This window comes from Aotus nancymaae, unplaced genomic scaffold (genome assembly GCF_030222135.1).
Source record: "Aotus nancymaae isolate 86718 unplaced genomic scaffold, 86718_ANA_hifiasm-v0.15.2.pri h1tg000088l, whole genome shotgun sequence".
NCBI lineage: Eukaryota > Metazoa > Chordata > Mammalia > Primates > Aotidae > Aotus > Aotus nancymaae.
Window position 1 is genome coordinate 5,515,581 of NW_026988503.1, and position 72,089 is coordinate 5,587,669.

Sequence of the window (72,089 nt, forward strand, 5' to 3'; positions counted from 1 at the left end):
TACAAAAGTCCATGGTCATTTCCGTCAGAAAATATTAGGAGAGCATGGGATGTTTGCAAATATTTACAGTTCTTCTACAGCTGACTGAAGTAATGCCCAGAGAACTTTAGAAATTTGTACAAGGTCATACTCTTAGTTCACTTGGAAGATATGCCTTACCTAAATCTAGGCGTACTGAGACTTGGGCCCATTTTTATTTTATTAACTTCATGAAACAATCATCAGTTGATGTTTGTGGGGATGAGGTGATATTTTAGACAGTAGGGAAACTACCCTGAAGTTGGCACATTGTCAATACGAATAATCACTTATGGACGAGAAAGGATAATTTTATTTCTGTTTATATTTAAAGAGATACGTTACTAGAACTTTATGTTTGCTATAGAGTATAGAATCTGCTAGTGATGATATTAGAATCACCTACGTTGTCTTTGACACGTTTGTACTCTGTTTGATTGTTAATTTCTATGCAATTACAAATTTAATTGGAATTTACAATTAGTAGGTAGATTTCTGACTTTGTGAGCCATTCAGATTCAATAGTGTCTAATAACTGTTTGATTGTCGTTATCAATACAATAGGTATTGTGAGGCAGATACCTATATCACACAGTCATTTTAAAAATTAACACTATGTTTTACGCCAAAGGGTTAATCATTGAGAACTGAGAATAGTTCAGGCAACTGTGAGCTATGCTGTTCAATGTGTGGATTACTGTGGTTAGAACAATGGCCTTCAATTTGCAGTGCCATCTGCCTGGTACATGTCACTAATACTGATTCATTTTTTAGAGCAGAACCATACACACAACTTCCATTGCAGTTATTGCAGAGGAAGAGAGATGGAAAAGTAAAAATGAAACATTTCAAGGATGAATGGGCACTGAAAATTGGTAAAGTGGCAGGAAAATCCAAGCTTGAAGAATGAAAAAGTAAATGTATGGAGAAAAAGGAGTTTGGAAAGCAGGGGAAAAAAATGATATTTTGTAGAAACATCTGTTTGCTGTTGCTAAAAATTTTAGCATTTAAATGTTCTCATTTGGGCTCTGAAGTTAGCACTTCCTTGAAGTAGTTCACACCTTTGTTATTGCTCCTGTTCAGCTACAGATCATTTTATGCAAGGCTGATTTTAACAAGAAAATGGTGCATTAATTTACAATGTGTTGAGTGTTTTAAAAGTGGCAAAATCTAGGCTTTTGTAAAATTTTAGAATCTGGAAAAAATAGAAATACTTATATAAAGCTCTTTAAAATACCAGAATGGCTTTGTGCACAAGAAATTACACACTGATTAAGAAAATTAGAAAATTCAGTAATAAAAAAAGAAGTATTAATTACCTCTAAACCAGTGGGTTTCTTATGACTCTCTAGAGTTTCTATTTAGTAGTGAAGAACATATAAACTTAGAGACTATTTAAATATAGTTTTTATTATAATCTTTCATAATTTTCTTCCTTCTCTACCTCTTCTCCCTCTTCTTTCTTCAACTCTCCTCTTTTTGTTATTTCTATTTTTTCTTTCCTTTTTTTCTCCATTGCCCTGTTTTCTTTTTTCTTTCTCTTATTTTTTTGTTTGTTTCAAATGTTTATTTGTGTTTTTATTTAAAACATAAACTTGAAAGCAAAGAAAGCCTATTCAGGGTTCTTATCGCCCTCGTTGGAGTAACTAATGTTTTGGAGTTTCATATTTCTGAAATATCTTAATATTTCAGATGCAAATAAGATAAGCAATGGAGCATTCTGTGCATAATATATATACATTTATATACTTTTTTTGTAAAAATCAACTAACAGGCAAAATTGGCTTAAATTTATGGATTATGTTCCATTATTTAATGCAATGAATTTCCCCAAAGTAAAATTATAAATAGAGTAATTCCTCACTTAACATTGTTGATAGGTTCTTGGAAATGATAATAAAATCTATTTTACCATAAGCTAATTGGTATAAACCATAGTTAAGTTCTCATGTCATATTTGATCACAAAAATATCATCAAACCCTAAGAAGTGACCCAAAACACTTTTAATATTAAACACTGAAATTAATGTGGGGTATACATACATTTAAGAAAGATTAATAAAAGCAAGTATAATAATTACTTACCCAGTTATTCCAGTTCAGGGTTGAGGATGGCCTGAACCCATCTAGGCTGCTTAAGGTACAAGGCGGGCACCAGCTCTGGACCAGATACTGACTTATCTTGGTGTGCACTTACACGTACACCTACACTCACTCAAACAGGACAATATAGACATGAAATTCATCTATATGTATACCTTGGTATGTAAAAGGAAACTGCAATACCTGGAAAAACTCATTTAGACATGGGAAGAATATGCACACTCTATTCTGACAGTAGCCTCAGCCAGGAATTAATTATTTCCTCATCAATGTTATAACAAAATGACATTGAATGAAATAATGTTATTTGAGGATTTGCTATATAAAGTTGGCGACTTTCATTAGCTAAATATTGAAGTTGAAAAAGACTACTTTTCTGATACAATAATTACTCTCTCTTGTCAAAGTACCAAGAAAATTGAACACAAAATAACATAAGTAGTATTTGGGTGCTGTCTTAGTCTTTTTGCACCACTATAACAGAACACCTGAGACTGGGTAATTTATAAAGAGCAGAAATGGATTTTTCATAGTTGTAAAGCCTGGAAAGTCCAAGATCAAGGTGCTGGTAGGTTCTGTTGTCTGGTAAGGGCTGCTGTCTGCTTCCAAGGAAGGCAGAATGGCAAGCTAACTGAATGTGGCATGTAGCTTCTATAATAAGGGCCTTTATTTCCTTCATGACAGAGAAGCCCTCATGGTCTAATTACCTATCAACATCCCCCTTCTTAATACTATTACATTGACAATACCTGAATTTTGAAGCAAACAGACTCAAACCACAGCAGTTGCTTTATAGATTGAAATTATGATATGTAGTAGAGAAGGGAGACTGTGCTTGTTTTACGTATTTGGGGCAGACACTGGACTCCAAAGTATATACGGCCCAGAAAAATAACTGAGAAACAGATTTACTCTTCTTTTAATATTTTTAGGCAGGAAAATTAGGGCAAGGAAAGGTATTAATGTACACTAAGAAAATATTAGTAAGAATAGCAACAATCTTTTCAAATGACAAACTAAACTCGTGGATGGTAATGGAAACAATGAGTTATGTTACAAAGCTGATTATGTGCTGCTTTAAACCTAGGTTGCTTTAGCACTACCTGTCAGTGAAACCCTCAGACCGGAATAAGCAGCATCCAAGGGCTATGCTGTATGTACCATATGGTCAATTTCCTAGGAAATTTAATTAGGAAATACAAATAATTATTTTCCGAATTTATGATAGTTCATTATTATTACAGAAAAATCTTCAATGTACATGAAGCATTATTGTATATAAATTTACCTGATATAAGAATAAAGATGGATATAGGTAGGAAGATGAGAAGATAGAGATGATAGCTAGCTAGATGGATAGATGAATAAGAGAGTAGACTGTTCATTTGTGGCACATATTTGTAGAAATTATGCTATACTTAGCTCTAGCTTTCTCATTTTTTTAAATAACATCCTTATACAGAATGAATTTACATATGTACTGCATTCTTACACTGCATAAAATTCTGTAAGTAATAAACACAACTTTCACTAAACCAGTAATGTGATTTTTGCTGTAAATCAAAAATGCTGAAGACATGCCCTTACTTATAGATGCCCAAATTGAAGGAATGCAAAGCCACAACCCTCTAAGTACAGTTTACTGAGCCTCTGGGAATAGAGAAATAGAAGTAGAGTATCAAACATATTCTGAAGAAGTTAGAGTGATTATACTTTTTTGTGACCTCACTTTTTGAAATATTTTTACATTAGGCTAAGGATATGCTTTGCACTCAGATTACAAATCAATTCTGCACTGAGTTTCTTGTTTTCCTTTCAACTTATCTGTTAATCTAATTTTTTCTTTCTTATATCTGCTTCTTATTACTACTTGATCATGGTTTTATTTATATATTTCACTTTTTACCTTTGTCTTTTTTATGTATTGCTTCTCCACCTGTAATTGTAAGGTAGTACAAATAAGCACACATGTTTTAGTATCTCCCAGGTCCCCTGGCTTTTCCTCTTGTCCTGCAATAGAAACAAAGAGTGCTTTGAACATTCATGGGCACTGAGAAAGGTGTTTAGGTAGTTGCCCAAAACACTGAAAGAAACTAGCCCCCGTCCTGGGTCAAATTCCTTAAACTCTCATATAAACTCCCTATCCTGACACACTTGTTGCAGACATCCCCTAGGTAGAACATCTGTTTCTCTTGTCTGCCCAAAAAATGCTGCAGCACTCTATAAGTAGGTTCTCTTAATAAATGCTTGACTGATAACGCTGGTGTCCAGTCCATTTTACTTTACAATCCAAACTGGCCCCATTTCAGGACAATTTGGGTCACTCTCTTGTGGGAACTCCCCTACCACTATTTTTGGGGAAACTCTAGCCACAAGATCATCCGGAACAAAACATATGCACATAAAAGTATAATTCTGTCTGTGTAACCACCCAATAGGTTCCTCCTGTCTGCTGCACTAATAAAGACCATGATATTGCAGTGGAGAAAAACTTTAATTGATGCAAGACAAGCCATACCACACAGGAGATAGAGTTGTTACTCAAATCAGTCTCTCCAAAATTTGGGGATGAGGGTTTTTTGATTTTTTTAAATTGCGTTTTAGGTTTTGGGGTACATGTGAAGAACATGTAGGATTGTTGCATAGGTACATATATGGCAATGTGGTTTGCTGCCTCCATGCCCCCATCAACTATATCCGGCATTTCTCCCCATGTTATCCCTCCCCAACGCCCCACCCCCTGCTGTCCCTCCCGTAGTTCTCCCCCACAGACCTCAGTGTGTGATACTCCCCTCCCTGTGTCCATGTGTTCTCATTGTTCAACACCCGCCTATGAGTGAGAACATTTGGTGTTTGATTTTCTGTTCTTGTGTCAGTTTGCTGAAAACGATGGTTCCTAGGTTCATCCATGTCCCTACAAAGGACACAAACTCATCTTTTTTATGGCTGCATAGTATTCCATGGTGTATATTTGCCACATTTTCCCTGTCCAGTGTATCATCGAAGGGCATTTGGGTTGGTTCCAAGTCTTTGCTATTGTAAACAGTGCTGCAATGAACATTCATGTGCATGTGTCCTTATAATAGAATGATTTATAATTCTTTGGATATATACCCAGTAATGAGATTTCTGGGTAAATGGAATTTCTATTTCTAGGTCCTTGAGGAATCACCACACTGTCTTCTACAATGGTTGAACTAATTTACACTCCCACCAACAGTGTAAAAGTGTTCCTGTTTCTCCACATCCTCTCCAGCATCTGTTGTCTCCAGATTTTTTAATGATTGCCATTCTAACTGGTGTGAGATGCTATCTCAATGTAGTTTTGATTTGCATTTCTCTAATGACCAGTGATGATGAGCATTTTTTCATATGTTTCTTGGCCTCATATATGCCTTATGTTGTAAAGTGTCTGTTCATATCCTTTGCCCACTTTTGAATTGTCTTGTTTGTTTCTGTCTTGTAAATCTGTTTTAGTTCTTTGTGGATTCTGGATATTAGTCCTTTGTCAGATGGAGAGATTGCAAAAATTTTTTCCCAATCCATTGGTTGCCAATTTGCTCTAATGATTGTTTCTTTTGCTGTGCAGAAGCTCTGGAGTTTAATTAGGTTCCATTTGTCTATTTTGGCTTTTGTAGCCAATGCTTTTGGTCTTTTAGTCATGAAGTCTTTGCCTATGCCTATGTCTTGAATGGTTTTGCCTAGATTTTCTTCTAGGGTTTTTATGGTGTTAGGTCTTCTATTTAAGTCTTTAATCCATCTGGAGTTAATTTTAGTGTAAGGTGTCAGGAAAGGGTCCAGTTTCTGCTTTCTACACATGGCTAGCCAGGTTTCCCAACACCATTTATTAAACAGGAAATCCTTTCCCCTTTGCTCATTAAGGCACCGGATTTGTGTGAGTTTTTGTGCAGAGACCTGCTGCGCCGACTGAAACAGCTGCGCTGGAGGCTTGTGGCACTTTTCCACCAGGGAATGTCCTGGTCTGGCTCCCTGTTTCAGTCCCCTTTTTATCGGTCGAATGGGCAACTCTGTCTCCCAGGCATTGCAGGAGCCAGTTGAAACGGTGCCCGGATTTGTGTGAGTTTTTGTGTGGAGACCCGCCACACTGGCTGAAACAGCCATGCTGGAGAATGGTGGCACTTTTCAGCCCGGGAATCTCCTGGTTTGTGGGCAATAAAAATTCATTTGGAAATGCAGTGACCACTCACCCTCTGCATTTTCGCTGGGAGCTGCAATCCAGAGCTGTTCCTATTTGGCCATCTTGGATCTCTCCTCAGGATCAGTGTTTTAGAGGATAATTTGGGGAGTAGGTGGGCAGACAGGAAAGTGGTGAGTGCTGATTATTGAGTAAGAGATAAAATTGTAGGGAGTTGAAGCTGTATTTTGCAGTTAGTCAGCTCCTGGGTTGGGGCCACAAGACCAGATGAGCCAGTTTATCAATTGGGGTGGCATCAGCTGGTGCATCAGAAAGCAGAGTCTGCAAAATATCTCAAGCACTCATATCAAGTTTTATAACAGTTACTCCTAAACCATAATTTCTAATTTTGTGGCTAATTTGTTAGACCTGAAAAGGCGGCCTAGTTCCCAGACAAGAAGGGGGTTTGTTCAAGTTTTATAACAGTTACTCCTAAACCATAATTTCTAATTTTGTGGCTAATTTGTTAGACCTGAAAAGGCGGCCTAGTTCCCAGACAAGAAGGGGGTTTGTTTTGGAAAAGGCTGTTATCATCCTTGTTTCAAAATTAAACTATAAACTAAGTTCCTCCCAAAGTTAGTTTGGTGTATGCCCAGGAGTGAATAAGGACTGCTTGGAGGTTAGAAGCAAGATGGAGTTATGTGATATCTCTTTCATGTAATAATTTTCTGTTAAAATTTTTGCAAAGGCACTTTCATCTGTATTTCTGCATCCAAATTTCTTATTAATTTACTACAAGCTTATTAAATGTTGCCAAATCTAGATAGAATAAATGAATAATTACTAACTCTGTAATTCAAATTGCTTTATTTGTTTATGGGAAAATAATATTCAACTTCCTTCTTGTATGAGAATCCTTCTTCTGAAAGAGCGACATTAAATGACAAGAGATATAAAATGAGACCCTGATAAATGAGAATGTAAAGAGGACAAAACTTTTTCATGATTTTATTACTAACCCATTTGGCTTGCTTTTTAGCTCCTTTCCCTCAGCTTTGAAACATCCCTTCTCTACTCTACCTACTGCATGAGGTGAGGCTAGGGCTGGGGTGCTGTAAAACACATTTCTACTTCTCTAGGATGCTCCTTTAGACTAAATAAAGAGCACTTGAAGGAAATCTAATGTTAGAAGAGAAAGAAAAAATAGTCTGTTTTCTATGAAAGCCAGCAAAATTTCTTTTTTTTTTTTGAGACGGAGTTTCGCTCTTGTTACCCAGGTTGGAGTGCAATGGCGCGATCTCGGCTCACCGCCACCTCCATCTCCTGGGTTCAAGCAATTCTCCTGCCTCAGCCTCCCAAGTAGCTGGGACTACAGGCATGCGCCACCATGCTCAGCTAATTTTTGTATTTATAGTAGAGATGGGGTTTCACCATGTTGACCAGGATGATCTCGATCTCTTGACCTCGTAATCCACCCATGTTGGCCTCCCAAAATGCTGAGATTACAGGCTTGAGCCTATTTCTTTACTCTGACAGTGGCAGTTTGTTCCTGTGCTGGCAGTTGGTTCCATTTTGAATTTTTCCTATATTTTCGGTGTAATACCAACAGTTGGTATTCTAAGAGACGTGAAGTAGAAACTACCAGTATCGTGGAATCAGCACAAAAACAGTGTTACATTCTCTGTATTCTTTTGGTTAATTAGTCATGGAGCCCTCCCCCTCCGAAGAACAAGCAGCAGCCTTCTGAGCCTTTTTCAGAGATCCAGCCCCAAGTTCCACAGACCTCTACTCCACTACTCCAAGTTGCTAAGGTTTAACAATTCCAACCTCTTCCCACCTCAGTGGTGGTAGCTGTGTCCTACAGTTATTATGTCTGCATGTTCTCTTTTTTCCTTTTCACTTATCCAATTATTTTATATATGTGTGTATGTGTGTGTATATATATATATGCTCTATAATATATATGTAACATAAATACATATATATTATATGAATGCTCTATTAAAATAATGAAGTTGTCTCAGATGTCCTGCTGGAAACTACCATATATACTATTTTTTTATTTCAGGCTATTAGCTCCTAGCTACTGGTAGTTACGTGGAAGCAACTTAGAGAGATAAAAATTGGAAGCTATGTCTCTCCTGAACTCGCTTGTTTATATAGTTTTGCTTGGAAAACACTGAAATATAGGATTGATTTATATTATTTTCCTCAGGAAAGGAGGAAGCTCTGTCCTCCAGGTACCCTACTAGTTTTTATTTCAATGTATAGCATTTGTACAAAATGAATCATTTTCATTATAATCTACTTATAAGTGATTGCATTTGAAGAAGACAGATTAGAGTTCATAAAGTCATGGCAGTTAGCTATATTTAGGTAGGAAGAAAGCTTTATGGACTTGCCAAATAAGAGCCTTAAGAAAGGCAGTGCTTAAATCATGCATTCATTCAAGAATAAACATTGATTATGTGACAAATATTATCCTTCAGGAGATGAAAAACATGATTTCTATTTTCAAATATTGTATATTCTGTGTAGAGGAGAGCTTGACACCAGATTATATGAGTTTGAAAATATAACAGATATGTGCTATGACTTTTGTTAAACACTAAGGCAAGAGAAATGCTACACAGAAAAAAAAATAAGGGATTTTGAATAGTGGAGGCCTCAAGAAAGATACAGATCATTCAATAGGCACTTTTATGTTCTACTGACCATGGTAATTGAAAATACAGAGTGAACATCAGAGATAGCACTGCATTAAAAAATATCTGCAATCTTAAGTAATTTATACAGAGATTTATTCCTTTAAGATTATGTAATACTTAGTGGCTTCAAATGCAAACAATTCTATTGTCTTAGTGGCTTCTGAATCTTCAGTTTAAAGGCACTCATCTTTGCTTTAATCATTTTGGGATGTAGTGTTTCTACTTGCATTTAAGGAGATAATTCATTCACATTGTACATAATTTGGTGCAGTCAGCCCAGCTGAAATCTTAGCTGGGGCTAATACAGGGATTGGGTTCCCCTTCACACAGGTGCCTTCATGAGGCTGCTTGAACTTCCTCAAAAGATGGTGACTGAGTTGCAACAGTTGGTATTCTAAGAGACGTGAAGTAGAAACTACCAGTATCGTGGAATCAGCACAAAAACAGTGTTACATTCTCTGTATTCTTTTGGTTAATTAGTCATGGAGCCCTCAACAGATTTAAAAGTAGAGGCCACAGACCCCACTTTCTATTAGAAGAAGTGTCCAAGAAGGTGAAGCCATCTTTAATGCACTACATATTCATTCTGTAGTATTTGTACATATTTCTTACATTCAGAGATACTGAGTTATCAGTCTGGGGGTGTTTGTTTGTTTGTTTTTGAGACAGAGTCTCACTCTGTCGCCCAGGCTGGAGTGCAGTGGTGTGATCTTGGCTCCTGTAACCTCCACCTCCCAGCTTCAAGTGATTCTCGTGCTTCAACCTCCCGTGTAGCTGAGATTATGGACACGCATCACCATGCCCAGGCTAAGTTTTGTATTTTTAGTAGAAACAAGGTTTCACCATGTTGGCCAGGCTGATCTCAAACTCCTGACCACAAGTGATCTGCCCCACTTTGACCCCCCCAAAGTGCTGGGATTACAGGCATGAGCTACCACTCCTGGCTGAGGAGTCAGTTTTAAAGTGTCAACAATGATAAAGCAAAAGCTTAGTTAAAAATTATATTCAGAGGTTGCATAATTCACTTTAAAAAATACAATAGATATATCCATAATAGTAGAATGGATATACTACAAGAAATATATTTCTCAACTAATGATGTTAATAATCAGCCAGGGTAAAGTTAATAATGATAAATAATTATAGTAGATTGACAAGTGATAATTATCCTCAATTAACTAAAATTCTAAGGAAGGGAAACAGTATCCATATTCAACTGGAGATTTTTGTGGAATAGATGTATTTTTAAATAAATATATGTGCTTTTAATTTTTTTATATATATAATGGTCTTTGTTTTTTACCATAATTGTAATTCAGCTTAAGCCATTTATTAAAAAAATTTTCATGACATCTGAGATTTGCTTCAAATTAATTCAGGAGAAGGAGAAATGGGTGAGGATATAGATGAAACAAGATTGGCCATAAATTGGTCATAGTTATTAACAAGTAATGGCAATCTGAGTTTTTTATATTATTCATTCTATTTTTTCACAGTTTGACATTTTTCATAATTGCGTATTAAATACAGATGTTTTACTAATAAGAAAAGTTTAATAAAAGGTCTATGAGTAATACTATAAGGTTTCACTTTCTGAGAGCTAGTTGTTAAATATTACTAATCCTAAAGGAGTTGAAGAATGTTAATTTTTAATCTCTGTGACTTTAATGATGATCTCTGACAATTAGGGAGCCGCTGATATGTATTGTTTAATCAAAGACAAAACCTTTATACATATGAACGTATTTTATAACCAATAGTCATCTGAAGTCTATGGCATCTACTATTCATTTTTTTCTTATTCCTTGCAAAAAGCCTATGTTTAAACATGAAGTTTTAGTCCCTTGCAGCAGCAAAATGTAGTCTTCACTATGTAAATCAATGCAGGACTGTCACACTAAGCCTCAAGCCAAACGGACTAAAACAATATGACCAAAAGTGATATTAACGAAGCTTTATTTTAAGAGTAAAAGATGTACTATTTATATATTAACATTATTAGTCCAGTAAATCAAAACAAATACCTTCCATTCACATATATTTAATAACTGGGAATGATATAAACTATCAACATCAGCCTTTATTGTAGCCTGAATTAGGCAAGAATAGCCCTCCATAAATTAGGGTGGTTATACCTTTCCCTCATTTCAGGTTCACCAACTGGTATGGGATATGACATTTAGACAGAAAATAGAAGTCATTTGTTTTCTTTTCTAGAAGAAAAGATAATACATTCTATAGTTTCTTGAGACATACTAAAAAAATTCTATCCTATTAATTTAGCTACTTATATTTATGCATTATTCACACATATTTACTTTCACCTTAGCTTATATGGTTAAGAAAAGTGAGTTGAATGCTTCATATATACACTCTGATACATGCTTTGAGGAGGAAAACCTGCTTACTTTATAAACGAAACAGAAGACATTGCAAAAAAATTTAAACATCACAGAGAGAAAACTTCAGACTTTAAAAACTATGCTTGCTATTTTACTACTGTGCTCATCAACTTTCTGGAGCTTCAGATTTATTGGCAAAAAAAAAGAATCATAGAACTAAATAGCTAGTAACTGTAATAATTACTACAGATATTGTAATACTTAGGATAAGGATGACTACTATAATGTATAAATCCATGGGAATTTTCCTCCTCACTCATATATCAGTCCAATGCTGATTTTCAATAGGCAACCTTCTACAAGGCAATTCCAAAAATCAGGTTCTTACCAAACCCTCTCCATTATCAACATGTGTCTTCAAAAGTAAACAAGCATGGGGATAGTAAGGCTTACTTCTTAATAGCATCAGCCACAAAATAATACACATAATATCTAGAACACCCTAAAGGGAAATTGGAATGCCATTAATATAAATGGATACTCTTTTCTAGATGAAATAGCTCTTTCACAGTTCTAGTAATCCTTAGGTTGACAACTTGGACATGTATTCTTTTCTATGGCCATATTTAAATTGAGAATAGGGGAGAATAGGCAGCTTCTTAGCCTGCTTCCTCTGTACGATGTTTTAAGGTTTACTAAAGACTCATAGGCTTAAAAAAAAAAAAAAACATATAGTTTCTTTCATGAGAATTTATCTTAAAATCGGTATAGACTAATTTCTGCTTCTGAAAAGATGTACTAGATATATTTCTCTATTCGTCCTGCTAACTATATGCAGCACAAAACCCTGTCCATTACATACAAAATATACATTGCAAGACAAGAAAGAGGAGAGAAGAAAGACTAGCTAGGAATTATAGATCCTGAGAATAACATGATAAATTTGATACCAAAAACACAATCCATAAAAAAATCAATAATTTTACTTCATCAAAATTTAAAACTTTTGCACTACAAAAACCTTTGCTGAGAGGATGAAAAGTCAGGCTACACACAGAGAGAAAATATTTGAAGGCCACAAATACAAGTTAACAAAGCACACACAAAAAAATGGAATCTATAAGAGATTCTCAAAACTCAGCAGTTAAAAAAAAAATCAAGTTAAAAAATGGGCAAAAGACATGAAGAACCATTTCACAAAGGAGTATATGCAGATGGTAAGTAAGCACTTGGAGAAATATTCAGCATTAATAGCCATTAGAGAAATGCAAAATTAAAACTACTGTGAGATATCATTGTATACCTATAAGGATGGCTAACTTAAAAAAAGAAGAAGAAGAATGACAACACCAACATCACCAAAATATTTTAAGAATTTGGAGAATGGAATCTCTCATATCTTGCTGGTGAGAATGTAAATTTGCACAGCCATTCTGGAAAACAACATATTTGTTTTCTGAAGAACTAAATATGTGACTTCTATTTGATTGAACATTGACTTGTGTACATGTAACCAAGAGAAGTTAAAACTTAGTTCACACAAAATCCTGTACATTAATGTTTATAGCAGCTTTGCATATATTAACCACAATAATTTTTCCAAAAACTGGAAACAACTCAGATATTCTTTAATGAGTGCATGGTTAAACAAACAACACTATATCCATACCCTGAAATCCTACTGAGCAATGTAAATGAACTATTGGCATACACAATAACCTAGACAGATCTCCAAGGAATTATCCTAAATGAAAAGAGTCTATTTCAAAAGGTTGCATGCCTGAAGATTCTATTTATATAACATTCTTGAGATTATGTAATTATAGAGTGAAAAACAAATCAATGTTCACCAACTGTTAGTGATAAGGGAGTATAGTTGAGTGTGGCTATAAAGGGGTAGCATGAGTAATATCTTTGATAGCATTGTAGAGAGAATCTGTAATTTAAAAATAAAATAGCTTGTTATCTTGATTGTAATGACTACCCAAATCTATATTTGTAATAAAGTGATATAGAAGTGTACAAGTACTTTTTACCAATGTCAAAATTTTGGCTTTGAGAGTACACAATAATTATGAAATATGTTACCATTGGAGCAAACTGGGTGAAGAATGTGTAAGACTTATTTGCTCCATGTTTGCAACTGCCTGCATATAGGTTACAATTACCAAATTTTGGTGTGTATAGTTTTTTTCATCATGTCTGTTTCATATACATTTACCTTAATCAAAGTCTTTCTCTGTACATAGATTTTAAGTCATGTTTATTATTTTTTGCTTCCTTCCTATCATGTTTTCTGCACTTCTTAATTCTGTGATGCTTAGGCAATCTGAAAAAAAGGATCCAAATCTTTTACAATAAGCTCTAATATGAAAAAAATTGGATTTCATCTTTTCTGTGATGCTGAGTCATTAGTTTAAGTGAAAAGTTTTGCATGGTCTTTGTGACTTAAGACCTGTTTAGTCTTCCATCGTCAATGTTGATAACACAATGGAGAATCTGTAATTTAAAAATAAAATGGAGCGCTGTCTTAATGGGCAGACCATGTGAGAAAACTAGTATCAGTGATTAGAAAGCTAAAGCACTGTGTAAGGACAAATTATCTGGTAACTCGTCATCAGTAAGAACTTGGAAAGAAACCAAATGCCCATTGAGCTTGAAATTCTATTCAAGATGATAAGAAAATCAAGAATTATTGTGAATTGGCTTCTCTTGGTTGAGTGATCCTCTGCCATTAATAACAACCAATATTTTTACAAAATTGGCTTTGACATTTTAAAGGCATCATATCTTATTTGTACTATAGTAGTTACTGCTTTGAAGTTTAATCATCCAGGAGGCTACAGATTAGCTCAATTAGTATCAAGTATCCTTTAAAGCAATGATTATTTATATGACTAAGTAGACATTTTAAAATTACTCTTTATATAAATCATTATTTTGGCTACAAATTACAGAGTATCCAATTTTTAAGTATAAAAGTTTATTATTCCAACACTATGTATATACACACATATACATATATGAATATATACATACATACATATGCATATATGTATACTATATATGCATATATATGTATGTATATATAGTGTTAGAATAATACACACATGCATGCATGCACGCACGCGCGCGCACACACACACACATACATAGGTTGATATACAGACATAGGTTGATAGCTCCAAGATTTGTTCAATGGCTCAATAATGTCAAGAATCTGAGCCAACTTGTCTGAAAAGTTTTGATCTTCTCATGATTAAACTATGGCTCATAGCATTGCTAAACATCACAAAATGTCCAGAAAGAAGAGGTGATATGAAGAGGTAGTGAGACAGCTTGCTGAGCATCTCCTCTTTTTATCAAGTAGATTAACATTTTGCAGAAGTTCTTCTCATCATTAAAACTGCATTCTATTTCTTAGCCAGGTGTGGACTTATAAACATCCCTAAATGGATATTTAGTAAAATTAATGAGTTCATTCCATAGTGGTTACTCTCTAATAGCTGAATAAATCCCATAATAAACTCCACAATTATTTTATTCAGAAAGAAGAGATAGACCACCAATAGTGGCTACTACACCATGAAAAGATAGAACTAGGGGGCAATTATGGGTCCTAAATATCCAGTGTAACTTAATAAATATAGCAGAATGTGATAAATGCATTAGTTTTACTGGAATAGATGAAAGTTCCATTCAAATGCCACCACTTAGTGCATAGTCAAGGAATGCAGTACCATTTTGATGTTATAATCTATAGGCACATTTTTTTTCATTCAATGCCACTACATACAATCTTGAAGTAAGGTGGTCATATCTTCTTCTCAATCTCCCCTATTTATGATGGAAGTCTTCAGGGATAAGTTACGTCTATTGCAAACATAGCAACATACATATTGGATATCCTTTGAAAATTATAATTTCAATACTCCATTCCATTAACTGCTAAGTAGAGTAGTGATTTTTAGATCAAGTATTCCAAGTTTCCAAGATCAAACTTTCATAATCAGAATTAAGTAAAAAGACTCCCTGCTTTTTCCTCACTCAACGTAACCACAGTATAATCGACCACATTTTTATCAACTTGGTAAGAAAGAGAGAAAACTACACAGAGAGGGAAGGTATATTTTATGCACTGTCTTCAGCAAAGTTGAGAATATATCATAATAGTTTAAAATAAATCATGAAAGAATAAAAGTATTTTGAATATTTATTAAATGAAAAGACATATAACTAATGTAAAGATTTGCTTAGTATTTTTCAAAAATATGTTACACAATTATTATACAGTGAATGGGCAATAGTTATGAGCAATAAGGTGTAAGGTCATTGAGTAACAAAGACAAATTGGATGAGAACATAATGATAATTCAGCAGTTCACTTCAATTCCAGAAAATGTAAGTGTTTTAAATATTCAGAGAAGTAAAAGCTACTTTTCTCTCTCCCTCTGCTTCCCTCTCTTCACTCTTTTGAAGATGGGTATGGCACAGAAATTATCAAGGATTAAGAAAATTCTCAGTATTAGAGGAAACATTTTATCTCAGCTTTCCAAATTATATAGATTTTATACTTGCAAATATAGAAATATCTATATTTTTCAGAACCCCCCCATACACTTATCTTTCTATATTGACATGCTATGTCTTCTATACCCATGTTTTTTTCTTCTATATTAATTAAATAAACAGATACATAACTTTTCTGCACTAAAAAGTCTTCGCAAATTATTAAGCTAATAATGCCTATTTTTTGGCATGGTAACAAATAAAAAAGTACAGAGCTACTTTTTAGTTCTGTGTTTCCCCCTTAGGAACCAGTTCTTTTAACTCTTAGAGTACATCTCTTTACTAATAAGCATAGGAGTAAAGAGGAAGGGAGATTGGGAGTTTGAAAGGACCTCTGCCTTTTTCCTGAAAGCATCTGGACAGGTGGGCACATCATTGGGCTATCTCTTTCACTTCTTCTCAGCACAGTATGACATATGTGCACAGCATGGAGGAGCTGGAAAACAGAAAAGTATAAAGAAGCAGCTGGCTCTCTTAACCTGAAAATTCAGAAGCCCACAGATTGGTAGAAAATCTTGCAATAGTGATTTCTTGAGAAATTTAAGGTACCACGTAGCACAAAACCCTACTCTATAATCTCTTCCTCAAGGGAAAGATGTAGTTTATACATTTTTAATGTGTAGACTGGTTTAACATGAAGTTGAAAGTAATCATGATTGTACTACATACATTTTTTCCATTGCTCCAAGTGAGGGAAAGAAGAAAGCAGAGATGCTTTCTCAAACCAGCTACTACAGATGCTATATTATAAAAATGGTTTCAGTTATTAAGAAGAAACAACATTTATTAAGTTGTTTTAAATATTTAATTGTCTATAATTGCTATTATATATCATTGTAATTATATCCTTATATGTCATACTAAACAGAACCTTCATTGTTCAAGGAAGAAAGAAAACTTTATTCATTGTTCACTGAAAGAAAACTTTCAGAGTGTCCATTTTTAAACTATAATAAAATAATCCTAAAAGCACATGCAAATAACCACATAGAAAAGAAAGCCAGGATTGTAAACAACAGGATGAAGTGGATGGTGTGGCGGGCATTAATTGTATACTATTTCCATGAAAATATTTCTCAACAGTCACTGACAGAACAAGAAAGATTTTCATTTGCGATTGTTTTAAATTAAAGTCTTATTTTAAAAAAAAAAAATTCTGATGATGAATACATTAAGGCATGGGTAGTTCATTCTGAATTTTCAAAATGAGACTCCATGATGACAGAGTTAGTAGCATGAAAATGATAATCACTCTCCTTTTCAATAATGGAACTGACTCATTAAATCAAAGTGTTACAGGAAATACTAAGTTGTTTCCTTCAAGTTTCACTAAAGTATTGGCAGAAAATGCTAGTTGGACAACGAACAGAGCAGATGCCTACTCTCTTTATTCTTTTCCTTATCTAATAGGACCATCCTAAGCATATCCTGTGTCCTTACTACTGAATCTTGGATTGTATGATATTAACATTCAGCTTGACCACCATGTGTGTATATCTTAGGCTAGATAAGCACTTGCTAATGCAGCATCTTCTGCCTTCTATTGCTTACTCTGAATTTATATCAGTAAGTTCAAACATAATCTTCTACAGTCACTAATACTACATCAGAATGGTCTGAAATTTTTATTCCTCCATTTCTGATTGCTCAGCCATTGACATTCTATGGAGAAGGTGACACATAGATGTTTAAGCAGAGCATAAAAATAGAGACATGTTATCTGAACAGTCACTATAATCACAACAAATAAAACATACTGCAAAAATAGATAAAGTGTTTAGCGTAATAGGAGCTCAGATTCTAATTCCCCAATGACCTTCTCAGTTGAAAAGGATTACCTTTGGGAGTAAATACTCTGAGACAACACATTCTTACAGACAGCTGTTATTAAAAAATAACAGAAATTTTATTTGACAAATAATGGATTTGCTTAAAACCTAGGGACTTATTGTAAGTCAAAAAAAAAAAATTAGAATCCTTTACATTTAAGTGCTAACTACATTTTTCTATTCTTGTTGAACTTTCTATTCTAAAACCAGAAAAGATACTGCAAATAACTTTCAAACTTTTTACAGATTCTTTCTACAATTGAAGTAAATGTGAAATGTAATGCATCAGGTCCTGTAACCTTATCAGAGACATCAAAATGTACAGGATTGTACAATGTTTCATTTTATTTTTCAATTAGCAATGTTGAAGCATGGTGACTGTAGTTAATAATAACTTGTATACTTGACATTTACTAAGACCAGTAGATCTTAATTCTTATAAAAAGAAAAAGTAAGTATGTGAGGAAATTGATAGGTTAGGTAGCTTGATTGAGGGAATCATTTCACAACAATACATATATCAAAACATCATGTTGTACATCTTTAAAAAAATTAACAATGTTGCTCATTTATTGACTAACATATTTAGTTTCTGCTATAGTATATTTCAATTTGTGGTGTCTGTGACTATTAGCATTCAAATAAATAATGTGAAATATTGCATTCTCTACATAGATAACCAACCTGACACATAAAGTTATGTCAATAATTGTAAAAAAATTACTACATAAGCTAGTGATTAATAGCTCATGTATTATAGTAGGAAGGATTGGCTTGGCAAATCTGAGAGAAAGAACATTTATAAATAAAATATAATTTATTCAGTACAAAAAATAGCATAAGTGTTGAATATCACAAATTTAAATGTCCAAAATCCAAAATGCTTCAAGATCAGAAACTTTTTGAATGCCATCATGACACTCAAGGGAAATGCTTATTGGAGCAATTCGGATTTTGAATGTTTGGATTAAAGATGCTCAGCCAATAAGTGTAATGTAAATATTTCAAAATTTAAAAACAAAAAATGAAACACTTGTGGACCCAAGTATTTTGACTAATGGATACTCAAATTGTATACTTCTTAATAGTTTACTAAATGAGCATAGCGCAGATGACATAGTCTTATCCAATGCTTGGGTAATTAAGGAAGGTATATTTCATATATATATTTATTTCTGAACTCTCTGTGGGAGCAATATCTATGTTTATGTGTGTGTGTGTGTGCATATACATTTGTGTTGTGTGTGCATATACTATATATAATATAGTATATAAAATAAAAAAGAAAATAAAAACTAACTCATCACATGTCTCTTTATCTCTAAAACTAAAGGTTTCTAGAACAATTATCAGTTGCCAAATAATTTTAGCTGATCATTTCACCTAGTCAACATATAGTTGTAACATCTGGACATTGACCATTGACAATTGCAATGAATATTATAATCCACAGAGGACAGTAGGGGCAGGCAGGGAGAGAGAAACACACACACACACACACACACACACACACATACACAGAGAGAGAGAGAGAGAGAGAAAATAATTTGGAATTAACACACAGAGAGAGAGAGACAGAGAAAATAATTTGGAATTAATGTTATCAGTTGAGTGAAAACAGAGATGACATTGGTATATGAAGTTGACTTCCCTTACTTTTCTCTGCCATCTAAATTTTGTTTTCGTCAACATGATGTCTGGGATCTGTTGCCACGTGAATATTTTAAGAGTACTAACTGAACTCTTGCTATCCTCTTAACTGGTTTGAGAGTATTCAATTTTCTTTTTTCCAGAATTTCAGAAAGTATATCATGTTTCATGGACAGTATTACAAAATTATGATATCATAATAATGCATTTATTTTGATTATATATAGCCTATACATTAGCTTTACAACTCTGTGAGGCCATTTATAGTGGAACATGTGTAGCTTCTCCTCAGAGGATTTTGAAATGATTCTGTGGATTTATGGTAAAAATACAAAAAAAAAAAAACAAAAAAAAAACACAAGAAGAAAATCTAACACTGGGAGGATATAAATTCATCAAGAGTGAATTTCGTTCATAGGGAATGAAAACAGCCCACGCTATAATGAGGTGGAGGCTTCCAGGTAGTCAAATCTTGCTTAGACACCCTCCTGTATGGAATCTGATGAACATGAAATGGATAATTTTTCAAGGCTTCCTGAATGGGTCTATGCTGTAGGGATAAATATTAAATCGCCCTTCTGTATCTGATCCAGAACTTTGATGATACAGATACATTTGATATATTATAATACCCTTTTTCCATTTACTTATACATGCTTTTCTAATAATCATTCCATTTTTAAAAATAAAAGCACTCAGATATCAATTCAAAAACACTAATGGTTTGGTTTTTCAGTAGAAATGTATCATTAAACAAATTTTAGAGAGGATACGAGGCTTAAAATCACTTCAATTTTATAATCTTTCCACATTGGTTGTCAGAAATACTAAGAAATGGAAACAGCATCTATTAAATGAAACATCACTGTGTTATAATACAGTTTTATCTTTTAAAAGTCCTCATATGCTTTGTAAAAGAAACTGGGTGGCTCATTAATGAGAATAGAGAAGAATAAGATCTAGCTATTATTCCAAATGTTTTGTTTTAGCCTCTCTTTTTTAATTAAAACGGAAAAGCATATTAGACTAGAATAGCACAATATGTATTGCAAAGATGATTTTCTACACTCAGAAGTCACAATTGTTGTTTTTGGCAGCTGCCAAAGGAAATGGGCAAAAGAAACCATGAATTTGCAGTGAATAATAAGTTGTATCATACCCAGAGAAATGTCTTGCTGATACAGAATTCTATATGATGTACTTTTAACTGGATTTATTCACTTTAAATCCTGGAGTCCTAACTATAACTGTAATGTAGTAGCCTCCCAAAGAAGATTCAAAATAATATCTCAAAGACTTCTAAAATCTTTTGATGTTAAAAAGACCTACCAAGAATGTCTAAATTCATTCTTCAATTAATAACAATATCCATTTTCTACAAATTTATTTATAACTAGTTATAAAGCATATTTAATTGCTTCTGTTATAAAAATCACTTTTTTTCTCACTAGAGTCCATCAGAACCTATATCCTGGTAGTTGAGAAATTAAAAGACTAAATGCTAATATAAATTAACTTCTGAGAAAATAGCAATATTCATGTCTATTCATCTTATATTCATAATATGATATAATTTGTTCTTACACTAATTTGTTGCTCCAAAATAATGTTTAAGTACTAAGACCTTCACTGAGTTCTACAGAAATTTATTTTCATGTTGAAATTTTTTTTCAAATTGATGAATAAGATTGTGTGTATTTATTGTATACAACATAACTGTTTTGAAGTATATATACATATATATATATATAAAGACATTTGAAGTATATATGTATGTATATACATATATGTTATTTATTTTGTACTAGTTATTTAAATTTTTGGTTGCATTTACCATATATAGTCTATTGTGTGTGTGTGTGTGTGTGTGTGTGTGTGTATTATATTATATGTGTATATATATTTTTTCTATAGTATATATACTATAGAAATAATATACGTATATATACTAGTTATTTGAATGTTTGATGGCATTTGCTATAGTCTAAATATATAGCAAAATATATTTATATTTTCATTTGCATATTAATGCATGTCAATGCAAGTGAAGATATAAACATAAATAGTATTTAATTCATGAATGACATGTATAACATTTAATTATGCAATTATTCAATTGTATATATGTGTGTGTGTGTGTGTGTGTGTATATATATATACACCAACCTTTTGCTAAATCTAGCAAATTAACACATTATTTACCTCACATAGTTATCAATTTTGTGGTGAGAACACTTTATATTCACTCTTCTAGCATTTTTCAAGAATGTAACAAATGTTAACTATAGTCTTTTTTTTGCAATACATCTCTTAAACCTATTTGTTCTTACTGAAAATTTGTATCCTTTGACCATTATTTCTTTAACCTCCCGAACCCAAGAATATCAGCCCCTGGTAACCACCATTCTACTCTCCATATCTATGATAGCAACTTTCTAAGTGTGATATTTGTCTTTCTGTGCCTGGTTTATTTCACCTCGCATAGCATAGCATAGCATATCATAGCATAGCATAGCATAGCATAGCATAGCATAGCATAGCATAGCATAACATAACAAAACATAACATAACATAACATGCTCTCTAGGCTCATGGATATTGTAGCAAATAATTTCCATCAGGTTCATCCATGTTGTAGCCTTATTTTTTTTTATGGCTGAATAGTATTTAATTATTTAATCATGTATATATACCATATTTTCTTTAGCCATTCTTCCATTGACCATCTTGCATGAAGGTTAATTTTATATCTTCGCTATTGTGAATAATGCAACAATTAACATGCAAGTGAAGATATCTTTCCCACATTTACACAGTAGTGGAATTGCTGGATCACATAGTAGTTCTATTTTATAAAAAAACTTGTTTATGAGGAATATTGTTTTTTAGAAGGGCTGTATTAGTTTACATTTCCACCAACAGTATGTAAGTTCCCTTTTCTCCACATTCTTGCCAACATTTATCTATGGTACTTTTTTTTTTTTTTTTTTTTTTTATTGCATTTTAGGTTTTGGGGTACATGTGAAGAACATGCAAGGTTGTTGCACAGGTGCACACCTGGCAGTATGATTTGCTGCCTCCCTCCCCTTCACCTATATCTGGCATTTCTCCCCATGCTATCCCTCCCCAACTCCCCACCCCCCCCACTATCCCCCCTCCCCCCAACAGACCCCCGTGTATAGTGCTCCCCTCCCTGTGTCCATGTGTTCTCCTTGTTCAACACCCGCCTATGAGTGAGAACATGTGGTGTTTGATTTTGTGTTCTTGTGTCAGTTTGCTGAGAATGATGTTTTCCAGGTTCATCCATGTCCCTACGAAGGATGTGAACTCCTCGTTTTTAATGGCTGCATAATATTCCATGGTGTATATGTGCCACATTTTTCCTGTCCAGTCTATCATCGATGGGCATTTGGGTTGGTTCCAGGTCTTTGCTATTGTAAACTGTGCTGCAATGAACATTGGTGTGCATGTGTCCTTATAGTAGAACGATTTATAATCCTTTGGATATATGCCCAGTAATGGGATTGCTGGGTCAAATGGAATTTCTATTTCTAGGTCCTTGAGGAATCGCCACACTGTTTTCCACAGTGGTTGAACTAATTTACACTCCCACCAACAGTGTAAAAGTGTTCCTATTTCTCCACATCCTCTCCAGCATCTGTTGTCTCCAGATTTTTTAATCATCGCCATTCTAACTGGCGTGAGATGGTATCTCAATGTAGTTTTGATTTGCATAACAGCCATTCTAACAGGCACGAAATCATATCTCATTGCAATTTTAATTTTCATTATGATTTCTTCTAGCAGTTATATAATTTCAAGTCATACAATTAAGTCTTTCATCCATTTTGAGTTTATTTTGTATATGGTTTGAGATAAGGGTCAAATTTCATTCTGCTGCATGTAGATATCCAGTTTTATCAACATCAATTATTGAAGAGACAGTTCTTTTCCACTGTGTGTTCTTGGCACCTCTGACAGAAATGAGTTGGCTGTAATGCATGAATTTACTTCTAGGTTCTCTATTCTTTTCCACTGGTCCATGTGTCTGTTTTTTATGCCGGTACTTGCATTTTGGTTACTAGAGCTTTGTAGTATATTTTGAAGTAAGATAGTGTGATGCCTCCAACTTTGCACCTTTTGCTTAAGATTGCTTTGGTTATTTGGGGTATTTTGTAGTTCAATAAAAATTTTGGGATTGTTTTGTTTATTTCTGTCAATAATATAATTGATATTTTGATAAAGATTACATTGAATCTATAGATCACTTTTAGTATAATGGACATTTTAACAGTATTAATTATTCAAATTCATGAACACCGGATACCTTGTGTCTTCTTCAGTTTCTTTCACTAATATGTTAGCAGTTTTCAGTGTAGAGATCTCATCTTTCACCTCCTGAATCATATTTATTTCTAAGTATTTTATTTTTATTTTAGCAGTGAAACAGGATAATTTTCTAGATCTCTTTTTCAGATAGTTTGTTGTTAATGATAGAAATGCTACTTATTTTGTATGTTGATTTTATATCCTGCAACTTTACCGGATTTTTCAATATTTCAATTCGTTCTAACAGAGTTTTGGTGAAGTCTTTGGGATTTTTTAAATATGTGATCCTGTCTGCAAACAGAAACAGTTTTAACTTCTCCATTCCAATTTGGATGTCTTTAATTACATTCTTTCCCCTAAGCATTCAGGCTAGCACCTCCAATACTATATTGAATAGTAATGTCAAGAATGGACATCCTTGTCTTGTTCAAGATTTAAGAAGAAAAGTTTCCAACTTTGCCCCTTAAAATATGAGGTAATCTGTGGGTTTGTCAGATGCAGCCTTTGTTACATTGAAGTTTATTGTTAAGTTTGTATCATGAAAGGAGGTAGAATTTTGTCAAATGCTTTTTTCTATATCTAATGAAATGCTTAAGTGCTTTACTCTTTTTTAATTATTTTATGGTGTTTGCTCTTAATTCTGTTAAAGTGATATATTGCATTTATCAAGTTTTATATGTTAAACCATTCTTGCATTCCTGGCATGAGTCCCACTAGACCATTGTGAATGATCTTTGTAATGTGCTCTTGAATTTGGTTTGCTAGTTTTTGTTGTTGTTGTTGTTGTTGAAGATTTTTGCATCTATGTTTATCAGGGTATTGACTCACCTTGCAAAACAAGTTTAGAAGTATTCCTTCCTCTTCGATTTTTTTGGAAGAGTTTGAGGAAAGTTAGTATTAGTTATTAAATGTTTAATGTAATTTAGCAGTGAATCTATCAGTTACTTGGCTATTCTTTGATAGGAGACATTTTATTGCTGATTCAGTCTTCCTACTCATTATTGGTATGTTAATATTTTCCATTTCTGCATAATTCAATCTTGGTAGATTTCCATGTGTAAATAAATTTATTTATTTATATTGCCATCCAATGTGTTGGTATATACTATTTTATAATAGTGTCTTATATTTTTCATTTTGTTTGCATCAGTTTTAGTGCTACTTTCTAATTTCTCATTTATTTATTTGAGTACTCTTTTTCTTTATTTTTAGATAGTAGAAATTTGTTGATTTTGTTTATATTTTTAAAAACTCTTTTCTTGATCTTTTCTATTGTTTTCTCATCTCTATTTCATTTTTATTTTGCTCTTAGCTGTGATTTTTAATTTTTTTTTTGTGCTTCTATTAGATGATTTTGCTTTGTGGCTGCCATAAGGCTGACAAAAAATTTTACAGTTATAACTGGTTATTTTAAAGTTGGACTTAATATGTTCTTGATTTTCTAGTTTGTTGAGGCACATCATTAGGCTGTTTGAGATCTTTCTTTTTTATCTTTGATGTAAATGTTTATTGCTAAATCTTAACTTGTCAAATGGTTTTTCCTGTATCCCATGGGTTTTTCTATGTTGTCTTTCCATTTTCATTTTTCTGAAAAAATTCTAATCACTTTTTTAATGTATTCATTCATCCATTTGTTGTTGAGGTGCTTGTTATTTAATTTCAGTGTATCTGTGAATTTTCAAAATTTCCTCCTGTTATTGATTTCTATTTTTATACCATTGTGGTAAGAGAAGACACCTGATGTGATTTTAATACATCTTAAATTCGTTAAGATGTATTTTTTGACCTAATTTATAATCTATGCTGGAGAATGTTCCATGTGCAGTTAAGAATGTGTATTCTGTAAATTTTTCTTACTGATTTTCTGACTGAATAATCTGTCCATTTCTGAAAGTAAGGTGAAGTGCCCTAATATCATTGTATTGTAGTCTATCACTTCCAGATCTATTAATATGTGTTTTAAATATTTAAGTGTTCCTATGTTGAGTATATGTATATTTATAATTGTTGTATCCTCTTGATGAATTAGCCACTTTTTATAATGACTTTGTCTCTTTTTATAGTTTTTGACTTAATATCTATTTCATCTCATGTGAGTATAGCTACTCCTGTGCTTTCCTGGTTTCTGTTTCCATGGAATGTCTTTTCGCACCTCTTCAATTTCAGTCTGTTTGCTCTTGCAAGTAAAGTGAGTCTCTTGTAGGCAGCATAAAATTCATTCTTGCTTATTATCCACTAATCCATTCAGCCACTGGTATACACTGTTCCCTTCCTTTTATTTATTTTTTTTTGTGCTTCTATTAGATGATTTTGCATTGTAGCTCCCATAAGGCTGATAAAAATTTTTATGTTTATAACTGGTTATTTTAAACTAAAAATAACTTAACTCTAATTGCAAATAAAATAAAACAATTTCCATTTTTACTCCATTCCCTATATATGCATTTTACATTTTTGATGTCACAATAAACAAAAATAAAAATAAATTAATATTTTATATATTTTAAGTAATACTTTTGTCTTTAACCCTTTACACAAAAGATACGTGATTTATACATTACCATTACAGTAGTAGAGTATTCTGAATTTGATTGTGTAGTATCTTTTATTAGTGAGTTTTATACATTCAGATGTTTTTTGGATTGCTCATTAATGTCTGATTTTCTTTCAGCTTGAAGAATGTCCTTTAGCATTTCTTATCAGACATATCTGGAGGTGACAAATTCCCTCTACTTTTGTATGTCTATGAAAATCTTTTTCTCAACTTTATCTAAAGGACAACTTTGATGGATACATTATTCTTAGTTGAAAATTTTTTTTCTTTCAGCTCTTTGAATACATTATCCCACTCTCTTCAGGCCTGTAGGCTTCCTGCTGAGAAATTTCCTCCTAGGCTTATTGGAACTTCCTTATCTGTTATTTGCTTGTTTTCTCTTGCTGCATTCAAGATCCTCTCTTTGTCTTTTATTTCTGACAATTTGATTATGATATGTCTTGAGATAATCTTATATGGATTGAACATGATTAAAAACCTTTGACTTTCCTTTACCTGATATTTATCTCTTTCTTTAGGTTTGAAATGTTTTGTGCCATTGTCTCTGTAAGTAAGATTTTTATACTTTTATCTTTCTTGAACCTCAACAACTCTAACAATTGCTGTGTTGATGCTGTCCCACAGATCCTATGAGCTTTCTTCATTCCTTTCCTTTTTTTTTTAATTTTTCTCTTCTGACTGTATGTTTTCAAATAATGTCTTGAGTTCACAGATTCTTACTTCTGCCTGATTAATTCTATTGTTGGTGCTCTCTATTTCATTTTTCACCTTGGTCATTATATTTTAACATCAAGATTTCAGTTTGATATTTCAAATTATTTCTATTTCTCTATTAAATGTTTCATTTAACTTAATTGCTTTCCTCATTTTGTTTAATTGTTTTTTGAAATTTTTTGAGGGCGTTACCTAAGGAACCAACTGAATGAAAAACTTTAGAAGTTTGGCTTAGGAATCTGTATTTAAAATACCCCATGTTGATTTATTGCACTTTAATACTTGTTATATATTGGCATAATAGATTTTCATACTATTTGTATTATAAAAAAATTTTATTATCCATAATTATTATACTATGTATATCATAATACAGAATAAATTGAGAAACAGAAAATGAGATAGAAACATGCTATATAGCATGTATTGTGCAAGTAAATGAGGTATACCTCATATAATAAAAATCTTAAAATATAACATTGTATTAATATGGATCTAATTTTCGGAGGTATAAGAAAAGAAAGAGGTTAGTGATTTCTCTACATTCATCTAGTCCATACAACTCTGAGCCTTCTAACTGCTGTCCAAATAAGTAACTAATATTTTAGTTGATATATCAAAGGCAAAATTTACATAAATCTTGTCCTAATTGTAGTCAATGTTTTTTTACATTTGTATGCTATTGTCTAAGCTTAAACTAAAAAATAGAACAGTTTTTCACTATAACAAATGTAGTTATGTTAACTTTTAAAGACATGCAACATCACAATATTTACTAGTATTCAAAAGCAAAATCATCATAATAATTTTATTTCATGGTGAAATATTTGCCTAACACTTTTTAATGTGTCAAATATATTGTTTTAACTAACCTCTACTTTTAAAATGAAAACTTTTTTAAGGGTAATAATTTCCCAGATTATAAATTCCGTAAGATTAGGGCTCATAATGTTCTCATTCTTAGTATTATTCCCAATTCTCAACGTTATTCCTGACACATAGAAGATTCTAAAAAGATATTGACTATACAGTTGTATCCAAATTTGTGTCTGTATGAAACTATTTGTTTAAAGCATGTCTTCTGCATTTGAAGAGTGTTTCGCAAAACAGTAGTCATTGAATAAATGTTTTTTGATTAGAATTGTGTTTGATTTATATTTTCATATCTGAGAGAAAATTACTAGTACAATCTATTAATAGATGGTCTAGTGTAGCCATGTTCAGCCCATTGAATGTGAGAACCTTTTTTTTATCTATGGTGACAGATATCACAAAAATTATCATTAGTCTTTTTTTTTTTGGCTTATCAGTTATAGTTAGTATTTGCATATTTTATGTTTGGCCCAAGACAATACTTATTTCTGTGTAGCCCAGGAAAGCAAAAAGGTTGGACACCCATGGTCTAGTATTTACACAGTACTCACAAATTCATACATTAAGGAAATACTGCATATATACTCTTCAAGAGGTAAATGATATTGCATCTACTAATTTTCAGTTGTGCTTATTATATAAACATAAATTACTATTGTTATTACACAATATCTTCATGTCAATTTGTGTGCAACAATATATCTACATAGAATGCAGGCACACACACATTTTTTCCAAACCCAAAAAAGTTAAATGAAATACATCAGACTCAGGCAAGAATAAATTGATTTTATATGATATATATTTGAGAGCTGCATTCATATATGATACTTCAAATTACATTGTCTGAAAAACTCAATTGGGTTAATAGATTTAGTTTTATTAAATTACTGAGATTTTAGAAATATACAGTTGAGAATACTACTTAAAATTAAGTAAAATCCAATACAGTAACTTAAAAGAGTTGTAAAATAGAATCACATTTAAGTTAGTTTACTGTATTTTCTGCTTATAGAACAAATAAAGAAACTGGAGCAGAAAATCAGTCACATTAAATGTACCACAGTCCAAAAAACCAAGGTAAGCTACAAAAGTACTTTAAGCTTTTATATATGGCTAAGGTTCACAGGTTAACAGAGCCAAGTAAAAATTATTGCTAGTTCTAACAAAAGCTTCCACTCAAAATGGAGCTTAAAGATATTTTAAATATCTTCTTTAAGTTACATATATGTTATATTAGAGTAAGCAATCTTACAGAGCTAATTTTTCTTTTATTCCAATTAATTATTACACAATTTATAGAAATGTTAATGCTTTGCAATTTAATTGTTAAAGAACATTTCATAATTTGCTTTTATTTAAATTCCCTGTTCTTATGCATTATTAACTGAAAATTTATAATGCAGAAACCATGTTATTATTTTATTCATAATGCCTATCTTGCTAGGTGTAGAGAGTTAATGTTAAACTGCTAATAGTGATTTTAAAAAGCGTATGATAATAAACATTGACTATAGAACACTATGACCATCAAGAAGCAAATGACTGTAACAGTATAACTGGAAACAGTTAAAAACATTGGCATAGAGACCTCCAAAGTGATCTGATCTGGGTGAAAAACAAAAGCCTTTGCTAGAGAGCTCTTTTCTGCAACTCTCTAAAAATAAAGCACAAAAAGGCAAAACAGCCCTCTCTAAGCATCAGTTCATCATTAATTTAATCTCTTTATTTGCCCATATCCAAAAACTCTGTTCACTGCATCTTCATTCAAAATTCTGTCACAGAATTGTAGAACTTAGGTTGAAAGTACTCCGCAACATTCTGTGTAAAGCAGGCTTTGCTGATTTTTTTCAGCCAGTTCTTAAGAATTAAAAACACCCTAATTTGGGTGAACATTTGGTTAGTTGGAAAAATCTCATGTAGTTGAGTATGGCCCACAGATTTTGTCCAAGAATATCTGATACTGCTTTGAAAGTGATAATTCATTTTTTTAACATTTATTTTAGGTTCTGGGGTACATGGGCAGGTTAGCTCCGTGGGTGTATAGTGTGTCACTGAGGATTGGGGTGTGCATTATCCTGTCACCCAGGTAGTGAGCATAATACCTGATAGGTAGTTTGTCAGCCATAACCCCCCTTTTCTCATCCTCCATGTAGTAGTCCCATGCATTTATTGTTACCATCATTATGTCTATGTGAACTCAGTGTCTAGCTCCCATTTATAAGTGAGAATTTTGGTTTTTGGTTTTCTGTTTATGTGGTAATTTGCTTATGATACTGGCCTTCAGCTACATCCATGTTGCTGCAAAGTACATGGTTTTGTTCTTTTTTTTAAGGCTGCTTCATATTCCATGGTGTATCTGTACCACATTTTCTTTATCCAGTCCCCCATTGATGGGCACCTAGGTTGATCCCATATCTTTGCTATTTTGTGAATAGTGCTGGAATAAACATATGAGTGCATACATCTTTTTAGTGTTTGGGCAAGATATCTAGTAATGGGATTGCTGGGGTGAATGGTAGATCTAAATTCTTTGAGAAATCTCCAAACCGCTTTCCATATCAATTAAACTAATTTACATTCTCCCCAATATTATATAAGCATTTTCTCTTCATGCCTTCATCAACATCTGTTATTTTTTGATTTTTTAATAATAGCCATTCTGACTGGTGTCAGTTAGTATCTAATTGAGATTTTGATTTGCATTTCTGTAATGATTAGTGATGATGAGCATTTTTTTCATGTGCTTGTTGACCACTTATATACTGACTTTTGAGGATAATCTGTTTATGGCTTTTCCCCATTTTTTAATGAGGTTAGGGTTTTCTAGGTATAGAATCATATTAGCAATGAAGATAGATCATTTGATTTATTTTCCTAATTGGATGGCTTTTTTGTCCTTCTCTTGCCGGATTGTTCTGGCTAGAACTTCTGGTGCTATGTTGACTATGAGTACTTAGAGTGGGCATATGTGTCTTGATTCAATTCCTAAGTAGAATGCTTTCAGCTTTTACCCATTCAGTATGATGTTGGCTGTAGGTCTGTCATAGATCACTGTTATTATTTTGGTTATGTGCATTCATTGCCTAATTTTTTGAGAATTTTTATCATGAATGTATATGGGATTTTTGTCAACAGTTTTTAATGTTTTTATTAAGATGATCACCTGGTTTTGGTTTTAATTTTGTCTATGTGATAAATTACATTTATTGATTTGCATAGTTGAACCAGCCCTGACTCCCTGGAATAATTCCTGTTGATCATGGTCAATTAACTCTTTGTTGTGCTGCTGGATTCAGTTTCCTGGTATTTTTTTGAGGATTTTTATGTCTGTGTTCATCAGTAATATTGGACTGTAGTTTGACTCTTTTGTTATGTCTTTGTCTGATTTTTGTATCAGAGTGTTGCTGGCTTCATAGAATGAGTTAGGGAGGAGTCCCTCTTCTATTTTTTGGAATAGCATCAGTAGAATTGGTATCAGCTCTTCGTATGTCTGGTAGAATTCAGCTCTGAAGTAATCCCCCCTTTTTTTTTAGTTGGTAGGCTTCTTCTCACTGACTCAATTTTGGAACTTGAATTTTGGAACTTGATATTGGTCTGATATGGTTTCATTGTGTCCCCACCCAAATCTCATCTTGAATTGTAGTTTCCATAATCTCCACATGTCATTGGAGGGACTCAGTGGAGCATTATTGAACCAAGCATGGGGGCAGTTTCTCCCATACTTCACATGATACTAAGTTCTCACAATATCTGATGGTTTTATAATGGGCTTCTTTCTTTGCTTGGCTTTCATTGTCTCTCCTGCCACCCTGTGAAGAGGTGCCTTCTGCCATGATTGTAAGTTTCTTGAAGCATCCCCAGCCATGTGGAACTGTGAATCAATTAAACTTCTTTCCTTTATAAATTATGTGGTCTTGAGTATTCCTTTATTAGCAGTGTGAGAAGGGACTAATACAGTAATTTGGTACTGCAGAGGGTGGGATGCTGCTGTAACAATACCAAAAAATGTGGAAGTGACTTTGGAACTGAGTAATATGCAGATGTTTAAACAGTTTGGAGGGCTTAGAAGAAGACAGGAAAATGTGGAAAAGTTTGGTACTTCCTGGAGACTTTTTGAATGGCTTTGACCAAAATGCTGATAGTGATGTGGACAATGAAGTCCAGGCTGGGGCGGTCTCAGGGACTTTTTGGGAGCAGAATAAAGGTCACTCTTGCTTTGCAAGGAGACTGGTGGCCTTTTGCCCCTGCTCTAGAGATCTATAGAAATTTCAACTTGAGAGAGATGATTTAGGGTATATGGTGGAAGAAACTTCTAAGCAGCAAAGTGTTCAAGAGAAAACAGAACATAAGGCCGGGCGCGGTGGCTCAAGCCTGTAATCCCAGCACTTTGGGAGGCCAAGGCGGGTGGATCACGAGGTCAAGAGATCGAGACCATCCTGGTCAACATGGTGAAACCCCGTCTCTACTAATACAAAAAATTAGCTGGGCACGGTGGCGCGTGTCTGTAATCCCAGCTACTCAGGAGGCTGAGGCAGGAGAATTGCCTGAACCCAGGAGGCGGAGGTTGCGGTGAGCCGAGATCGCGCCATTGCACTCCAGCCTGGGTATCAAGAGCAAAACTCCGTCTCAAAAAAAAAAAAAAAGAAAACAGAACATAAATGTTTGAAAAACTTAAACCTTGATGATGCAATAGAAAAGAAAATCCCATTTTCTGGGGAGAAATTCAAGCCCACTGCAGAAATTTTCACAAGTAAGAAGAAACCTAATGTTACTCATCAAGGAAAATATCTCCAAGGCATGTCAGAGACCTTCATGGCAACCCCTCTCATCACTGGCCCAAGGCCTAGGAGGAAAAAATGGTTTTGTGAGATGAACCAAGGATTCCCTTGCTATGTGCAGCATAAGGAATTGATGCCCAGAGTCCCAGGTGGTCCAGCTGTGATTAAAAGGAGCAAAGGTACAGCTTGAGCTGTGTCTTCAGAGGGTGCAAGCCCCAAGCCTCGGTAGCTCCCAGATAGTGTTAAGCCTGTGAATTACACAGAAGTTGAGAATTGAGGTTTGGATACCTTTGCCTAGGTTTCAGAGGCTGTGTTGAAACTCCTGGATGTCCAGGAAGAAGTTTGCTCCAGGGGCAAAGCCCTCAGGGATAACCTCTGCTAGACCAGTGCAGAAGTGAAATGTGGGGTAGGAGCCTCCACACATAGTCTCCACTGGGGTACTGCCTGGTAGAGCTGGGAGAAAAGGGCCACAATCTTCTAGACCCCAGAATGGTAGAACCACTGACAGTTTGCACTATGTGCCTAGAAAAGCCACAGACATTCAACACAAGTCCATAAAAGCAGCTGACAGGGGGGCTGTATCTTGCAAAGCCACAGAGTTGTTGCTGCCCAAGGCTGTGGGAGACCACTTCATGCATGAGTGTGCCCTGGATGTGAGACATGGAGTCAAAGGAGATCATTTGGGAACTTTAAGGTTTAAAGACTGCTCTATTGAATTTTGGAATTTCATGGGGCCTGTAGCTCCTTTGCATTGGCCCATTTCTCCCATTTGGAATGGGTGTATTTGCCCAAGTCTGTACCCTCATTGTATCTGGGAAGTAACTAACTTGCTTTTGATTTTACAGGCCTTCTCTGCGTCTGTTGAGATAATTATGTGGTTTTTGTCTTTGGTTCTGTTTATGTGGTGGTTTACATTTATAGATTTGCGCATGATGACCCAGCCTTGCATCCCCGGGATGAAGCCTACTTGATCGTGATGGATAAGCTTTTTGATGTGCTGTTACAATCGATTTGCCAATATTTTATTGAAGATTTTTGCATTTATGTTCTTCATGGATATTGGCCTGAAGGTTTATTTTCTTGTTGAGTCTCTGCCGGGTTTTGGTATCAGGATGATGTTGGTCTCATAAAATATTTGGGAAGGATTCCCTCTTTCTGGATTGTTTGGAATAGTTTCAGAAGGAATAGTACCAGCTCCTCTTTGTATGTATGGTAGAATTCGGCTGGGAACCCATCTGGACTTGGTCTTTTTTTGGTTGGTAGGCTATTAATTGCTGCCTCAACTTCAGCCCTTGTTATTGATCTATTCAGTGTTTCAGCTTCTTCCTTGTTTAGACTTGGGAGGCTGCAAGTGTCCAGGAATTTATCCATTTCTTCCAGGTTTACTGGTTTATGTGCATAGAGTTGTTTGTAGTAATCTCTGAAGGTAATTTCTATTTCTGTGGAATCGGTGGTGATATCATTTTTTATTGCATCTATTTGATTCTTCTCTCTTTTCTTTTTTATTAATCTGGCTAATGGTCTGTCTATTTTGTTGATCTTTTCAAAAAACCAGCTACTGGATTTATTGATTTTTTGAAGAGTTTTTTGTGTCTCTCTCTCTCCTTCAGTTCTGCTCTGATCTTAGTTATTTCTTGTCTTCTGCTAGCTTTTGGGTTTTTTTAAATCATGCTCCTCTAGCCCTTTCAATTTTATTGATAGGGTGTTGATTTTAGATCTTTCCTTACTTCTCATGTAGGCATTTATTACTATAAATTTTCTTCTAGACAGTGCTTTAAATGTGTCCCAGAGATTCTGGTACATTGTGGCTTCATTCTTGTTGGTTTTGAAGAACAACTTTATTTCTGCCTTCATTTCATTGTTTATCCAGTCAACATTTAAGAGCCTGTTGTTCAATTTCCATGAAGTTGAGCAGTTCTGAGTTAGTTTCTTAAATCTGGGTTCTAATTTGATTGCACTGTTGTCTGAGAGACTCTGTTATGATGCCATTCATCTGCATTTGCTGAGGAGTGATTTACTTCCAATTATGTGGTCAATTTTAGAGTAAGTGAGATGTGGTGCTAAAAAGAATGTATATTGTGTGGATTTGGGGTGGAGAGTTCTGTAGATGTCCATTAGGTTTGCTTGGTCCATATCTGAGTCCAAGTCCTAGATATCCTTGTTAATTTTCTGTCTTGTTGATCTGTCTAATATCCACAGTGGAGTGTTAAAGTCTCCCACTATTATTGGGTGGGAGTCTAAGTCTCTTTGTAGGTCATTAAGAACTTGCTTTATGTATCTGGGTGCTCCTGTATTGGGTGCATATATATTTAGGATCATTAGCTCCTCTTGTTGCATTGATTCATTTACTATTGTGTAATGCCTTTCTTTGTCTCTTTTCATCTTTGTTGGTTTAAAGTCTATTTTGTCAGAGATGAGACTTGCAACTCCTGCTACGTTTTGCTCTCCGTTTGCTTGGTAAATCTTCCTCCATCCCTTTATTTTGAGCCTCTGTGTGTCATTGCATGTGAGATGGGTTCCTGGATACAGCACACCAATGGGTTTTGACTTTTTATCCAATTTGCCAGTCTGTATCTTTTGATTGGGACATTTATCCCATTTACATTTAAGGTTAATATTGTTATGTGTGAATTTGATACTGCCATTTTGATGCTAGCTGATTGTTTGGCCCATTAGTTGATGCAGTTTCTTCATTGTGTCGATGCTCTTCTCCATTTGGTATGTTTTTGGAGTGGCTGGTACTGGTTGTTCCTTTCTATGTTTAGTGCTTCTTTCAGGAGCTCCTGTAAGGCAGACCTGGTGGTGATGAAATCTCTGAGTAATTGCTTGTTCGTAAAGGATTTTATTTCTCCTTCACTTATGAAGCTTAGTTTGGCTGGATTTGAAATTCTAGGTTGAATGTTCTTTTCTTTAAGGATGTTGAATATTAGCCCCCACTCTCTTCTGGCTTGTAGGGTTTTTGCCGAGAGATCCGCTGTAAGTCTGATGGGCTTCCCTTTGTGGGTAACCCGGCCTTTCTCTCTGGCTGTTGTTAGCATTTTTTCCTTCATTTCAACCCTGGTAAATCTGACAATTATGTCCCTTGGGGTTGTTCTTCTTGAGAAATATCATTGTGGTGTTCTCTCTATTTCCTGTACTTGAGTATTGGCCTGGCTTGCTAGGTTAGGGAAGTTCTCCTGGACAATATCCTGAAGAGTGTTTTCCAGCCTGGATTTATTCTCTCTGTCACATTCAGGTTCACCTATCAAAGGTAGATTAGGTCTTTTCACATAATCCCATATTTCTTGGAGGCTTTGTTCATTTCTCTTCAATCTTTTTTCTCTAATCTTGCCTTCTCATTTTATTTCATTGAGTTGATCTTCAGTCTCTGATATTCTTTCTTCTGCTTGGTTGATTCAGCTATTGAAACTTGTGTATGCTTCACAAAGTTCTCATGTTGTGTTTTTCAGGTCCATCAAGTCATTTATATTCTTCTATAAGCTGTTTATTCTTGTTAGCATTCCATCAAACCTTTTTTCAAGGTTCTTAGCTTCTTTGCATTGGGTTAGAACATGTTCTTTAGCTCAGAGATGTTTGTTATTACCCACCTTCTGAATCCTGTCTCTGTCAATTCATCAGATTTATTCTCCATCCAGCTTTGTTCTTTTGCTGGTGAGGAGTTGTGATCCTTTGGAGGAGGAGAGGCATTCTGGTTTTGGGTGTTTTCATCTTTTATACTGGTTTCTTCCCATCTTCTTGTATTTATCTACCTGTGGTCTTTGTAGTTGGTGACTTTCAGGTGGGGCCTCTGAGTGTATATCCTTTTTGCTGATGATGAAGTTATTTCTTTCTGTTTTTAAGTTTTCCTTCTAACAGTTAGCCCCCTCTGCTGTAGGACTGCTGGAGGTCCACTCCAGACCCTGCTTGCCTGGGGATCACCTTCAGTGGCTGCAAAACAGTAAGAGTTGCTCCCAGTTTCTTCTTCTGTTATCTTTGTCCCAGGAGGATACCCACCAGATGTCAGCTTGAGCTCTCCTTTATGAAGTGTCTCTTTGGATATACGGGGATTGGGGAGCTGCTTGAGGAGACAGTCTGTCCCTTATAGGAGCTCAAGTGCTGAGGTGTGAGCTCCATTGTTCTGTTCAGAGCTGCCAGGCAGGTACATTTATGTCTGCTGAAGCAGAACTCATAACCCACTATTTTTTCCCAGGTTCTCTGTCCCAGGAAGGTGGGGCTTTACTTATAAGTTCCTGACATGCTGCTGCCTTTTTTCAGAGATGCCCTGCCCAGCGAGGAGGTAGTCTAGTCACAGTCTGCCAGCAGAGGCTTTGCTAATCTTCCGTGGGCTCTGCCCACCTCCTGCGTGAAATTCCTTGTAGGTTTGTTTATAGAGGTATAGTTAGAACTGCCTCAGTAGTGGCAGACTGCTTCAGTAATGGCAGATTGCCTGGGTAATGGCAGACTGCCTCAGTGATGGTGGACTGCCTCAGTAATGGTGGACTGCCTCAGTAATGGCAGACTGCCTCAGTAATGGCTGACACCCTTCCCCCCACAGAGCTGGACCATCCTGGGTCCAGCTGCACTTGCTGAGAAACTCTGTATCCAGAGCATTTCAGATTGCTTGTCTTTGTGGGGGTGGGACTTACCGAGCCAGATCACCTCACTCCCTGTTTCAGCCCCCTTTTGTTCAATTGAATGGGCAGCTCGGTCTCCCAGGCATTCCAGGTGCCAGTTGAGACAGCCGCCCATATTTGTGTGAGTTTTTGTGTGGAGACCCTTTGCGCCAGCTGAAACAGACTTGCTGGAAACTCGTGGTGCTTTTCAGCCTGGGAATCTCCTGGTCTGCAGGCAGTAATAAATCGTTTGGAAATGCGGTGATCACTCACCCTCTGCATTGTTCTCGCTGGGAACAACACTCCAGAGCTGTTCCTATTCAGCCATCTTGGATACTAATGGGTGTTGTTGAGTGTAAGATGGGTCTCCCAAAGACAGAAGATGGGTAGGTCTTGTGTTTTTATCCAAATTGCCACTCTGTGCCTTTTAAGTGGGGTATAAAGGATGTTTACATGTAATGTTATTATTGATAGGTGAGGTATTGATCCTATTCTGAAATTTTTAGTTGATTGTTTTATAATTTCTATTGCATAATTGCCTTAAAATTCTGTGGGCTATGCACTTAGGTGAGGATTTGTGGTAGCAGATATTATTCTTTCATTTCTACATTTAGAACTTCCTTAAGGATATCTTATAAGGCTGGTCTAGTGGTAATGAATTCCCTTAGCAATTGCTTGTCTCAAAAATATTTTATATCTCCTTCATTTACGTAGCTTAGTTGGGCAGGATATAATATGTTTGGCTGGAGGTGTTTTTGTTTTTTTTTTTTTTCTTTGAGAATACTGAAAATAGACCCCTACTTTCTTCTGGCTTGTAATATTTTTACTGAAAAGACCACTCTCAGCCTACTGGGTTGCCTTTTGTATGTGATCTGAACTTTTTGTCTAGCTGCCTTTAAGATGTTTTTCTTTATTGTTGACATAATGGGTCTGGTAACTATATTCATATCATCAGGCATTAAATTCTCATAAGGAATCTACAACCTAGACCTCTTGCAGGTACAGCTCACAATAGGGTTCATAATCCTGTGAGGATCTAATTCCACCATTAATCTGATAGGAGGTGGGGTCAGGCTTGCTCATCTGCTGCTCACCTCCTGCTATGCAGCCTGATTTTTAACAGGCCACAGACAAGTAACTGATCTGTGGCCTGGGAGTTGGAACCCCTGTTTTATTTTATCTGGTAGATGTTATCTGAATGTCCTATATGTAGATGTCCAACTTTCTAGAGAGATTAGAAGAAATTTATTGAGTCATTACCTCAAATATGTTTTCCACATTGTTTATTTTTCTCCTTCTTTCTCAGGAATGCCAATAATTTATAGATTTGTTGCTTTACATAATAAGGACATTTTCTGGACTGGCATCAGAGAAGTCTGCATTCTAACCTTGGCTCCCCGACTTATACCCTCTGTGATCTCAGTAACTCATCTTTCAGTTTCTCACTTCCAAAATATAGATATTGACCGCTAACATGACAGTTTTTTTGTTGTGATTAAATGTGATAATATAACACAAAATAGGCACTCAATGATTACTACGGCTGCTAATATCACTGCTGTTATTTCTTTCAGTTAAATGGGAAGTAAAACAACCAAGTTTCCAAGTCTTAATCAAGAAAAAAAATATTTCAGAGGACATCTAAATTTTTAAATGTCAGAAAATTTCTCCATCATCTACTCAATAAGCTCATCTTAAAGAATTTCCTTTCACCACATTAATACTTAACTTAAGTTTTTAGATCAATTAAAATATCAACTAGTTACACATATTTGCTAGGATGAGTGACGATTCTTTCATGGATTCTTTTATTCCTTACCCTCTAAATTAATAATTGGGGATGTGGGTAAACTACAGCAAATATGGACCAATTTACCAAATTTAATTGCCTTCCTGACAAGGTCCTTCAAAGAGCATCCAAAAATAACTTGGATGGAGGAAAACAAATAACATGTGGTGGCCAAAGCTGCTAAATCTAGAATAAGATAGATACAATTGAAAAACAGGAAGACCTTGCCACTGGTCAAAAAAAATCAGTTTTTAGTCTTAGTTTCCTATATGTTATACTGATTTTTTCCCATGTAAGCTTAATTTTAAGCATGATGATATACTTAGATTGAAACTAAAATGACTGATTATTGAAAGCATTACCTTTGATTAAAAATATCAAAACCACATTTTAAGTAGACTTAAATCTTCAAAGCAAAAAATATGTAACCACAGTGAAAGTTTGTAGAAGTTAGGACACAGATGGAGAAAGCAAGGGGTCGTATTCCAATGTGTCTTCCCACCTGTGTTCTGTGTCCCCATGTCTGGGATTAATATCTTCTTTGCTCCTTACCAAACCTTGTAAAGTAGTGCTTTGATGACTGCTTTATGTCTACAGAAATTCAGGCTCAGAGTTAAGGTTCATGTCAAAGGTAAATTAGCTCATAATTTGTTTAGGTAGCATCTCAACTTTACTTTACCAGACCTCAAAGCTGATACTGTTTCCACTATTCATTATGTCTCTATGTTCAAAGAGCAAGGAAGGCTATATTTTCAAAACCCTAAGGGGGCAATGTATTATTTAAAAACAAAAATTTCACATGTCTCAAGAATACATTTACTGGCAAAGTTCATTCTTATGATCTAAGCTTTAGACTTTAGGAAATACACACATTCAGCATGAGTAATGTTTATTTTTGTTTTTGAGTCATATCCCCAATGCCTGAAGTTTTCATGCTCTTTTCCTCTTGGTCTCCTTTTCAGCCATGAAAATTCCTATTCATCTTTCAAATGGTGTCTAATATTGCTTACTCTGTGAAGCCTTATTTATTCAACCTTTATATTTTCCAACCTACACAAAATATTGGATCCTTATTCTGTGGCCCCAGAACACAGGACATTTGTGCATGACAGTATTTCTCAATTCATTGCCATAGTCTTCTGTGACCTCTACAGACAAGAGAGTCTGTGATCTCTACAAGGACAAGGTTGTTGGCTTATTCTTGTCTCTTTTTCTTTAGTGACTACCAAAGTGAATAGTATATAGTGGGCCAGCACGTTGGCTCATGCCTCTAATCTCAGCACTTTGAGACTGAAGCAAGTGGATAGCTTGAACTCAGGAGTTTGAGACCAGCTCAGGAAATACTGTGAAACCCCATCTCTACAAAAAATAGAAAAACAATCCAGGTGTGATAGTGCATACCTGTGGTCCCAGCTACTCAGGAGGCTGAGGCAGGAGGATTGCTTGAGCATGAGTGGCAGAGGTTGCAATGAGCTGAGATCATGCCACTGCTCTCCAATATGAGTGAAAGAGTAAGACCCTGCATGAGGGTTAATACTGAGTATCAACTTGATTAGATTGAGGGATACAAAGTATTAATCCTGGGTGTGTCTGTGTGGGTGTTGCCAAAAGAGATTAACACTTGAGTCAGTGGGCTGGGTAAGGCACATCTACCCTTAATCTGGTAGGCAGAATCTAATCAGTTTCCAGTGAATATAAAGCAGGCAGAAAAATGTGAAAAAGAGAGATGGGTCTACAACTTTGTCCCACACTGGATGCTTCCTCCTTTCAAACATCAAATTCCAAGTTCTTCAGTTTTTGGGACTTGGACTGGCTCTCCTTGATCCTCAGCTTGCAGACAGCCTATTGTGGGACCTTGTGATCCTGTAAGTTAATACTTAACAAACTTAATATATATACATATCTCATTAGTTCTTTGCCTCTAAGAGAACCCTGACTAATCCACCCTGTCTCAAAAAATAAATAAAAATAATAAAACTAGTACATAGTGTCTGATGATGACTAAATGAATTGTTTCTTGTTACATATTCTGCTTACACAAAATATCTAACTATTTAATTCACTTGCATGGAACTATTTAATTCACAAATTTGAAGTGAGTTGTACCGTTTTTCCTTTCCAGCTTCCCCACAAGTGAGAAGTACCTAATGGAAACTTTGTACTGAATTGGAGTAAAAATAATTTCAGTTCTGAATAATTACTTTTCTGAAATTGATCTTTTACTTTTTTTCCTCTAATATTTTCAGAGAGAATACAGAGTGCCAACTTATTAAGAATATCTAATTACTTTTATTTTTCAGACACTGAAAATGCTTAGATATTATACAGATCGATTCATTATCTTCTTTTTAGAGTCACTCTGAATGTGAATTGCATCTGAGTCAGTCTTTCCTTCCAAGAATTGAATTAGTTTTCCTCACACTTGCAGGGGAGGCAATGCATAACACAAGTTACCTGTCAGGAGCATTCCCCAGAGATGATGATTTTGATTCAACATCCTACGGTTTCAAAAATATAGCAATATAGTTGTAATATGCTATTTGGCATATATTCTGATGGCAGTTACCACTTTGAAAAGGATCAGATTAAAATGTCTTTATTAGAGGTCAAAAACAGCTACAGAAATTTATTCAAACCAAATAAATAATCTTATTTAGACTTGTATGTATTAAATTTATTACTTTGGATCATTCTTGATAAAACTGCCTCACAGGAAGTACACAAGATAAAAAATAAATACATAAATACACAAATGAATGAATCTTCCCTGTGCCCTTCCTATTCAAAGATGACATTGCTGTCACTGATTGCTATTTGTGTGTGTGGGTGAAGCGGAAAAGAACAATGTGTAACCTCCAGGCCCTTCCACACTGTGCACACATGAAGATTGTTCTTTGATTTGCAGCTGCTATTTGCAGAGCTTGTCGTTGTTTGCAATTCTGTTACTTGGGCTTACTTTAGACCAGAATCCTCCACCCTGAAAAACCCCTCAGTTCCTGATTGCAATAAGCCTGTCTGCTCTCAAAGTAGACTCTCATGAGAAATCACTGGAAAGTCTTTCCAGTGCATATTTTTGTGTTGCTTTCTTCTGTCTCTTTTCACTTACTATCCTGTGGTTGGTAGAACAAATTGTTCTCAGTAATTTTAACACTCATCTACATTTTTTTTCTTTCAAGTCATGGTCCTTCTATATTGGTGTCCTCCTTGCACTGTTAGGAGATAAATCATTTATTTATGTTAAAAACAAGAAATTGTTAATGATGACACACCCTCTCCTGGCCTGAAGTTGTTGGTTAATTTGTTGTTTAAACAGCATTCATCAAGGAATTTATATGTATCTCATATGTTTGGATTTGTTTGTGAGGTGCTGTTTAACAATTGCAAGACAAAAAATTAAAAATAACTTGAATAATGAATAGAAAAAATATCAGGAAGGAAAGGAAAGAAAACTGTTAGGGAAGTATAAAGAAAATAAAGACAACAAAGGAAAGAGAGAAGGGGATAAAAAAAGAAAAAAATACTCTAGGAAAGCATAACACATCTAACAAGAAGCCCATGTAAGACTGCCAAAAAATGGTGAAAATGTTTGTCAATATCCATAGAATGTATAACATGAACCCTAATGCAAACTATGGTGATGATAATGGTATGCCAATTTAGATATATAGATTATAACAAATGTACAACGCTGGTGTGAGTATTGATGGTCATGGAAGCTGTATGTATGTTGGGGCAGGAATATATGAGAAATCTCTTTACCTTCTTCTCAGTTTTGCTATGGACCTAAAACTGCTCTAAGACAAAAAGAATGCCAACAAGAAAACACAGTAAAGTTACTTCAGGCTTAAAGAAAAGCAGAAATGTATGTAAAATACAAACTAAAGTGAATAAACCTAGCCAATTAGGGGAATAATAAACAGTAAAACCATTTAAAAGGATATATATTAATTCTGCTTTCTACCATTTAGTTTAACTTATCATTTGAGGCTTTGCTCCCATTTTACTACCTACTTTGGGCTTACTTGAATTAGTTTTTATTTTCTAATTGAATTTGATGCAAATGGAGAATATGAAACCTGAGTCCTAGAAACCTGTGTATTTTTGGCACCTGTGAATTATTGAAAACTGTTTGGCTATATATAATTTTTCTCTCCTAGTTCATTATGTGGCAATATGTTAATTTTGTACTGTTCTGTTTTATGATTTTCTAAAACTGCCCAAATGTAAAACACAAACTAAACACAAATTAACTCTAAAATAATAAAATATAAGACTAAATTAGGTACCTAGAAATAGTGAAAAATATAAATGTTAAAGTTTAAAACAAATAAGAAGTATGTCCTAACCAAAGAGAAGAGATGGAATAATCAATTTATATTAAAAATAAAATACCAAGTGTTTATTTTGATTTAAAAGACATTTTGGAAAGTTATATTTTTTCTGCCAAGGACCTCAAAGAGGCCAACATTTAAAAAGACACACAAATAATCTAAAAGCCAGTGTATGGGAATATGGGCCCTACTACCATGAGTAAGCCTATTGTACAAGTCCATTTCTATTTATTCATTTCATCCATGTATTTCGTGCCAGATTGAGAAAACAAACAAACAAACATTTCTTTGGTCCTGGATACTGTTTTTAAATTGCATTTTTTAAAAATGTCTTGTAGTCCAACAGACTTTACCCAAGGTCCACATACAAAAATGGGGACATTGGCCGGGCGTGGTGGCTCATGCCTATAATCCCAGCACTTTGGGAGGCCGAGGCGGGTGGATCACAAGGTCAAGAGATTGAGACCATCCTGGTCAACATGGTGAAACCCCGTCTCTACTAAAAATACAAAAATTAGCTGGGCATGGTGGTCCAGCCTGTAGTTCCAGCTACTCGGGAGGCTGAGGCAGCAGAATTGCTTGAACCCAGGAGGCAGAGGTTGTGGTGAGCTAAGATTGCACCATTGCACTCCAGCCTGGGTAACAAGAGCAAAACTCAGTCTCCAAAAAAAAAAAAAAGGCAGGGGGGGGACACTGAGCAATTTTAGTCACCTACTTTGCTTTGACCAACACAGCTCTGATCTTTTTTCTCATATGTTTGCATTTGCATGTGAGGTGCTGTTTAACAATAGCAAGATGAAAAATTAGAAATAATAACTGGGAGAATGAATGAAAAAATTATAAGGAAAGAAAACTGTTAGGAGAGTATAAAAAAAAACAAAGGAAAGAGAGAAAATGATTAGAAAAGAAAAAAATACTCTATGAAAGCATAACACATCTAACATGCATTCATTTTCCTAGATGGAATCCTATGATATGTTATTGATTGTGCTTCATATAACCATTGAGAACTATAGTTGCTCTATCTTGATTATTTTCAGTAAATATTATTATTTATTATTTTCTCCTACCTACCTCGTGGTGTTATGAAAGACAAATCCACCAGCACAAACCTTTGGTTTGACATTATTATGAAGGCCAGTAAAGAGGCAGCAATACCATAGGAGGGTTGCAGGGACCAAGTGTCGTTTAAACACTTGTAGCTGCCTTGCACTCTGTGGGTAGCACAGACACTCTGGGGAGGCAGTCCTGGCAGTACACATTTTCCTGCCAAGAAGGCTAGGAGGTAGTGATTTAAGGCTCCTATAAATCTCTCCCTGAAATGCCTGAAGGCCTTAGTGGTCTGTAAAAGCAATACTGGTAAAGAACCAAGTATCAATGTTGCTTCCAGCAATACAATTTTAATGTCATTTTTAATATTTAGATTTATGGCAAGACTCCTAAAATAGCAAACTAGCCAAATCATGAATTTCAATGTGAGTTAAATAGTATTATGGAGTTCATTTGTTTCATCCCTTCATGTTTTATTTATTAATTTGCAAATATCGAGGTGATGAAGATGTAGTTAGGAGTTGAAGACATGTACGCTCTTCCTTTTACAGCATATGATTTGTGAGAAAGACAGTCAAGATGACAGAAAGACAGATATTGGCACAGTCATATGTGTTCAAAAACACAGAATCTTAATGGGGAGATCTAATTTTTCCTGGAGAAAGAGTGGTGTGTAGGGAAAGCTGTTAGGAGTGACATTTAACCTGGGGCCTAGAGGATGCATGGGAGTTAGATGATACAATAGGGCATAGGGAAAAGCATTACAATTAGAGGAAAGTATATACACAAAAGCTGTGCACAATGACTGAGATTTTGAGGGAGCTGAAAGAGAGTAAACATAGTTGGAGCTGAGAGTATGAGGGAGAACGTGGTCTGAGATGAGGGTGGGTCTTTGAGACAATCTGTGCATGGCCTTGCTTGCTCTGCCGCAAATTCCTCAAGTTCCATATTAAGTATAATGGTTAGCAATGGAAGGTGTTCAGCAAAAAGCTACATGCAGAGCCACAACCCAACATGGGATTTTGTGCAAATGTTTAAGTTTCCAGTTTTGGTGGAACACAGTCCTATGGGCAAAAAGGCTTGGGACCACATGGCCTCTCTCTGTCTGGGAAGAGATACTCTGCTGAGGCAGGTGGAAGACACATGGATTGGTCAGATGGGAGCAAGCTGTATTGCAGCCATGCTACCATCAGAGATGATATATTTATTTCAGTGTTTGAACTGCCCAACTGTACACAGCAGTTACCAACATGATCCAATCATCTGCTTTAAGATCACTCTTTAGAAAGAGCAAGGTGTGGAAAGAAATCAAACCTAAAAGTGTTACAGAAATTCAGGAAAAAATAAGTTGCTAACTTATACCAACTAGGATGCCGGTGGTAGGAATTCATATAAATAGAAGAAAGTATCTTTTAGAGGTACAATTAACATTAAAATAAAGACTGCATACAAGAGTTATATACAACCCTATTCTAAAAAGAAGGAGAATTGTTTTACCTAAATGATGTTAAGGAATATGTAATAAGTGAAAGGAGAAGGATAAGCATTCAGTCCTGTTATAGTAAACAGGTTTTAGTAAGATCTGCACTTTTAAGGACTTCCTGAGTGCTAGACAGTACCCTAAGTCCTTTATATGTACCACTTCATTAATCCTGCCAATACGATAAGATTAATAATGACGATGATCAAAATACATCTCACATGTAGCATATAAAGAATTTTGTCTAATATCCCAATTTTTTGACATTTTGACTCATATTACAATCAGAAAGCTTTAGTTACAAGGTGTGAGCAGTTTTCAAGAAAGATAATTAAGGTGAGAAAAGCTAAGTGGGCACTTTGAGAGGCACAGGTCAGAGGATTGCTTAAGCCCAGGACTTTGAGACCAGCCTGGGCAACATGGCCAAACCTCATCTCTAAAATAAATACAAAAATTAGCTTGGTATGGCGATATGTGCCTGTAGTTCCAGCTACTTAGGAGACTCAGATGGGAGAATCTCTTGAGTTTGGGGGCATCAAGGGAGGTCAAGGCTGCAGTGAGCCATGACTGCACCACTATACTCCAGCCTGGATGGCAGAATCAGAACCTGTCTCAATTAAAACATACACATAAACACCCACATACCCCCCCACACACAGACACAAAACACAACACAGAAAAGGTAGGTGGCTCACCTCAGCTCTCTCTTATTGAATAGGAGTCTTTAGATCAGATTCCAAGAAAATTCTTCCAAATCTACCTTTAGGTCAAGAGTCCTATTTTTACAAGAAATTTATAATTGAGACACAGGCACATTAGTAGGAATTAATAACAGATTATTTTCCAGGCACAAGAAATCTGAGTAAAACAGATTCACTTAGAATGTAAAGAATAATTACAACAAAGAGAGAAAAAAGGCAAACAATGCCTTCACCATTTTTTTTTAGCTGTGTTCCTCAAAACACATAAGAAATATTCATGATGATTTGTAATGATTATAAATATTATTTATAAATAATCTTTCCCATTTTCTAAAGTAATAATATTGATTGAGGTTGAGTGTTGCCTAAATGACAATTATGGGAGCTATATTCATGTTTACCTCAAGTTAATTATCTCTAATGTCAATTTCATCTTATTTTTTAAGATCAGGAAATTTATTTCCTACATAATTTGATATATACTTGTAGATTAAACTGAACAGTTTCAAGATGACTCCAAGTCCCACTTTTACCTTTCCTGAGTTGTTTGGTAGCACTCGTATCATCTCAGTCCTTGTTTAATCTCTTGCTGATGAAAATGTGAGAAGAACCAAGTGCAAAGATGTGAGCAGAAAGTCACAGGAAGCAAAGCACTCACAAGATGTTCCAACAACAAAACATTTCAGAAGTAAGAAAAAGGTCAGAGTCAAGTATTTCTTAGTGTTATGTGAAAGAACTGTAAAAAGTTGCCCTAGGAAAAGAGTTTTTCAATTCACAATTTAGAAGTGGTATTTCCATAGCTTTCTTCTCATAGTGCCCATGAGTTCCTCCTGGCATCAGTAACATTCTCTGAAAATTAGGTTCTGAGTTCTGTAGGTGAGCCCAGGATACCAAAGGGCTACAGTCACCAGGGAGGGTGGTTTGGTCTTAAAATTATTAGAAGGAATATTAGAAAGAGTATAGAAATCAGTAAAAAAGGGTACACCAACTCACATAAATATAGTCGCTTGATCCATGACAAAGGAACAAAGATAATACAATGGAGAATGATACTCTTTCCAATAAATGATGTTGGCACAACTGGACATCCACATACAACAAACAAAGTGAATCTAGATAGAGAAGTTACACTCTTCACAAATTAACTCAAAATTATTCATAGACATAGATGTAAAATACAGAATTATAAAACTCCTAGAAGATAACATTAGGGAAAATTTAGATAACCTTGGGTTTGGCAATGCCTTTTTAGATATAACACCACAGGCACAATCCATGAAATAAATAATTGATTCACCAGAATTCATAAAAGTTAACAACTTCTGCTCTGTAAAAGATATGGTCAAGAGTATATGAAGCAAAGCCACAGAATAGGAGGAAAATATCTGCAAACCATATACCTGTTAAAGGACTGTTATCTAAAATATATTTAAAAATTCATAAAACTAAAGTAGAAAAAGAACAATCCAAAATTTAGAAATGGACAAAAGATCTAAGCAGACATCTTACCAAAGAAAATACACGGATGATATATCACTATATAAAGAGATGCTCAGCTTCGTCAGGGAAATGCAAATTAAAACAACGATGAGATGTCACTATCCGCCTATTTGAATGCCCAAAACCTGAAGCTCTAACAACATCACATGTTGATGAAGATGTGGAATAACAGGAATTCTCATTCACTGCTGGTGGGAATACAAAATAGTTTAGCTACTTTGGAACACATTTTGAAAGTTTGTAAAGAAACTAAATGTACTGTTTCCACAAGATCCAGCAATCATGGATTGCTTAGTATTTACCCAAATGAGTTGAAAACATATGCTCACACAAAACCATGCACATATATGTTTATAGCAGATTTATTCTTAACTGTATGAACTTGGAAACAAATAAGATGTCCTTTAGTAGGTGAATAGATAAACAAACTCTGGCACATCCAGGCAATGGAATATTATTCAGTACTAAAATGATTTAAGTTATCAAGCCATGATAGATATAGAGTAAACTTAGATGTGCATCACTAACTGAAGAAAGCCAATCTACAAAGGCTACACACTTGATGATTCCAGCTATATGATATTCTAGAAAAGGCAAAACTGTGAAGAAGGTAAAAAGATCAGTGGTTTCCAGTGATTAGGAGGGAAAAAGGGATGAATAGATGGAGCACAGAAGATTTTAGTGCAGTGAATAGGAAGCGGTATAACCCGGTAAAAGAATAGCTATATGTATTGGGAGATGAAAAAACTCCTGTGACTCACTTTATTTGCAATATTTGCTTTATTGTGATGGTCTGAAACTGAAGCACAGTATCTCCAAGATATGCCTCATTTTTAGTTTTGTTTCATTTTACAAAAGATATCAGACATATGTAATATTTTGAAACTAAATTTTTCATTTGTATTATGTTGCTGACAACAACCATAGTCTTGGATTCATCTTTAACTGTTGTGTAATATGGCACTGTCTAAACATACCACTATAATGTATTCCTTGGGTGTTGGATCCATTGATGAACATTAGAATTGTTTACAAGCTTTTCTTACAGTGAAAATTAGTGATATCACATTTCTGAACCTGCGTTTGATTGTGTAAGTGCAAGAGATTGTCTAAACCTTCCTAGAAATAAATTTTCTGTGTCATAAAATATGAGAATAATCAACTTAAAACATGCCAAACTGTTTTAGTGATAACTAACTCTCCAACTGGTAGGATATAAGAGATTCTACAGATTTTTCACTACCACTAATACTTGGTATTGTGAAATCTAAATGTTGCCAATGTAACAAGAATAAGATAGAAAATAACAATGGTTTTCATGTTGATGTCACTGATTACAATGAAGTTATTAATAAATATCTTATTTTGTGTGGTGGTCTATGTAAAATGCCTGTTCATAATTTTTGCCCATTTTTTCTATTACTTTTCTGTGCATTATTTTTTCCATATTCAACACACACACACACACACACACAGAGAGAGAGAAAACCTTAAGAACCAGGCATGGTGGCTTATGCCTATAATCCCAACGTTTTGGAAGGCTAAGGCAGGTGGATCACCTGAGCTCAGAAGTTTGAGACCAGCCTGAACAACGTGGTGAAACCCCATTTCTGCAAAAAGGACAAAAAAATAGAACAAAATAGAATAAATAAAATAAAATAACTGGGTACACTGGTGTGTGCCTGTAGTCCCAGCTACTCAGGAGGCTAAGGCAAAATAATTATTTGAACCCAGGAGGTAGAGGTTGCAGTGAGTAGTGATCTCCACTGCATTCCAGCCTGGGTGACAGAGTGAGACCTTTAAAAAATAAATAAGGAAACAAAGAGGAAAGAAAGGAAGGAAGGAAGGAAGGAAGGAGAGAGGGAGGGAGGGAGGGAGGGAGACCTCTATGTATAGATGTTTGTTTGTTTGTTTAGGTTTTGTTTGTATTGTTTCATTTTATTTTGTTTTTGAGAGGAAGTCATGCTATGTTACCTAGGCTGGTCTCAAACTCCTGGGGTCAAGCAGCTTTCCTAATTCAGCCTCCCAAATAGCTGAAACTATAGGTACACACCACTGCATCTGACATAATTTTGATAACAAATATATATATATAATAATATATATTATATATTACACATATATATTATATATATATATTCTGTGTATAGGATGCCTTTTCACATTCTTTTAATGTGTCTTTTTTAAAAAAACAATTTTTAAAATTTTAATAGAGTCAAATTTGTTAAAGTTTTTATAGTTAACAAAATTTGTATTTGTTCAACAAGTATTTAACCTGTGATTACTTTTGCACCAATGTAATATTTCCTCCACAAGATGTAAGGGATATTTCCAATTTTAAAAAAATTTTTTCTGAGAAACTTAAAGTTTTGTATTTTGACATTTAGTCGGCTACCTATCTAGAGCTGTATATGAACTGAGGCAGGGATTCAGTTTTAACTTTTTCACTTTGAATAACCAGTTTTTTACTTCTATGTACCAAAACTTCTTTAAGATATGATGAAAGATTCTCAAATATTTGTGGACATTTTAGAATTGTAAATCCTTTAAATATAAAACAGTGGCTTCTCTATGCCTCAAGACAGATAATATCTCAGAAGTGGAAAATAATATTCAAGAAATAGGAAGAATAGAAAAATTAATATTTTTAAATGATCAGTTTTGTGAATTAATTTTTTAAATAAAATATGTTCAGGATCTATTTAGTTACAGAAATCTATTGAAAGATGCTGTTTACATTTGCTAAAAAGAACTGTGGGGGCTCACCATGAGGATTTATAACCCTGAACACTTAGCATTTACTAAATTGTAATTTAATAAATACACAATATTAAATATTGTATGTTCCAGATATTAAAGTACTCATGTTAAGATTATCTAATTTGAACATAATTAACTTTTCTTGATTTTCTGGAGGAAACCTTATTGAAGAGATATGAAGTATACAACATGCAATCTTTTTGCCAGATAATGAGCAAAATTTGCTTGCTTTGAAATTCACATGACAGAGTGCAGTAATGACATTTTTACTTATATAAAAAATAAATTCTAGATATATAGTTTTAAGAAATTCTTTGATTAGCAAATAAATTCGTAAATAATATTGAGCTGTTTATAGTTATTAAATTTGTTCAAATAATTTCTTCTGTTTTAACAATGATACTTTCTATCTATAAAATTTACAACCTAAAATTACAGAATGTATACATGTATACTTTTCTTTTTAAGACAGAATATCACTCTGTTATCCAGGCTGCAGTGCAGTGGCATAATCTTGACTCACTGAAGCCTTGACCTCCCCAGGCTCAAGTAATCCTCCCAGCTCAGCCTCCAGAGTAGCTGAGACTACAGGTGTGTGAAATCATGCCCGGCTAATTTTTTTCTTTCTTGTATTTTTTGTAGAGACAGGTTTTTGCCATGGTGCCAGGGCTAGTCTTGAACTCCTGGGGTCAAGTGATCTGCCCGCCTCAGTCTCCCAAATTGCTAGGATTTCAGGCCTGAGCCACCATGCTCAACCATATAAATATATTTCTGCAGTAATATTATTGAATAGAGAAGATACCTCATCAGGTTGAAAATTTGTGTATTATAGTGTTTCATATCTTTTGAATCAACAGGAGATATTAACTTACATACCAGAAAAAGAAATAATGCTAAAAATATATAGGTTTAAATCTGTATGAAAAATATACCTTTTTCTCAAGAGCCAGAATGTTCTACAGCAGCTCATCTAAAAGACAGTCAAATGATCATCTAATGTATATTTTTTCCTGTGTTTATATGATGCAATATATTACTTAATAGCATAGCAATATGCCTGGTTTATCACATTGAAATTTAGTGATAACTACCCTAACAGTTTCCATGTGCCCATAGAAATTATTTCTGTTTTGAAAATAGCAATATGAGAAGGACTATATCTATTCCTTTCATTTCACTGTGAACTATAAGAAATGGAGTGTTATTAAGTCAACAATATATTTTCCAGTTTTCAAGATGACTATTTCCCTGGCTCATGTTAAGGAAGGATGAAATAATTTGTCTATATTCATATCCTACCTTTAACTGGGTGAGTCATCTGATGACAATTTTCTATTATTTGCATAGCACATGTTAGAGTTTAGACATAAACGGGCATATGTCATTCAAAATTTTTATAGGAAAGTGTTTAATTGCTGAGAAGTAAAACACAAACTGACTTCACAGCTTAATTATAAAAATGAAGCCTAAATAATGAAAACCAAGGGAATAAAAAGGCAATACAATAAATATTATAATCAAACATTTATTTCATCAAAATATCCATTCCCTTCTGAAATTCTTAGATTAATGCTCTAAGTTTATTGTTGAGGCTGCTTTAATATTATAGTTTGATGTACAGTCTTCGAATTGATCTGATGTTGTAATCAACCTTGGGTCAGTAACAAAGGCAAAATCCATAGCTTCATGCCACTTAGCTAAATAAATATCAACATTCAGGTGAAGGGCTTGGGATTCTATCATTTTACACATCCCTCACCTAAGTCTTATTATCAGGCAGATTTGGTAATTGGTGTTCTAATATAATTGTTCTCACCACTTAATTGGGTGTCAACTTTAAGTTCAAAAGGAGCTATACCAAAGAAGCATTTTTATGTTTCTCACTTTTTATTTTATGTACTAGTGAGTATAGAAGTTTGGTTTGAAAACAGTGATAACATCAGATAACTTTAGGGAAAAAAGAAATACGGTGTTTTAAAAACTTTTGGACGGATGGGCTGTAGTCTGAAGCAACAGGAAGGGGATGCAAACCCATGATCTAGAGTATTTGTCAATTCCAGTTAGTGTAAAAAATATACACCACATCAATAGTGATAAAGCAGGATATTTCCCTGACCCCGTCACAGGACTCGTGACAGGTGTACCTCATTTATTCAGCCCACCGCTCTCAATTCCTTGCAGGAGGGAGTGTGCGAGGGAACAAGGCAGGAACTGGAGTGCAGGAGTGCTGGAACCAGCCAGCTGCTTTGGCGCTGCGGGATCATACTCCACTACTCAGACCCACTGTGTTTCACTTGCCATTGGAGGGAGCATGCAGGTGAGCAGGTGCAGGAGCTGGAGCTAGCAGTTTTGGCCACTGTCAGGAGCAAACTCTATGCAGGCCCCTCAGCAGTGTCTAGGTGAGGGTGCCTGCAACCCCTGAAGCCCCAGAGGGCATATTACAGAACTCTTTTAACTCTGCTGTCCATGGATGACATGTATTAACAGCTCAGTGGAACCTCTGCCTTTTCACATAAGGTGGCTGCCCTCCACCAGCAAAGGCAAAGGGCCAGAGTGACAGATATTTGTGTTCACACTTGTAGCTCTCGAGATCTTATCTGGCGTCCAGGAAATGTGAAGTCGCAAGAACGAATTGAAGGATAGTAAATGTGGGAGATTTTATTGCCAATGAAGGTGTCTCTAAGAGGAAGGTGAGCTGAAGAGGGACAGGGTAGAAAGGTATTCTTCCCCTGGAGTCTGGCCATCTCCAGCAGGATTCTTCCTCAGAGTTATGCTATCAGGCTATCCATACTCTGAGGTCAAGCTGCTTCTCTCCAATGTCCAGCTGTAGTCCCTGATGAACAGCTGCTTCTCCTCTCTATCAGCTTTCTCTGAGGTTTTTATAGGAACAGGATGAGGGATGGGGAGGGCCATGGGTAGTTTAGGAAAAGAACACTCAAGCAGGAAAACAGAGCTAGAAATTCTCATTTTGGGCCGTCAGTTTCAGGTTTTGGGGCTTAAGAGTGGGGTTTTTCTGGGAACTTGCCCTTTTCTGCCTAGAATTTCTCTGCCCCATGTCCTTATAGTGTCATGTCATTTCCCAGAGGCTGGATGAATTTTATCACTTGAAGAAACTGGTGTTTTTCTCACCACTATATTTCCTATTGGCTTAGAGATGCAATAATCTTTTGGGCCCCTAGCAGCATATAAGCAAATTATGGATTCTCAGGTCTCATATATTAATATACTTTACTATTTCCATCTTTGTTACTCTTCTGATCTTTTCTTAAATAAGATACCAAAGAAGTTCCAACCACTACATCATATTGCTATAAATTCATAGTCACTTATGAATTTATAGCAATATGATGACAATAAAAGCAAACAGAAAAATTTATTAGAGCCACTGGCAAGAACAGTGAATCCTATGTAAAGATAAGTGCCTTTATATCATTAACTTATTATTATATGCTAAAATCCACTCCCACACACATTCTCATGATTCTCATTGATACTTCTTGTCCAAAACCTGCAATTTTTAATGGTATAGGCCATTTTATCCTAGCAGGGGCTGTAATTCCTGTACTCATACAACTCTGACATATTCTTATAGTAACACACCTAAAGCCAATTAAGAGTAGAAAAGACAGATCTTGAGGAAGATTATCATCATTTTTGATGTACTGATTTTGGTTGAATTGTTACATGGGCTTGGGGCAAATTATCTCAGGCATATATACCCAAATGTCATAATCTTAAATCTTAAAGACACATTTCCCATCATATCCCAGATTTCCAGGGCTGTGAAGAGGTACACTAATTTATAAGACTTATATTCTTCAAAGTACTAAACCTTGAAAAGTCTTCAGCAGATCAATGAATTTCCAAGAAAAGAAATCTTGTGTGGCCTAACTAAGGGTTTAGATATCTAAACTAATCTACAGGGGACACATTGTTTACATTATCAGAATGTGATGATGAAAAGTGCTCCCATTATGTTTTAAAAATATTAATGCTAAAATACTTTTTAAAATTTTATGTTTATTACACATATTAATATAGAACTTTTTCTCAGACCTATACAATGTCAGATTTTTATTCTCTCAAGATGTATCTTAATCAGATTTCATTATAAACGCCATACACAAGAGCTCTTTGGCATTTATCATATAAGAAATACCACTAATTGTAAAGTTGAGCTAGGGAACAGATATTTATATTAGAAACAAGAAAAAACAGTTTTTGTAAGATGTTGATTCATGGTGAAAAATATAAATTCTGAACAGTTGACACATGGAAGCAAGGATGGGTACCTCTTTTTTGTTAAAAATAGAATGAAAATGCATCAATATAATTATTCAATTAAATAGGCTGTCATATCACAACTTTCAATGTGCCTCTTGGCTTGTTAATATTTAATGACATAGTATGTCAAAATTAAAATAGAAACTCCATTCAATTTATTAAATTTCATCAGTTCTTATGAGTAGTTTTGTTATATTTTGATTGTGCTTTGTTTTCCGGTTTTGTTTTATGGTAAAACAAATTCAAAATGCCACTTCATGAAAATGAGCTATGCTAGTTGAGAGAGAAAAAAAAAGTAAAGAAGAGAAAAGAGAAAAAAAATGTACTTTCTTCAGAAATAGAGTGTTTTCTGTTGTGAAATGACGCTGTTCTAACCCCTGATCCTGTAAAGTACTACTGCATGCAATACAAATGGACCTCAGATTGTAGGATTGAACCACAGACTCCTGGGCTTATTTAACAGAAAGTAACTCTCTTTAGCTTTTCCCTTTCTACTTCCTGGGGTCACCTTTGACTGCACTGAAGAAAAGAGCTCTGGAAGCACTCTGTATAACTCCCTTTACACTACTGTCAACTCTTGTGGCCTCTCCTTTCTATCTTGCCACTACTGGTGGTAGTTTGCAGATTCTGCTGTAGTTTCTAGGCAAGAGTGTGAAATTTCTGTGAGTTTTACTAAAAGAAAAGAAATAAATTGGCATATAATACTACCTTAAAAGGGACAAGAGAAAAGAGAAGGTAAAGGGAGTCTTACCTTTTATTTTTCTCCCACTGCTGCATTGTGATTTTAGAAACACTTCTTGTATGCAGGAGCTGCTCAATAAATATATATTTAGGGAAGGAATAAACACTTATGGTTCATGCAGACTTCCAATCACTAAAAAGGAATAAATAATTAATACTCTAAGTCTGATATGTGTTAATATCAAAGAAGGTGTTGGCCAGGCACGGTGGCTCACTCCTGTAATTCTAGCACTTTGGGAGGCCAAGGCAGGCGGATAACTAGGTCAAGAGATCGAGACCATCCTGGCCAATGTCGTGAAACCCCGTCTCTACTAAAAACACAAAAATTAACTGGGATTGGTGGCGTGTACCTGTAGTCCCAGCTACTCAGGAGCCTCAGGCAGGAGAATTGCTTGAACTTGGGAGGCGGAGGTTGCAGTGAGCCGAGATCGCACCACTGCACTCCAGCCTGGCACCTGGTGACAGAGCGAAACTCTGTCTCAAAAAAAAAAAAAAAAAAAGAAGATGTTGACGAAATACAGAAACAAAAATAATCACATTTTAATATAGAAAATACTTTTATACTATTTGAGATATTTAATTTAAATTTGTGAAATCCCACTGGAAAAAAGTCTACAAAGCATTTACTCAGTTCTGCTTAATCATGACTATTATTCCTCCAAATCACCTCTCCCATCAAATAGAGACTCCATTCCATTTATTTCATCTAAGATTAATGTATTTTATAGGTCGAGCCAGCTTACTGACTCTGAAGTATGATAATTGTCAATCTAATCCTTTCAAAAGACATTTTTAAGTTTGTCTTTGCACACTAATTTCTTACCAACCAGAATAGAAGTACTTGGAAGCTGTACTTATTTCAAGTTATCAGGCAAAGTAATAGGAAGGTAACATGTGTTTTACTATCTTAGTAGTTTTAAAACCATTTGCTATGCTAGTATGTCATAGAACAAGTGGTTGATATATAACCAGACTGTTTTTCTGTGCAAGCTATATGCTTAAGAGAGGAGGCAGAGAACAGGCAAGGTATATACCAGTAGGCTGGAAACCCCTCAGCATAAATTTCCAAGCCTAAATCTTGTTGTAAAGGTCACATATTGTGTTATATAATTGTCAGCTTGAAAAGTTCTTTGATAGCTTGAACTTCACTACTTGTAAAAAGTGCTGGGCTGCCAAGTAGAGTACATTTTCTAGGTTTCTGAGTCCATGCTTGAGCTAAATAAAATGTGGCAAATCCCCTGAGGGCAACCCAGGCTTTTCATGCCATAGGCACCTCTGACTCAAACGTTACAGTCTTAAAGTAATATAATATGGCACAACCTACTACAGAGGTTGCCTGAACTGGGAAGGAAATTCTCCTGAGATCATGTATTAAGGTGACATCTCCAAAATGCTTCAGAAGTGACCATAAAATACAATGTGTGATTTTTTTTTTTTCTATAGAAGACAGCTAGTTTAATAAAACAAAGAGAGTCCAACCATTTGGATTTGATTTTCTTTGTCCTGGCAAGCTAATTTAACTGACATTTTGTAGGAATCCACTTTTAAATGAATTGATGACTCTAAAAGGACAACTTATAACTATAAACAACTAGCACTTAACCATTGGTTAAGTATCTCCCCATGTCCCTGTTGTAGAAACTTGACTATAAGCTACTTTAACATACATACACACACACAAACACACACACACACACACACCTGCCTTTTGAAATGATTTTTTAAACTATCATAACATTAGTATATTTCTTAACAGTGTTTTACCAGCTTTTTAAATCCAATTTTACCTGTACATTTCTTATGAAAGTGAAATGAAAGTGTTTCTGACCTACATACCTACAAAAAATTGTTTCTTTTCATATTCTGAATATCAAAACTTAGGAATAATTGACTTCACCACAACTAAATGGCTTAGAAATGTTAAGGAAAATGGTCAATATAAAAACATACATTACTGGGTTTTGTCAAAAGGGAGCCATAGTATTTATGCCTATTCTCAGATACTCTGGCCAGAAAAATGAAATGGCTCAATGTGAGGCAGAAAAACCTGCTTCCTTCCCATTTTTATTGCCATATTTTTCTACCTATTTCTCACATGGCACATAATAACTTGGCCGTTCTCTTCAGGGTCAACTTTAGGAATAGCCAGAGAAAGTAATATTTGCAACCACTGGACAATAGGAAAGTTCTCCATCTTTAGCCCAATCCAAAGTGGTGCTGCCCCAGGTGTCACAGGTTGTCAGTCCTGGAATCTCAGGTGTCTGGTCAGAGGAGGAAAGCCCATCAAAGCAGGAGTGGATATGAATATTCACAATGTGGAAACAGGAGAGTCTAGAGTACTTTGCATGTTGCTTAATTCAATTAGTCAGGTTTTACAAAATGTATTGTGTCTACAAATAACTTCCCAGATATTTCTAGAGGAAGGAGAAACACTTGGTGTTAAAATAAGTTAGAAAAACACAGTCTTATTAATTTGCCAGACTCATTCACATATTAAAAACTTTGGAAAAGTCACAGTAAGAAAAGTTGTATACTAGAGTTAAAGTCGGCATTTTTTCCAAATGCATTTAACAAATCCATCTCTTTTATATTTTTTAAACAATATTATGAGCATTCTCTTGTCCCATGAGGCAAGAGCTGCAGAGGTTTAGAAAAGATCATTCATGATATGTGCTTGACTTTTCAAATCATGCTATTACCAAGATTTACTACAAAATGGTCAAACTATATCAAATAACACTTGCAAACTAATTATTTCTTTAATGGAAAAAGAGATAATCTATTTGTGATTTTAGTTCACAGATGTAACGAACTGAAAAAAGTATCCTTCCTATTCTTACGTCAAGTGCAAACTTCAAATTAATGATTTTCTGAATACTATAAAAAAACTGAGGTTACAGATCAGAGTAACCTAACTTGGAATCTGGATAGGCTGCCAGCAGGTGGAAACAAACTCAGGCACTTGCTTAAATAAGATGATGCTCCTAGATGCATCTGATTTGTATAAGTTGAGAAGAAAATTCAGTGAGAAATTTTTAAAACTTGCTAACCTCCCAAGTGTGGGTTTTATGAGAGTGTAGAAGCACAGAAAAGAGATGGGAACCCCACTTAAGGCCACAGACATAGGTGGGGGTTCCCATCTCCTTCCAGGCCTTTTCTCCCTGGAACACCACCAAGTTGCCAAAGGAGAAACTCAGAGAGAATACTAAGAGAAGAGAGAAGACGAGAGAGAAGAAAGGAGGAGGGAGCAGGGAGAGAGAGAGAGAGAGAAAGAAGAGAGAGAGAGAAAAAAACGAAAAAAATGCTTAGAAGGAAAATGAAAACTGTAGTCTGAGGGCTCTGGAAGAAAGTTTCTATAGCTGGAAGAGGAAAGAGAAACCCCAACCTGAGCCAATTAATCTTTAAGGATAGCCTGGATTCAATGACTCATTTGTGTTTATCATGTAGACGTGGCAAAATAATTACTTCAGAGAGAAACAGGCAGAAGCCATCTTAAAACCAAATGATCATTTAATATCACCAGAAGTAAGCTGTGCTGATATCACATTCCCTGATATACGGCAACAACAAGGTAAATTCACCTAGGTGCTATTTTTTAAAAAATTCATAACCTCAAGCTAACAATGAGAAAACCCAAACTGATGCTCATTCTATTAATATTTCACCAATACCCTTCAAAATTATCAATGACATTAAAAAGAAAGACTGAGAAACTGTCACAGATTGGCAGAGACTAAGGAAACATAATGAACAAATGCAACGTGGTAAACTAGATTGGATTCTGGAACAGAAAAAGAGCGTTAATTAAAAAAAACTAGTGAGTACTAAATAAAGTCTGTAGTTTAGTTCACAGTATCTTACCAATGTTAGTTTTTTAATTTTGATAAACACATCATGGCTAGATAAGATGTTAACCTTAGGGTAAACATGAGTAAAGATGTAGAAAAACTCCCTGTATTATCCTTGGAAATCTAAAATTCTAAAATTATTTCAAAATAAAAAATTTAAAAGAGGAGTGATAATCACTTAATCCCCCCGCTGTCATATCTAATGGAATCGTATAAGACCCACTTACATTTCTATTTCTTTTATATCTTGTTTATAATTGCAGATAGAAAGAATGATGATATCTATGTTTTTTCCTACTTTAAGACTTTTATATTTTAAAAATATATCAATGTCCTGAATCAGAAGAAAAACAGGTGTTCATAAGCTCAATTAATTATGAGCAGGATCTTTCCTTCTCATACCTTATTCATCTGTGTTACAGTATATGAGTCCAACAAGGGATGTATCCTTACTCCTGAACATGTTTCTTTTCCACTTATATTTACACAATTTGACATTTCTCTTTCCTTTCTGCTCTTGTCTTCTTGTCATATTTTTAATATTGCATGCTTTTTTCCAGTCTCTATACTAGTGCTATTTAAAGGAAAAGATTTTCAGTGAAATACTAGTTTGACTGCTCCTGAACTGTAGTGTATACTACTAGATGAACCAGTTATTTTTAAAAATCTTGCCATACTTTATATCTTAAGGCTTGTCATAGAAAGACAACACTTATGACATTGCTTGAAAATCCATGTTTGGATTTCATTGCCACATATTTCTCTCATTCTCTTTTGCAAAATGTCTTCTAGATTGATAAATTTCAGCAAAGCATGAGAATTATCAGACTAAAAATATAATTATGAGAATGGTTCAATATACATGTAGACAAATGCAACATCAACTTAGATTCTGGTGGCATCATAAAACTGCAAACTAGAATTTAAATTAAAATTAATTCCCAGTCCCAAAAGTTAGACTCTAAAAAACTGAAATTAGATATTTTGATTTAGTTTATTTATTCAAAATCACAGTAATGTTATATAGATCTTTATATGGGACAAAGTGTGGTGACACTGATGAGCAGAATTAGTATCCATTAGAAATGGAGACTGGGCCCCACCTAGGATAGACTGAGCCAGAAGAATATATATATCAATAAGAAAGCCAGGTCATTCAACAAGCATATTAAATTTTAAAAAGCACTGCTCTAGACAAAATCCTATGTGCTTAGCTATAAAATTAAATATTGCCATATTTGTAAAAGAATACTGTTGTTCTTTGGCCATTAGTCATTGTATGATTTTGAAACATGAATACGATACACCTATTATAGACAAATGATTTGAAATTACAGCAGGGTTCAGAGATAAGCAGAACTTTCAAAACTAAGCCTGGAAGATTTAAATTATTAATGAGGTCTTGATAGGTGTAATTTACTACATACTCTCTGGTAAGTATATATCCTTTTAGACTCAAATAAGTAGCTGATTTGAAAAGACTATAATCATCTGCTGGAGTTGGAAGTATTGTTTTCTTGTCCAGTAAAAGGTGACCAATACATGTCTTTTGGTGTATCAGGAATTGAATGGTTACCTCCATTTCCTGATGTAGAATGGTGTCAGGAGTGCCAAAGAAAGTAGGAGACATTGCTGAAATCAGAACAGCCCTTCAGAGGCAAGAGAGTCTCTGTATTTATTACTATAATTATAGTTTCTAACCCTGAGTGGAGGCCAGGCATGGTTCCAAATGTTTAATGTTTATTGCCTCATTTATTCCTTCTAACAACCCTAGAGAGAGGTATTATTATTGTCTCTATTTTATAGATTCAAAAAGAGGGGAAGAGAAAAAGTAAGCTATTTGTTCATGGTAGTTCATAGTAGAACTAGGTTTTGAAATCAGTATGATTTTAGATCCCTTCTCTTAACTGCTGTCCTTTTATTATATACATTGGAAAGTTGGCCAGGCATGGTGGCTTACACCTGTAATCCCAGCACTTTCGATAGCCGAGGCAGGCGGATCACAGGGTCAAGAGATCGAGACCATCCTGGCCAACATAATAAAAACCCTGTCTCTACTAAAAATACAGAAATTAGCTGAGCCTGGTGGGATGTGCCTGTAGTCCCAGCTACTCAGGATGCTGAGGCAGGAGAATCACTTGAACCCAGGAGGCAGAGGTAGCAGTGACCTGAGATTGCACCACTGCACTCCAGCCTGGAGACAGAGCAAGACTCTGTCTCAATAAAAAAAAAAAAGTCACTATTTTGACTTATTTTATTATTTACTGATTAAAAGTTGACTTATGACTTTCCATAGCTGACAGTTTTACAATATACATCTCAATTTGCCATATTTCTACATTGTTTTTGAAATCTAAAAAATTTCCCTGTAGAGAAAAATGTGTATATATACACATATATATTTCTTACTAGAACAGCTCTTATACTAATTAGCCATAATTATTAAAATTGTGTGTGTGTGTGTGTGTGTGTGTTTAATCATGATATTAAAAGGATAAATAACAGACTTTCCTGGAATAAAGGTACAAAGGGTGAGTATTGATGAGGAAACTGAAAGAAAGAATATACATGAGTATTTAAGAAAGAAATTGCTTCAAGGTGAAATTACATGAATTGGGAAAGGTAGAAGGAAGAGATAAGGAGAAGGAAGAGAAGGTTATCCTGTGTTGTGTAGACATTTCTCCTGAAAGCAGGAACACCAATGTGGAGACATGGGGAGAAGGAAACAGGGCGGCTCATGTTAGAATCTTAGGAGAAAGTACATGAAGATTGAATATGCATTTTTGATATTTTGTAATTTTAAATATAAAGAAATATGTTTCTGTGACAGAACCCCAGATAGCAACACTTTCTTAATGGGTTGTCGTGATGGGTAATGGAAACACTAATTCTAAATCAGTGCCACAAATACCCCTTAAATGCCTACAACAGAGTTGTAGGCAAAGGCAGGAAATCCTTGAGATAAAAAAAAGGAAAAGTTTCAAAGACATGATTGTTTAAGTGTAGAGAATACTAAGGAATTTACAAAATCACCATGAGAACTAATATGTGAGTTGATTTAGGTTGAATAATACAATGTCAATATGTAAAAATAAAAAGTTTGTTTCTATATACTAGCAATAAATAATTACAAATTAATAATTTTAAGTAATATTATTTACAGTAGCATTAAAACCTTGAAATACTCAGGGATGAATTTGACTCTGTGTGTGTGTGTGCGTGCATGTGTGTTTAATCATAAAATTAAAGGATATATATGTATAGTTGCAGAATATTAAATATTGTGTGTATATATATGTATATATGTGTATACTTATACTCTGCAAATTTCTGTGAATTACTAAATAAATGGAAAATATACTGTGTTCTTAAATAACAAAGCTCCATATTGTTAAGATTTGTCAATTATCTCTGATTTGGTTTACAAATCCAGTGTAATGCTAGGCATTTGGATCTTAATATTCATGGTTAGTGTTAGCCATTGACCTGAAAGTATCATCTATTTTATATTTAACTTTTCTTTTATTCATAAGTAATCACTAATTCAAAAATTTCGCTGAATATGCATGTTGGTATTAAAGCCAAATGATATGAGTGAAAATAAAATCCAAATTTTTGTCTTTAAAGAAAGACATTTCTTTTTTATTTTACAAGAAACATAGGTGTTAAAATGTTGAGGTAGACTTCTTTAGAGAATAAAGATGGAGTAAACATTGAAAGCAAGTTTTAATTTTAGCAACCAGTAAAAGCTGTCAGGCCAGGGCAGGGAGCTGGAATGTGTCCAAGGAAAAAGGCCTGTCCACCTGGCTCTCCACATGTATAACACACCCAGAGCTAAAGGACTAAGCAGAAATTGAGCTTGGGGAAATCCAGTTGGAAGCAGAGATGAGTTCAACTTGACTAAAAGTGGTGTCTCAAGTGGGCAGCATAGGCAGCCCCAAACTTCTACACAAAGAGGTACAGATAACAATGCCAGAGGTGAGTCCAAAATAGATAACCCAGTGAAAACTGAATAAACCAGCCAGATATCTCAGAGTAGTACAGTAGGGAATCAGGATATGGCATCTCTGAAACTTTGCCAAAGTATTTGCTGCTCTCAGCCAGCTCTCATTGGCCTGGTTGTCGTGCTTATCTCTAGAGGATTTTTTTTTTTCTGAGACGGAGTCTTGCTTTGTCACCAGGCTGGAGTGAAGTGTTGAGATCTCGGCTCACTGTAACCTCTGTCTCCCAGATTCAAGTAATTCTCCTGCCTCAGCCTTCTAAGTACTGGGATTACAGGTGCCCACCACCATGCCCAGCTAATTTTTGTGTTTTCAGTAGAGACGGGGTTTTACCATGTTGGTCAGGGTGCCGAACTCCTGACCTCAGGTGATCCACTCACCTCAGCCTCCCAAAGTGCTGGGATTACACTGCACCCAGCCCATCTCTAGAGGATTTTAAAGGCACTGAACATCCTCCAGTATTTGGAGAGGAAAGAGGAAACTTATGAGGTTTACAGGGTCAGTAAAATGATGCTTCATTGTTTATAAATGTTCTATTTGAAGTAACTTAATTAAAATAATTCCCTTTTCCCTGTTTCATGATAACATGCACTACATGTATGGAAAATTAATGAAATGCTATCTTTTGGCTAGACAGAAATTGTCATTATAACTGCAAAAGATGAATCTTAAACAGTGTTCTAGAAAAAGAGCTGGACTGAGTGCCAGGACCCTGGCTCTGCCACTGTGCTCCTGGGCATTTCACTTATTCTTTCTTAGATTCACTTCTCTCATCTGTAAAATGAGCAGGTTGGGCCAGATAGTCTCTGAGGCCTATTCCACATTCATAATTGTACAAATCCATCATTATTATCACTACTTAATGTGAACAGCTATCTTGTCAGTGTATGCATATACTGATTCTCATTATATTGGCTTAATATAATGAGACTTTTAAAAATGTCTATTTAATTTTTCATAGAAAAAAACTGAAGTAACGGATTGAACAAATTTTAAAATAATATAATTTAGGATGCTGAAGCTTTTATTAGAATGGAAAAAACATGGTTTGATTTCCTATAACATCTATTCATGTTGCACCCTCTTCCAATATTTTTATACAGATTTTCCCTCTGCCAACAGCAGTAACCAATTTTAATTGAATGGGGGAAAACAGTTCTGATTCTCTATGTCATTCTATTGGATTTCATATCATTGAATTTCAAACCAGTTTCACTGGGACCTGCCAAGAGCGGCTTATGCCAACCTCTGAGTCTCCTTGTTACCCTTCTATCCTGGGTAGCATTGTTTGCCTTTTTGTCTGCTCTCTGATTAAACTGACATCCTTTTGCCTTTTGTGACTCTGGTGTCATTTTCTGTTGACAGTGTCTAGTAATGGTAACAGACTGGTGTCCTTGTGGAATGAGTAGCAGCCATTGATTGGTTAGGTGTATTAATGCAGGCCTGTTAAATGACATGCAGACGTCTCTTTGTGCTAAATGGCAACTGAATGGGTGCCAGTGAGAGAGGTTATTAAGCACAGATAAGAGGCAGCACCTCTATTCACTGGCAATGTCACTTTCTCCCATTTGAGGAAAGACATTTGTTCAAGACATTTTTTCTCCTCTCACTGACAATATGTAAGGCAGAAAGTTGGTGTCTAAGTTGCTGCCTGACTGCAGAATAGATTGTTTCGAGAAGGTGAACTCTGGAAAGGTACATGTAGAATGGTTTTTATTTAAAACTGTATTTCATTGAATGTAAGCCTTCAAATAAGCAAACTTAAATTGTTAACACTCTCAGAAAAAGCAATAGAAGGCACAGTGAAAACAGGTGTCATTTATCATTGTTCTTTATCATTTGGAAATGAAGAAATAATTTTATCTTCTCAGGTCTTTAAAGAAAAAAATTGCCTTTTAGTATGAATATTATAAAATATTAAACATTTTGAAATAAGCCAAACAGCAAAATACAACAGAACATTAAACTTTTCAAAATAATTTAAGAATAAAGTGTTGAAAATATTCTTTGGTTTCATTTTATTGTTTACATTTTCAGGTATGAATTGTATATGGTTTGAGGTATCAAGTGTATAATATACTTAACATTGTGACTACTGTTGAAAGCCAGAGAGGTCTTTCTATTCATAGGAAAATGTCTTGAGTCCTCTTCTTTTTGTTGTAAATTAAGCAATGCTGACATTTTCTGTTCAGGTTTAACTGATACTGGCTAGACTTGTTATTTGTGGTTTTTGCTTTACTTTGATATATTCCCCAAATCCTAACTTAGAATCAGTCACACTTCAGGAGTTTAGCCTGTTGCAATGATTTATCACTCCTATATCTTCCTTCAGTCTCCAAATTCCTATGAAGGTACTCTTTTTGTCTTATCATAAAGCTATTCTTAAGATTTGCCTATAGAATGTATTAAATGTAATTACTAAGTTTAAGGCATTCTGTTAGGCACTGAGGACAGAAACAAATGAACAAATATTAATCCCCTACTTTCATTATATCACCTCTTTGAGCCTCTATTTTCTTTTCTGTAAAATAAGAATTGCAGTATATCAAAAAGTTGTTCAGGGGTTTTAGATGAAATAGTGTATAGAAAACACCTCTCATTGCAGGATGCAGAGTTAATGATTACTAAACATAATATCTTTATCTCCAAACTATCATGGAAGAATTAAATCACAACCTCTAGGTTCCACTGTATTTGAACCATGAGTCAGATTTGTCCAAGAATTATTCCTTATAGATGATAATCAAGAGATCAAGATATGAGGTAAGATCTCTGACATGTTTATTTTTCACTCATATAGAAGACAGCAGTCAAACATATACAGCAGTCAAACATTTATTTGTGTGTTATTTACTTGATGACTGATATGTAATCTGCACTGTGGTTGTTTGTTTTCAGAGACAGGGTCTAACTCTGTAATCCAGGCTGGAGTGCAGTGGTGTGATCACAGTCCATTGTAGCCTTGAACTCCTGGCTTTAAGGGATCTTCCCAACTTGGCCTCCCAAAGTGCTGGGATTACAGGTGTGAACCATCATGTTTGGCCTTGCCCTGCCTTATTTATGGCTCTCTAAAGTCTAAGTCTCTTCACCCATTGGAATGATACTTCATTACATCATGATAAAGTTTTAAGACATAATTATTTCAAGAAATTCATAATTATAAATTTTTAAGGTATTTAATTGCATTTAAAATGGTTTATGATTTTCCGCATATCCTCTTGTGCATAACATTTTAGAAACTTCTTGATCATAGGAGCCCATTTACATGCCTAAATTACAAGAAAGTACAAATTATTTATTAGCTGCTACTCTAGATGTTACTATGTTCCCAAGTGTATTCTTGATTCTCAAGACCTCAGATAGGATTTGAGTTAATTATTTTAAACACATATTTTGGAGGTTGAAATGGATTATCATTTATTCACCTGAAAATCAGTGTATTTTGTTTGAGAAACTACAAATTATAATGATTCTCAGAACCTGATATTAATGATAAACATATTTTAATTATGCTATGAATTCCCATATTTTTCCAGAATATTGGGTATTGTTTCTTATACTTTTAAAATTTACTCTGCCGAAGATAAACGTGCACACATCTTTTTTATGGCCTCTGAAAGCACACGTTGTGCTTTCTCAAGTACGTAGTTTACTATTATCTGTAATAATATGTCAGGCTCAAAGAACTCCAGCCAGAACCTTTCCAGAAATAGAGAATGGCAAGATGCCACAGTCAGCTACAGAACCTGTAGTAAATTTTTTTGAAAAGCAGTTTTAAAACGTGCTTACTATTTCTTTAGGCATCTCCTCTCCTGTGAGGCAGAGGAATGAATATTTACTCTGAAAATTTAATCTTTGTTGAGTAGTTTGTTCTCACACTTTCTTACATCTGGCCATATAGCTATGATGCTGGAAAATGATTTCATCTCACCGTTTATGTAATGTAAGAGTGTGCACCATTATTTGAGATTATTTATAAAAACCTAAACAGCCTAATAATTTCAGTTAAAAAAATCTTGGTAATTTTAGATAAATAACATGAATTATTCTGCCTCTATAATAAACTTATGCCCAAAATAAAATCCTACTTTTTGTAATAGCACATTTTGCATAAACTTTTACACAAAAGTATGAACTCAAAATACATAAAATCAAATCTGTGCTATTTAATTTGGTGCATGTTACTCTGCTACATACATTTCTCAGTTTAGCTCATTTATAAAATGCCTAGAAAATACAAAATTCAGAAAAAGCCAATGTGCCATCTCCATATTACTTCAATCCCTGCAATGCTAGTGTCTGGCTGACATAAATGAAATGGCAGCTGTTTCTTCAGTGCATTTGATAAATAGGTTTGGAGTAATTTCCTGATAGATATTTTGGTTGCTAAATTTCCCGTTGTTGCAAGAGCAATGATGACTCTGACACTCTTCTTTAGAGGTAATTAAACTTTCAGCCCATCTGTGCCGTAACTTTCATAATATTTTCAAAGGGCACAGAATGCTTTTAGTATTTGTACGACTTTGTTTTTGCTTGCTAAGGGACCTATTATCTAGCTGAACATTGTTGAAACAAGTTTTTCAAAAAATGGTTAGTAAAACAGGACATTAAAAATGTCACCCTGGCAAGAAAGTAATGTATCTAATGACGAATTTAAAAACAAACTAAAGGATATCTTGTTTACCAAAATAACATTTCACGTTTTTGTGTTAGGCATTTTATCTTTGACTCCATATGTTATTTGCTTCTGAAGTGAAATGGTGAGTCCTGGATATGATCTTTCTTGTTCTGGAGATATTTTCTTCACTTTGAGAAGTTTTTAGCTTTTGTGTACTTTATTAACAGATCATTTTAAAATACGGAAACAAGGAGTTAGACACAGAAGAAAATATTTTTACAAGATAAAATTATCAATTGCTTAAATAGCATACAACACTAATGGTCATTGTCTCCAGAAATTAATTTCAATGTATTAATTATCTAATGGCATCTAGCTACAAGTAAGGTTTTTGAGAGTATAAGAACTCTTATATTTTGAAATGTTGTCTTACTTCTTTATTTTTTCTTACTGTGTTTATTGTATGTAGCTTAAGAATGAAGAAAAGGCCAGTGCAGTGGCTCAGGCTTGTAATCCCAGCATTTGGGGAGGCCAAAGTGGGCAGATTGTTTGAGCTCAGGAGTTCAAGACTAGCCTGGACAACATGGCAAACTTCATCTCTACATAAATACAAAAATTAGCCAGGCATGGTGGTGCACAGCGTTGGTCCCAGCTATTGAGTGAAGTAGTGGAATGGCAGGGGGTGCTGATGTGGGAGGATGGGTTGAGGCCAGGAGGTCCAGGCTTCAGTTAGCCCTGATAATGCCATTGCACTCCCACTTGGGTGACACAGTGAGACTCTGTCTCAGAAAAAAGAAGACAAATTGAAAATTAAAATATTCTCTAAACTAATTATCATCAGTTTAGTTAAGTAAATGCTAAAAAGCACACAGACACAAATTAAAATTAAATTACCCTATACATTTTCTTTTACTGTCTGATCTTTTGTTTTATCATAAACATTAAACATTTTTTGAAATAACTTGCTCAAATTTTTTAAATTAATATTTATTCATAATATTTATTTGTAATTGACACATTATATGGGGTGCAGTGTGATGTTTCAGTGCATGCATACATTAGATAATGATCCAATTGGTGTAATTACCAAATCCATCACTTTAAATATTTATCATTTCTCTATGACGACATTAAAAATCTCCTCTTCTAGCTATCTTGTAATGTACATTACATTATTTTGTGCTATAGTCACCCTGCTATGTAATAGAACACCAAAACTTACATTTTCTATCTAACTATGACTTTGTAACCGTTGACCAATCTTTCTTGGTCCCCTCACCAGTTTACGCCTGATCTCTGGTAACCACTATTCTAAACTCTACTTCCCTGAAATTAACAATTTTAGGTTCCAAATATGAATGAACTCATTCAGTGTTCTCTTTATGTACCTGCCTTTTCAAAAAAATGTTAAAAGTTAATAACATTTCTTTTGATGTTTGCATACACTTCCATCAATTGGGTAGAACTTATGATTTAACCAATCTCTTTTTATTGTTAATAGGGCATCTATCTTAGGTGACTTATCCATTTATATTTTCTCTTTTAGGATGTTTACACATTTTTTGTTTTTTTGTAAGAATTTGATAAAATAAGAATAGCAATACTGTTATGTGAGATGCATATATTTAATTCCAAGTTATTAGCTTTCTAACATCTTCTATGATGATTTGGGACATACTATAGTTTATTTATATAGGCAAATTTTTCCATATTGATTGTTCATAACTTTATATAATTCACATATGGAAATACCCTTTTCATATATACAATAAAATTCATCCATAATTTATTCTGTTATTAATATATTTCTATTTAACCAAAAAGTACTTAATTCATCTGGATTTATTTGTATGCAGAGAATGAATCAATGTTGATTTATTTTTTTCCCAAAAGTATCATAATAATCTAAATGCCATTTATATAAATCTTTCCTCTGCTTCTAATTTTCCATTTTCTGTGGTTATTAGTGATTTCAAACTTTATCATTCTTCTGGAGTCATGTTTAATGATTTATAAATTCATTAGCATCAAAATAGAGCTTCTAAAACTTTCAAAATTACACGATTGAAGTTTTATAATTGAAAACTAAATTACTTTTGATAAAAGAAGAACATGAGGAATTCAAAATCTAACAAAAAAGGTTTTTAATAAATAAGTTTAAATTTCAAGTGAATGAAATCAAAACTAGTGAATTCAGTATATACTAGGCACCTGCTGTGTTCAAGTGCTGCTGAGTGTACATGTGTCTCAAACAAGAAGATAATGCAGTCCTTTCCCTTAAGATACTTCCAAAGAGGTAATGTTTGGAAAGATTATGGTAGGATTGATGCATGTGTAGTGTGTGATGTGCAAGCATTAGCTTTCAACTCAACTTGGTTTTCAAAAAAGACTTCCTGGAGGTGATATGCCTGTCATGAATGATGATGAGTGAATAAGTATTGCAGGGAAAATAAACAAATAAAGATATGACTGACATTAAACAATGCCGTAAAATAAGTAATATAAAGTTTAAGGAAAATGAAATTTGCAATATTGTAAACTGTATGAGTTCAGCTACTCTTATTTGGTCATCTGGTGAACAGGAGAAAAGAAAAACATAATTGTTCCCCAAATATCTATATAGTCATGAATACTCTTTTTACTGAAATAATAATTTGAAAGAAAGAGAATAGGAATGAGAATGTAAATGCTTGACTGATAACTATTCTAATTTTTATAGTCAGTATTTAGTCTAGCTGGAGATCTTAATAAAGTCATAAAATCTCATGTTTTATTGATGTATTCAAAGGTTAAGTGTGACCCCAAACTGTTTTTTCCAGCTATATACAAGCATTGAGATTTCTAGAATTGACTCTTAATCACAAGGTCGACTCTCTTGGCAATAAAATTTTCAGTGACACCATATCAGTTAACACAGAGTTGATCAGCATAAGCTGAATAATCTTTTATTCCAGCTGTCCATCCACTATTTATTAGTGAAGCTTATTGAGCTTTGTAGAGAACTAGCTATGTAGCATCAGACACGCATAAAGACCACCAATTGCTTTTTAAAACAAAGTGTTGGCAGCAAATAGAGTATCCTTGATTATAAATATAATCCTAATTTTTCTTTAAATTAAAAAGCAAGAAAAAGTCACAAGGATGAGATAGTTTTATTAGTAGTAGCCATTCCACATATAATACTATACTAGGCTCAATGAGGAAATTGAAATCAGAAATTTTCCCTGAACTCACAGAACTGACAATATTTCTTTATTGTAAAAATGGAATAAAGATGGATACGTTTGTCAATGTTGATTTTATTAACAGATACACAAAATGAGTTTTAAATAATGTTTTTCCATAATATGTAATTTATTAGATTTCTAATGTTTAAGTTGGAAAAACTAGTGAGTACTGATATTTTCATAATTAACAATATTAAATACATGTGTGTATGTGTAGTTTACTTTCTTATTGTAATAGTTAAATTGCTTTTTTTATTTCAAACAAGTCTTTTTTTGCCTTTCATAAGACTTTATTTATTTGTTTGTTTATTTATTTATTATTATTATACTATAAGTTCTGGGGTACATGTGCAGAGTGTGCAGGTTTGTTACACAGGTATACCTGTGCCATGGTGGTTTGCTGCATCCATCACCCTATCATCCTATCATCTACATTAGGTATTTCTCCTAATGCTATCCCTCCCCTATCCTCCCACTCCCTGCTATCCCTCCCCTAGCCCCCAACCACTGCCAGGCCCTGGTGTGTGATGTTCCCCTCCCTGTGTCCATGTGTTCTCCTTG